The 71,104-nt window shown below is 47.8% G+C and overlaps 1 protein-coding gene across 7 annotated transcripts; it reads left to right on the top strand.

The window, feature by feature from the left end:
- The first annotated feature begins 38,908 nt into the window (after positions 1 to 38,908).
- TBC1D24 (TBC1 domain family member 24) lies at positions 38,909 to 69,232 on the top strand. 7 transcript variants are annotated; one of them, XM_037383883.1, is made up of 10 exons: positions 38,909 to 39,014; positions 42,493 to 42,546; positions 50,338 to 50,459; positions 52,108 to 53,142; positions 55,456 to 55,473; positions 59,917 to 60,075; positions 60,997 to 61,060; positions 63,178 to 63,273; positions 63,710 to 63,944; positions 64,782 to 69,232. In XM_037383883.1, exons 4-10 carry the CDS (start codon positions 52,184 to 52,186, stop codon positions 64,934 to 64,936), a joined length of 1,686 nt encoding a protein of 561 aa, XP_037239780.1. In that variant the 5' UTR covers positions 38,909 to 39,014; positions 42,493 to 42,546; positions 50,338 to 50,459; positions 52,108 to 52,183; the 3' UTR covers positions 64,937 to 69,232. The 7 variants fall into 7 exon arrangements, with proteins under 7 accessions (XP_037239780.1, XP_037239778.1, XP_037239784.1 ...); XM_037383881.1 differs by lacking the exon at positions 50,338 to 50,459; XM_037383885.1 differs by lacking the exon at positions 38,909 to 39,014 and having other exon boundaries at positions 39,451 to 42,546.
- The last annotated feature ends 1,872 nt before the right edge of the window (positions 69,233 to 71,104 follow it).

Genomic DNA, 71,104 nt, shown 5'->3' with positions numbered 1-71,104 from the left:
CACCATCCTGCTCAACATTGTATCCTCCCATCAGCATTCTGCTGAGTGGCTGCACTTGCAGAGCTTGTTTTCTGCTGAAACACCACATCCACATCCTCTATTCTGTTGTTCAGCCGGAGTCCATACTCTGACCTCCTCCACATCCCCTAATTATTATAATGGGTGTCTTACGCTTCATAGTCACAAGGTTTTGAGAAACAGGCTTGCGTACGTGTAAGAGATGCTTGACAGCGCTCAGATCCTGTGTGAAGGCAGCACCGGCACCCCCGTTTTGCAGACAGCAAGCCAAGTCAAGGATGAAGGCTGCTTTGGTTGGCGTGGCTGCCCCAGCACGGCCATCACACCTTGCTGCAAATAGTTCAAACAAGACTGCAAGGTTTCTCAGGTACCGAGTGGAAGATGCAGCTGAATCTAGTAAAGGACTTGCCACCAAACCCCAGTGTGGCTCCAGGACCTCTGGGATGGTCCAGCCTGAAGCCCCCAGCCCAGCCTGAAGCCATGCTTTCCACCAGGGCCGAGATGCCACATCTGGAGCCCAATGCAAGCAGGTGATGCCAGAGCATCCCCAAAAAGACCTGTAGGCTGGGAAGAGCCTCTCCCAGCCCACTCTGCTTGGTGAACCCAGTGGCAGTCCCTCCCTGTACAGTAGCACCATTTCTTCAGAAGACTTTGAATAAGGAAGAAAACAACATATGCAATCCAAATTTCAAAAACAAAGCCCAAACAAAGGCTGTAAAATCTAATAATTAACAGAGCAAATAAGCTGAACGCCCATTAGGTTGCACATATTAGGTAATGACAAGTAGTTCACAATAACCACTTCTGAATGGACTTCACCCAATATGTATTTAATTAGGGTTTAATAAAGCAACAGCATGTTCTTAAAGGCCAATTAGAAACATATTCACTGAGGTTTAGAAGCTATGTAATAGATGCCTGTAGGAACCAGATACGTGCTGATTACATAGCTATTAATCCTCAATAAAGGGTCTAATAATCATTTTGTGCTTCAGGAGCAGGCAGCTGCTTTATTAAATCTTAATGAAACGCATACTTGGGAGCTTTCCTTCAAAGCCAGCCCATGTTAGGAAGATGGGCTTAGAAGTGGTAGTCTGCTGAGAGGAAAGACCCCCTCCTCGTCACCACCTCTGCCACCGCTGCGGCGGGTTTGGGGCCAGCTCTGTCCCCAGAGCTGCCAGGACAGCAGCGGTTGATTCCTGCCCCGACACGAGTGAGAGGTCTCTGGCTCTGCGAGCACCACGAGACATTTCACCCTGTGCTGAACATTTGCTCACGTGGCAAAACATCTCCATGAATCAGAGCATCCATCCAATCCGCAGCTCCATGTCCAGAGCATCCCTGTGCAGCTCACACCAGAACTCTGGGCCCAAGGGGAGCGAAGTCCTGGGCTTGGCTGGGTGGTGCCACATGCCATGAGGAGCAGCTCAGCCATTTCTCCAGGAATTTACCTCCTGCCTGAAAAGGAGCCAGGCTGAAGTGAGCAAGCTCCCACCATCACCCAAAGAGGAACTGGTCTGATCCAGGGTTTGGGCCAGCCAGGGGGTGGCTTCTTGCCACATAACCTGTAGGATTAGAGGTTGGTCTAAATGGCCAAGCCATTACTGAGCCCCTGAGGACACTCAGATAAGCTGTGCCCATGCCTTTCCACCACAACTCCGTCAGAAAGCCAGCAAAATGGTGCAGCAGGCTTAAAAACTGTCAGATTGCAAAAACTTCACATAAACACCCATCTGTTTCTTCACCTTCTGGTTTCCCAGCCTTCTGACTCATGGGTTTGGGTTTTCCACAGTGGCCAGAAACTTCAGCAACTGCACTTGTGATGAAGCTGCACTTCATCCCTACATTGCCCTGGAGATGGAGGTGTGCCTGGCTGCCTGGTCCTCACCCCAGAACAGCCAGGAGCAGAGACCACCCCAACACAGCGGCTGGTTATCAGCTATGAGTTGCCAGTCCATCCTGCTCTGCCGCCCGGGAGGACGAAGGCATGGCCAGTGCACCAGGGCCAGAGCCAGCAGGGAGCAACCAGGGACAGATTCAAGCCCACGGCCAGAAGTGGCACCGTAAGGTGCTGCCCATCAGTTCAGACTGGGGCTGGAAGGTGCAGGTCCCAGTGGGGTCCCATCTCAGGCCAAACCTGACTCCTAATTAGCAGCCCTTGTTAGTGCTTCAGGACTCCAGCAGCGCTGACTTGCAGCCTGCCCCTTGCCCCAGAGATGCCCAGTCACAGGGCACCGTGGGGGTCCATCTGCTCCCCCCAGCTGCACCACGCCAGGTGCAGGTCCAAGCCCAAGCGGTGGGTGCCCAGTGCTGAATTTCACAGCCAAATGCCCAGACAAGCCATGGGGAGAGCCACAGGCACGAGCATCCCAGAGGCAAGGGAGATCGGTGAGGGTGGGCCATGGGGTGACCCCTGCAGCACCGAGCTGCAGCACTCTCCTGGCCTCCCTTGGCAGCAGAAATGGGTAAAATAGGGAAAACACCCAGGATACCCACATAGCATCCCAAATATGCTGCCCTTTTGAAAGCTCTCTGTGGTGTTACACCCTAATTAGCCCAATTAAGCCCCCACAGGACCAGCTGCTTGCTGGTTGCCGTGCTGGGTAGGGGGTTTAGCTCACCCTCACAGGGCAAAGCACCTCCAAGTCCTCAGCCGGGGGAGCAGCCAGGGGGGGCAGTGCCCCACCTGCCCGTGGCCATGGGACTGAACAGGGCACCCCTGGGTGCTCACTGACTTGCTCCCCCCACCTTCAGAGCCCCCACCCCAGCTTGTGCACAGCACCCTCCAGGGCATCCATGTCCCCGCCTTACCCAGAGCCCATGCCACCATCCCGACCCCACGCGGGCATCACTCACAGTGCCCACCTGCAACCAGAGCAGGCGGCCCGCAAGGACCAGCACCCATGCAACCTTCAGTTTATCACCTGGGTCAAGCGCACACACCCTCGTGGGTGCCTGAACCCCCGGGATCCATGTTCCCCAAAACGGGGAGACCATCCCCTCCCTCACCAACAGCTTCCCTGGCCACAAGTCTCTGAAAAAGGAGTCACGATGGGCCATAAGCAGGGTGCTGGGGGTGTCCACGGGCAGTCCTATGCCAGGGAGTGGCTACTTCACATTAGCTGCTGTCAGGCCCTGCCTCACCACAGACAGACAAAATCACGCCTTCTGTGTTATTAATTAATGTGTTTTCACAGAAAATGGAAACTTCCTTCCAACCTCACAGAGGAGTTAAATCTGTTGCTGCACAAATTGGCCCCCACCAACAGCCTGAGCTGGGGCAAGAGCCTGTTGGATCAGCCAGTCCCAGGGGGGAAGAAAGGGACAAGACATTTCATAACTGCTCTTCCTCCCAGCACAGAAAAGCTGGACCTGACCAGGGCGCAGGTTGCTCCCACCTGCCCATCTGTCCCTCTGCAGGCCCTCCCAGCTTGGCATCCCACTGCCTCGTGGGGACCGAGAGCCTCAGCGGTGGTTCCTGATGAGATCCCATGGGTGAGATGAAGAGCTGGGAGCTCCCCTCTTCTTACTGGTCAAATACCAACTTCACCGCAGACATACCCTTTTAGGCATCTTCTCTGCACTGAGGAACAAGGCTGGAGAAAGATACTCCACACTGACCATCATGGACTCTGGATACCTCCATTAGCAGCCTTTGGGTGGTCCTTCCCACCCAACCACAGGTGGCTGAACCCCACGCTGCTCTGCTGACGAGCCCAGAGCAGAGATCCCTTGGCTGGGCAGAGGTGCTCGTGGCTGGCACAGCCCCTCCCCACTTTCGGGACATCACGCTTTTCTTATTCAGCCAAGCCTCATTTGCCCACAGCATTGCTGGTCAGCAGTTTTCTGGTGGAAAACACCAGCTTCTGCAAAAGTAGTGTTTTCCCCACAAGAAAGGTCTGGTTTTCTAACAAAGGCCAGGTCTCAGGCCTGTTTAGCCAAACTAGAATGGCTTGAGGTCAACATGATATGAAACCTCCCATGACACATCACAGGTCACTGTCGTGCACCCTATGTCCCACCATGAGAGCCCAGGCCCCCATGAAACTTGGTCCAGGGAGAAGAGAAGGGACTGGTGATGCGCCGCCAGCTCGGGAGGGCATGGGCTGGCGTGTGGCAGCCTAAGGTGAAGTTTGCTGAATTGAGCGTTTCTGCCTTCATTTGGTTTTTTTCTTTTTGGAACTTTCCGTCCCACAGAAGATTTTAACAAGTTGATTTTTCCACCCTCTTGAGGACAAAAACAAATTCTGAAATATCACAATTTCCACAAGGGCAAAACTCTTGATCTTCAGCTACTTTCTCCCAAGATCTTACCCCAGCAGTGCTGCCAGGAGGCCCCAGCCACCCATGCAGAAGACACTATTTTATGTGTATATATACACGTATGTGTGTGTGTGTGTCTTTCTCTCTGGTTTGCAGCCCCTTTCCCAAAAGGGGCTCTTGGGTGTTCAATAAGGCACAGCATCGCATCAGGGACATTGTGTGGTCCCCTCTCCCAGTCTGGCCATCAGAGCTAAACACTGGTGTCATCCTCACCAGCATTTGCTGAGCCAAGGAAGGGGACCTGTGGGAATCACAGGGTGTACAAGGTAGGGCAAGAAGGACAGACACACGTTTGGGGCATCCTGAAGATTGTGACCCCAGAAAAGATGCAGAGGCAATGGGGCTACATGTAATGACAGTGCTCAAGGGGAGGATATTTTCTTACACAGAAGATCCACCAAAAGACTTGCCTGGAAGTCAAGGTTGAGTTTGAGCCCCAGTAGAGGGCACAAAAAAGATGTCTTCAGCAAGGATGCTCTTGTACAGGGTCTGCCTTGCCTGATTTCCTTCCCTGTGCCCCATCTTCTAGTTGGTTGGGTCCTAGGTTCAGAAAGAAGACTGTCAAGAAAAGCCAAGAAGAAGATTAATTTTATTGGGAGCTCACAGGGATGCATTTAGAGACGCCTCACAGGGTTACACCAAAAGGCTCATCTGACTGGGGTTGTGTCCAGTACTGGCTGATTATGGATGTTTAGAAGAACTCAACAGACCTTCCCAGCTGCAGTCAGCTGCTTCGGGACATCCAAATCACTTTCTTCAACAGCCACCAACACACCAAAATTTCTCTGACCCCTTTTTGAATCAAACATGGCCAACTAGTAACATAAAACAAGCCCGTTTGCTGGTTAGCTCTGAACAAAAACTGCAGTTAAGGCACTGCAGATCATCGCAAGCTGGTCCCCGTCCCATGGGGGCTGCTTGCAGAGACGAGAAGGGTTTGTCATATGGCAATTAGCTGCAAGGAATCCCCAAAACCCTCCAAAGCTGCTGCTCACTGCCTCTGGCCCTTGCAATAAACTTACTGCCGCTCTCCATTTCAGATGGCCAGCTGTTCCTTATTTCTAGACCTGTTTCCTTTCTACTAATTAATCAGCTCCAAATGTCTCTCTGCATGGCCTGTCTGAACATGAGGCCAGAAACATGATGTCGGGGCACACTCACCCAGACCCGCTTGTGCTGCAGGTGAGGGGCTGAGAGGGCCAGCAGCAGAGCTGGGATGACCCTGCACAGCCACCCCTGTGGCCACCATGCTGCTCCACAAAGCCAGACTCTGCATCATTCTGGGTGCAGGGCAGAGCCAGCGCTGCCTGTCTGGCAGGGGACACTGGATGGAGCGTATTGACGCTGCTCAGCCCACCGTGCTGACTCCCGAATCCAGCATCCCGCAGATGGAAGCAAGCATTAGCCCAATCATCACATGCGCCTGCAGCTCACCTGCAGACAGATCGGGGGCTCAAGTCTTGGGGGAGAAAAATGGGCTCACAAGACAAAAGAAAAGCAAAGGGTAGATTAAGCACTTTGCAGAACAAGCCACACCAAGGTCACCTTGACTTACCCGCAGCTGACGTATCCTGAGCAGAGCTGCTTGCGCACAGAGCCAGCCATGGGGAAACACGAACAGGGACTCATGTCCAGAGCACTAGAGCCAGTGGCCACCCCAGCCCCAAGAAGAGGAGCTGGGACAGAGGTGCTGCCAACATGCCCGGGCTCTGCTGCTTCAGCTCACAGTCAGACTCCCTTCCTCTTGGAAAAGCTGGAAGGAACCAAATTTTTTCTTTTATTATCTTGGATCTGACTTGCACAGAGAAGGTGCTCCAAGGCTGCCTGTGCCAGGACATTCACAAAGTTTCCCAGCAGAAGAATGAAGCAAAACAAGGGGAAGCTCTTTGATCTTTATGGGCCTGACACTTTGAGCCAAGGAAGCAGTAAGCATGAAGCTGCACTTCTAGGTTTGCGATTGTTCCTCCTGACCATGGCCTCAGACAGCAGCGCCGAGCCTCTTCCCACCACTGGAGAAGGCCCCATTGCAGCAGAGCTGACCACAGAAGGGTGCTGGGGACCAGAGCTTTGACCTTGACTCTGCTGCTTGCCTCAGCCCTTTGTTTTCATGAGACAGAAGGGACATCTCCTGGCAAGCCTCTTCCAAGTCTCAGGATGGAAAGCACATTTAAGTGTGAGGTTCCCCCATGCATACTGTGCAACAGACGGCACAGGCTGCTTTACCACTGTAAAGCTCTGCAGATGGAGGATGCCAACCGAACGACAGGCTTTTTGCCACTTAGTTCCCTCTGAACCAGAGCGGTCAATTGGGAAATTCAAATTGAAATCTGGACTTTGAAAATTTCATAGTACCAAGGAGGATTTTGCAGCTGCGTTTGTCCAGCTCTGCTTTAAAACCTTATCTCCCCAAATGACTGGTAGTGGCTAATCTCCAGAAAGGAAAAGATTGCAATACCCAGCCTGACGGCCTCTTCCGAAGGTGGTGAGTCCCTGATACAAGGCTGTAAAATGTAATGTGCCTTGGGCTTCTGCAAGTGAAAGGACCGTGGGGAGGCGGGACTGTCACCACGGTAGGAATTTGGGTCCTTCTTTAGGGTCTCAGATTCCCTGTTGCAGCTCTCAAGTCTGCAGCGCTGGCCTGGAAACTGGGTAGTAAATAGTCTTGGGTAGGACTTCCAGCGCACCCTGCCTCCAGGCAGGCTGGGGATATGGGGGCTCCTCCTGGAAGAGCAGAAGCAGCAGCAGGGCATGGCCAAAACAACATGCAGAGCAACACAGGGAGGCCTGACTTAGTTTGGTTGGCCGAGTCACGAGAGCTGGGTCTTGGTTTTGTTGGGACAGTGGTGATTCCCATGCCACCTCATAACTGAAGCCACAGGGTTGTAGTCCCCTGAGCAAAATGTACCTTCTTACTCAGCTCCCAGAAGTTACGTGGTGCAAGAATGGTTTTCCATGTGCTGCTGAAGGAAGAGGAAACATACGGAGTATTCAAATATCACCACGAAGATCCCATCCATTGCTTGTGCCACTTTAACGGGTTTGATCACCCAAAGCAAGCAAGGAAGGGCTCCAGCCCAGCAAACCAGTGGCTCTTCATGCAGTAGACATGTCCAATGACCCTGAACCTTGGAAGATCATATGACACAGGGGCTGCAAGCCCCAGAGCCTCTCTAGAAACCACTCCATGTGGAAATCAAGGGCTCTGTTGAATGGAGAGGACTCATCAGCTATAGCACCAGGGCAAAGAGCTCACTGGAGCCATCCAACAGAGCCTCTGGCTTCTCCTTCTGCTCATGGCATAGCCCTGCTGAGATCCACCTCACCAGCAGTGGGCTGCACCCATCAGCATCAGACCCTCCAGCTTGGACCGTGCCCTGGCCACGTGCCCTGTGCCACCCTGCACTGCGGCCCCGCTGCCAGCTTTGTTCCAGCACTGGCTGCATGTAGGGTTTCAGGACCTCCTCCAGCAGATGGATTTGTTTGTGCCAGCCGAGTTACTCAACAGGATATTAGCTGCCTGGGTAGCAGATGCCCAGCACACAAACCTCTGCCGATGGACTGACACCCTGCAGGCATGGGACGGGCAGCATGTAGCTGCCAGTCCCACTCCCCCAGGGCTGTGCAAACCCTCCACCAGCCTCCCAACCCTTCTTGGTACATGAAGAGCCCTCATCTTCTCCAGGACATAAAGGGACCAAATGTTTCCCATGTTGCTGCCCAGGGAAAGGGCCAAAACGCCTGTGCAGCTGAGGCTCTCAGACTCGCTGCACCAGTGGCAGCTGCAGAGCAGCCTGTGAGGTGGACACTGAGGGCAGGCAGAGTATGACTGGCAGTGGAGCTCTGAAATCCTGGCTCTTCCTGGCCCTTCCCAGCATATTGGAGGGAATGTGGGAGCCCCGGCTAGAGGTGAGAGGCAGCTGATGAACGAGGTGATAACACCTCAGCAGATGGCTCAAAAGGCTGCACCACACTTGAAGGGCACAGACAAAACACAGAGGTGAAGCCCAGATGTTTAACTTCAGCATCTGGATGTGATTCCTAAACAGAGATGCTCACATCTGACCGTTCTGCCTGAAAATAAATGGTTTGTTTGACCTTCCCCGTAGTCCACCCTGATATTTTCTGGGTCTCTCCTAAACAGACAGCAGCTGCTCCCTCCTTGCTGGGACAGCCGTGTGTCAGACGAGCACGGCAGGCATCGCTGCAGTCACAGCAGCAGCTGTGGGTGTCTGGGACACGGCATCAGGGGATGCGGGGCAGAGCACAGCTCAGAGCAGTGCCGCGAGCCTGGAGGAAAGAACAGAGGGGAGGAAAATGTTCTTCTGCACTGCACTCACCCTGTTTTGAGCTCCCACTCAGCAAATTTTGAGCAGGACACCAACCCTGTGTGCCTACCCTGCTCATGGCCTCCATCTGCCAGGTGTCTGCTCCTACCCAAAAATCCCGTGGGAGTGGAGAGGGACTGGTCTGCAACCATGTCTCGCCTTCCCCCCACACAGTCCCCAAGACCCACCAGAGCAGCCCAGCTGCCTGAGCACCACCTTGGCTCACCCAGGCACCCCGGGACCCGGCACAACCTGGATCTCGTTTCATGGCAGCAGCATCCCATCACCAGCAGTAGGGACCAGCAGCAGGTGCTTTCTAAGCCAAGAAGGGACAAACCTACTCAATGCCTTGGGAGTGCTGAAAGAGACTGCTTGGGAAGCCAGGTCCCCAGTGCCTGTTGAAGCCATGCAGTCCACTTCAGAGAAGATATCTTGGATCAGAGGCACCATGCGCTGGAGAATCCACCACGCTCCTAATAAGTGGAAATTGTAGGCGTTGGGTGGTGTTGAAGCTGACAATGAAGACAGTGATTAGTGATGACGGGCAGTACCAATTAAGGCTAATCTGCCTAATGGCCAAGTCTGAGAGTAGTGCGTGTGTGACGGATGGTGACAAGTGATGGCAGCTGGAGGAGGCCACAGTGACCACAGAGATGTAAGACAATGCTGGTGGCAGACAGAGCAAACGAGTGGTGACACAGTAATCTGTTACTCGGGTTATTTGTAATCCTGCAGACACATCTGGCACCGAGCACGCCGCTGTCCTGCGCTTCTCCTGAAGGATCAAACCAGCAGCACTGGAGAAAAGACCTCTCTCTGCAGCTTTCTGAGGGAAGTGTGGGATGCAAAGGAGCAGTGGGACGGTCTGGCGTGGCACATCAACAGCTGATGTCTTGCTCTGCTCCAGCCCAGCTCCACCAGTGCCCTTTGGCTCAGCAAGAGGAGGGCAGAGCTGGCAGAGTGGTCTGGGAGGGGTCAGACCCCCTTGGCACAGCGGATCAAGGAACCTAAGGGTCCATTGGGCCCCGGCAACCAGCTGCCCACCACCAGCCACCTGCCCTGGCACAGCTCCTGTGCTGGCCAGTCCCTTGCAGCGGGAGCAGTCCCATGCCAGCAGTACACAGCTCCATGAACTGCCAGCCAGGGCAGCCAGCCAAGAGCAAGGAGCCAGTGCAGCCAGGGTGCTGGCATGGTCAACCCATGGGGCTATGGGTGCACTGGGTGCTCCGTGGCCACTCATAGCCCAGGCCAGCACTAGGCATGTTGCTGGCATTCCTGTCCCCTCCCACACTGACTTTAAGCATCAGACACCGGCAGGGAGGAGGGACACAGATGCCCCAGCAGCAGAAACATAGGCACGTCCCAGCAGCAGGGTCAGCCAGTGCATGAAAAACAGGCTGGCCCTTGGGGACTGGGGTGATACTGCACATGGGTGAAAAGGGCAAAACATGTCAGCTCGCTGTGATAAGAGCAGTCACACAAAGCAGGCACCATTTGCAGAGCAATATGTTAACTGTCATCAAGCCTGGCAGCATGACAAGGGCCAGCACCTCATGCCCATCAGATTTGTTCTCTGCCTGAGGTTAAAGCAGGGCTCTGGTCCAAACGAAGCTGGTGCAGATCAGCTGAAAGCTGCCCAAGTATGACCACAGACTTACTAGCAGTGGTAGGGTGCAAGCAAGCTCCGGGACTGCTGCTAAAGGCTGAAACTGCAACCCAAGAACTGCTCACTGAGCCTGCCAGTTTGGGGTTAGAAAGGCTGGTTTTGTGCCATCTCCACGGGAGCAGGACAGGAGCCCTGCTCACACCAGGCCAGCACCCAGCACCTTCACCTGGGGTCCTTCCCAGCCGCGGTGATGAACAAGCTCGGCCCAAACCCCTCCTAACAGGGCTGCCCTGCCCGCACTGCAGCAGACCGCACCGGACACTGTCTGTGGCCCTTGCTTCTCCACGTCTGGGGGTCATGGTTGATGGAGCTAGGTGCTCCCATGAGGACGTGGCTGCAGCTCAGGTCATAAGAGCTCACAGGCAGTGTGCTGGCCACCGGGGACTTGGAAAGCAGACCAGCAGTGGTGGTACAAGCCCAGAGCCAACCTGGAAGCACCAGTGAAGGACATGGGCACCAGTGGCACCCGCAGCCCACATAGCACCTTGCTCAGGGGAGCCCCAGGTCTCCTAGTCCTGCATCCCTGCAGGCTCAGGATGCTCTCCACTGGTAGTACTGGGGGTGGGGAGCATGGCACGGTGGTGGCACAGTGCTGCTCCCAACTGGAGCAGGAATTTTCAGAGGGACATGCCCCAGCATGAGGGCACGGCAGGGCAGTCCCTGCTCTCACCCCCTCCCCCCCGCACACTGATCTTATCACCAGCCTTGAGACTCAGACACATTTTTGTCTAGATTTTGAATTTGCTCTGGTTTTAATTTGGGGGGATGATGCCGTATCTAGCGCTGCAGCCCTTGATTAGCACACGCACCAGCACACATACCCCCCCCACTGCCAGACTCAATCACACATGTTTGCTCAAAACCTCTTGGAAATCTTTGGATTCAGACCAACTTTTCTTTTCTTACATGCATTTGTTGTAGTCCGATATTTATAGTTTACTTAAAATAAATGGCTCCTTATGTTTCCCGCTTCCTGCTCCCGAGGGGAGGGTCTCATGGGGTTGCTGTCTGTCTTCTTCTCTCTTTCCTCAACCTTTTGCTATTTTTTTTCCTCTTCCATAAACATTTTTCAAGCAGATCCTACATTTGCCAGATGCTGCAGACCCTCTCCCCAGACCAGGGTGCGGTGCTGGGTGGTGGAGCCTTGTGAAGGTCTCTGCTCCCACCCGGGCCAGTTCTGAGCAGACTGCTCCAGTCTCGGTCTGTGTATCTCCAAGGTCAAAGATTCCTACCCCTCTCCAGGCCCCTACTGCAGTATCTGAGCACCCTCACAGCAGCCTCATAATCTGTCCTTGCATTTGCAGGGAATTTCCCTTGTTCCAGCTCCTGCTGCTGCCTCTCACTGTCTCTCTGTGCACCTTGAAGAAGACCCAGCTGCATCTTCCCTGCACCCTCACATTTGTTTTTGGATGACCAAATGCCTTGTGTCCTACAGCAAAGGGAGCTCAAGTGCTTGATGGAGGATGGACACCTCCCAGGGACCTCAGCCACTCAGCATGGCAGGTCTGGGGGAGCCAGAGAGAGGGACCCAGGACACCTCCTGGGTGAGGAGCAGTCCCCAGGCAGCTCCTTGTTGCCTTGCAGCATCTCGGGGTGCAAGAGGCAGGGATATTGCTAGAGCATCCCTACAGATGGTGGGAGGACAGAGGGATTAAGCCAATGTTTGCATGGCCTTTCCCACCCAGCAGCCTCTTGGCAGCTCTCTCTATTGCTGGGGCTGATGAGCCCCATTTGTTTTGGAAGAGCCATTTGTTTTCTAACACTGCTGCAAAGGGAACAATTTTACTGCAAAAATTATCCTCCCTTCTTTTTTCAGGCCCTGGGGCTCCATATAGCCCTGTCTCCCCAGGGGTAGCCCACCTGCACATACACACATGTGCAAGCTCACATCCAGCCCACCTTGCAGTATAAGTAGGATCACATACTCCCCATTTACACACTGACCCACATGCTGCATATCCCAACACATATGTGCAGGCTCAAAGACTGCCACCCACACACACACATGCAAGCTCAGAAGTCTGCAAGTTCACACACTGCACCTTTGCATACGCATGTGCAAGCTCACACACTGCTCTTCCGCATAAGCGTGCCTGCTCACACCCTACTGCTGTGCCTACACGCGTGCAAGCTCACACCTTACCCATCTGCAAGCATGTTGTAAGGTGAGCAGGCAGCTACTATCACCCTGGGACGGCAGCCTGGGGACCCTTATCCCTTCCTCTGAAGCACCACCTTGATGTATGGAGGAGCCCAGGCAAGCTAGAAGAGAGCTGGTCGCACACCAGTCCCCCTCCCAGCCTGCCTGGCGGCCCACATACGATGCCAGGCAGGACTGACTCTGCAGTGGCTTTATGGGCAAAGTGGTGGCCAGCACCACTCCATCTGCAGGCAGGGCTGTGCAGGCAGCAGGGCTGAGCATGCTCAGGGAAAGGCTGAGGCCCCCCTCCACCCAGGCACATAGAGGATGACACCCACTGCCCTCACCTACAACAACAGCACCCCACCACCTCCCCAACTCCTGGGAAACACCCTGCAGAAAAAACAGAAGCACAGAATCACAGAGCGGTTTGGGTTGGAAGGGACTGCTAAAGGCCATCCAGTCTAACCCCCGCTGCAGCGAGCAGGGACACCTTGCACTGGATCAGGCTGCCCAGAGCCCCGTCCAGCCTGACCCTGGATGTGTCCAGGGATGGGGCATCCACCACCTCCCTGGGCAGCCTGTGCCAGTGTCTCACCACCCTCAGCATCAAAAATTTCCTCCTTATATCTAGTCTAAATCGACCCTCTTTTGGTTTAAAACCATTGTCCCTTGTCCCATTGCTACAGGCCCTGCTAACACATCTGTCCCCATCTTTCTAACAAGCCCCCTTTAAGTACTGAAAGGCCACAAGGAGGTCTCCTCAGAGCCTTCTCTTCTCCAGGCTGAACAGCCCCAACGTTCCCAGCCTTTCCCCCATAGAGAGGTGCTCCACCCTCTCTGATCATGTGTGATGCCAAAGGCTTCATCCAGGAGGAAGCCTGGATGCAATGGCAGGAGTAAAGCCAGGCTTTCTCCTCCAGACAGCCCTGCAGGCACATTGTCCCTTTGGAAAATGCTCCCAGATGATGGCACCACACAGGCCTGGGCTGTTTCCATATGGTGCTTTTACCTCAGTTGCTTTTTTCCTTTTCTTTTGTCTTTCTTTTCTCTTTTCGTTCCTTTCTTTCTTTTCTTTTTCTTTTTTCCCCATTATTTTTTATTTTTCCTTTTCTTTTTTATTTTCATTTCCTTTTCCCTTTTCTTTTTCCTCTTTCTTCCATTTGTCTCCCTCCTCCCTGGCCCAGCTGTACGCAATCCACGCAAAGAGCATTTGACTTTCACACACCCGTTAATCATTTGCCAGCTCGGGTTGTGAGTGGGCCGGCGGCACATGAGCACAGCAGCACCCTAGGGCTGGGGTGGGGGACAGGACTGGGGGGGGGGGGGGGTGGTGGCAGCACAAGCCTGAGCACCTAGTGCCTCCCAGCACCACAGCCAGTGGGCTGGGGGGACCCATGGCTGGGAAATGCCAGCAGATGGCCTGGCTCTAATGAGCAAAATCCCCCCGCAAAAATGCTCCTGCAGATAGCATTACAATGGGCTGAATTAAACTGCCTCCTCAAAATGCTCTCCGCTGGGAGCGGGGCCACCAGCAGCCGCTGCCTTGGCAGAGCTGCCTAACCAGCACCCAGCAGGCAGCTCTGCCCACCCTGCCTCTGCTCCAGGCTGCTCCCCACCCCAGCACAGCCCCCGCTCGCTGCTGAAAATCTTCAAATCTCTGTGGGTAAAATGTCATCAGAAAAAAGGGGATTCACCTGGGCAAGTGGTGGCCTCAGCCCTGGGGCTAGAAGGTATACTGGGCTGCTGGGTATAAAGTGATACAAGGCGAGGGTCCTCCCTGTCCAGCTGATCCTAGTGCAGGCGGGAGGCCCTGGGGATACACAGATGAGGAGCAACTTCTGACTGCAAACCCTGACCAAGGGAGGAGCACAGCAAGGGCCAAGCAATATTTTCTGGAGTGTTTCTGGGCAGAGGTCCTGGGCTTAATGATGGAGGAGGGTGGTGTGGCACCCAGATGGATGCAAGAGCAAATCCCAAGCCCCATGGCAAACCAGACGCAGTGGCTGCAGGGCTTACACCCAGGAGCCCAAACAAGCACTCAGGTGCCTCTCTCCTGGTCTTCACTGAGCTCCTGGTCTTTGTCCAGTCCCAGCCCCACTCCCATTAGCACACCCCTCCTTGTCAGGGGGCTCTGAGGTGGACAATGCCACCATCCCACAGCAAGAAACAGGACCCAGTGAGCCAAAACACCCTGAGTCCCCTGGGCTGCTTGCAGCAGGCTGAAGAGCACATCTCCCAGGCATCAGCATGAACTCCTTCGCCATCCCTCATGCCCTGGAGACCTCAGACAGTCTGAAGGCACCAAGGGGCTTTGCTCCCCCGGAGGAAACCAAGACCCAACACAGGACAGGATCTCGGATTCTCATAGGAGTGGAGAGAGGGGCTGTAGAAGCCAGCTCACAAATGAACTCCCCAGACCCCGGAGGCACCATGCAGCGGGAAGGCCCTGCGGGAGTGCCGGAGCTGGCCAGGCTCTCCGCAGTACGTTGACAGCTCTCCAGCCACAGGGAGAGCAGTTGACGTCAGCTAGAGCAAACCAACACCCCACAGAGCCATGGGGTCAACATAACCTCTGGCTGTCCTGGGCAGCCTCACACGGACACCACTGAGAGTGGCCACGGCCACCCTCACACCCTGGGAAATGCCCTCCACCACCAGCGTGGCCCCAGGGATGAGCCCTCCTGGATTTTGACAGCTCCCAGATCTTTTTCTCCTGGCACAGGGAGTCCCCAGAAAGGGTCCAGGGCATCCAGTTTGGAGGGGAGCAAGAGCCAAGCGCCTCGGGCAGGCCACGAGGATGCTGAAGCATTTCAGAGTGTGGGGGCAGGCCAGCAGGACCTGGCAGGCGATGAGACGGGAGGACAATACAACAGCCCGTTTGTGCTCCTGGCTCCCGGCATCCCCCGCCCTGCCCCATGCCATAGTAAGGCTGGTATTCAGGAATTAATTGATGTAATTAAAGTGTGGCATGACTTTGCCACGGCCTCCAAAGTTGGTGGCAGCAGGCCAGGGTCTGCGGGTGGAGGAGGAGCCCCTCGCGTGCTATTCTCCATATAGAAAAAGGGCAGATCCTGGGCAGATCCAAGGCATGAAATTGGTATAAAGAGATTGTCAGGGAAGCGTAATGGTGCCAGTCTTGCCGCCATCAGCAGCTGCAGGGCGATAATTCATCCTGGCAAGCTGCTGCATCCTGTCCCACTGCAGCAGCACCTCTGGCAGGAGATGCTAGACCTGACACTGAGTGGTGTCCAGGGATGTGCCAACCTGGCTGTGCTCCATGGTTGCTCCGTTCTGGTTCTGCACCATGGCTCCTGAGCATGGACAGGGCTTGGACATGGAGCCGGGGGCTGTGCTGGCAGGTCGGAGTCCCCTCACCTCACCCTGGTCCGCACACTACAGGATGGGTGTCTCCAGCCTTCCCCTGCCCCAGCTCTCAAAGGCGGCGCAATTCAAAGAGTGACAGTAACAATATCCTGAGACTGAGAGCACACGGGGAGAGCAAACAGAGCCTGGCCCTGATTTCTGACCGCTTGCCCGGGTGGGAATAATTTTCCCACTGGGGTTCCTGTGTCAGAGGGCTGTCAAGCCCGGGGCTAACTGCGGCACGCCAGCTGGAGCCCTCCCAGCTCACTGCCGGCCTGGCAAAGTTGTAAGCAAACCCCCTGGTGCTTTCAGCAGCCGAGGGAGAATGGAGCAGCATGGCCCGGGGGGAGCAGGATCCCACACAGGGCTCTGTGGCAAGCTGGTGACAGGGGACGCCTTGTTGTTAATGAGGTGCAGAAGAGGATGCAGACATCCGCCCCCTCACCTCCCCAAGGGCACTGGCTCTGCAGCCACCCCAGCAGCTTTCTCTGGGTATTGGAGCAGCAGCAGGCTGAACCCTGTGCTCCTCCTCATCTCCCCATCCAAGCACAGAGCGTGCCCACGCCTGCCCAAGGGAATGTGGGGTGCAGGTCGGAGAGCTGGGCCACAGGCAAGTGGTCTGACTCTGCTAGCACTGGGGTTTGGTTACTGCAGGATGGAGGAGTCCATTCCCGTCCCTATAGCACAGTGACAGCATCAGGACTGAATTCTGTCTCCTCCTGAGAAGCCTATGGCTCCTTGCACTGCATGGTCTGCTTCATCCACCCTCCCTGGTATCGTCTGGGCGACAGCCCAGCCTCCTGGTCAGGAGGAGGGATAAACCAGGAAGCTGGGAGACAAACGGCTCTAGAGTAAGCATCTCCCAGGGGTCTCCATCCCCACACCGCTGTGCTCCCTGCAGCCTCAGGCAAAGGGCTGTGCTTCCGTTTCCCCTGGGAAAGGGAGAAATAAGCCATGTGCCATCTTATTTCAGATGGTCATAGAGGGGTGACGATTGCCCCTGTGCCAGAGTGGTGTCTTCAGCCAGCCACTCCATCCCATGTGGGCCCTGGGATGGCAGAATAGGATCACAGAGCAGGCTGGGCATCCATGCAGCTGCAGCCACTAGCTCACTGGGCTGGGGACAAACCAGGAGGGCCGCACCTCCAGGGTCCCTTGCAGCCTCTCAACCAGAGCAGCAGAAGCCACTGGGTTCCCACCACTGCTCCACCAGTGTGGTGCTGGAGGGAGAGCAGACATGAGATCAACCTCTGGAGCAGCCACTGGAAACCCAAACAGAGCAATCCAGCTGTGCCACAGAACTGGGGCTCTCCCCATCCCTCCTTTCCAAACCCAGGGGCCACTTCTGTGAGCCACCACCAAAGCCATGCACTGGCTCCTCTGCCTGCCGAAACCACAGCTCCCACGCCTTGCACGCTCCATCCTCTTGCGGTTGCTCGCCAGACACTGCGGCTTGGCCCATGCCCCGCAGGCTCGAGCGCGCCTGTGGCCCAGGGTAAACAAACAGCCTTTCCTCCAGGGCTGTTGCCTCTTGCCACCACAGCCGTCTTCGGCTGGCCCGGCTGTGCCAGCAGCACGGCTGAGAGATTTAGCAAGGTCCACCCCTGTGGTCGCTGTGGGCTCGGCTGCCGGCGCTGCCTGCCACCACGGCTGGCGGAGAGCAGGACTGAAACAACAAACAAACAAGAAACATGCACAGCTTGGCTAGGCCTGCACATTGGAAACAGAGATAAGCTCCTCTAGAAGCTGAATCCCATCGAGGCGGTGGAGCGGGGAAGAGAGAGCGGCAGAGCTGCCACACGCCGGCCGGGGAGCAGACAGCCCTGTCAGACGCCAGCTCCCACCTCCAGGAGCTGGGGAGGGGAAGCACCCCAAGGTGTGAGCAGGAATGCCCAGCCATGCTGTGGCTCCTGGCTCTGCCATACAGTGCCCAGCTCCGGCCGCGGGCTGGAGGGAGGTCAGGCTGGGCTGGAGATGGCAGTCCCATCGCCTTGCACTGTAGCCAGCCCTGCCAGAGGCCACGTGGACAAGTGCATGTGGTGACGGTAGCAAAATGAAGGGTAGTAAATCATTAAGCTGCTGTGACTATGCTATTAGACCCTATGCTGGAAGCCCCTGGGCACCTCGACTTGCCTGTGACCACACAAAGGCTGGAGACAGGGTCTCTGCACCTGGCTCACTACCCTCTCCATTGTGCAAAGACCCTTGTGCTCTGCCCTGGCAGGAGCAGCTGCCTTGCTCCCTGGGCTCATATTTTTCTAAACAACCAATCTTGCAAGTGCAGTTTGGAGCAGAGCGTCTGCTGTGAAACTGGGACTGGGTTATTTCTGCAGCCCGGACTCTTTGGGAACTGCTGAAGCAGGCGAGAAAATAGTTCATGGTCCCCTCAAACGCACTCGACCTCCCGGGAGAAGCTGGCTGAGTTAGTGGTTTGAGCAGGAGAAGACTTGTGCTTTATTCCCAGCTCTGCCACTGACTCACTGGGTGGCTCTGAGTGAATCACTTCCCTCCGTGTGTGTTTTCAGCTGGGAAGTGCCAGCTGGGGCAGCTGCTGCTCCCCAGGCACCATGTGGATGTACCTGGCTGTCTGCAGGATGGGCAGCAAGGGCACAACATAGTGGAGAAGGGCAGCTCTCGGCTCCATCAGGACCAGCCTCTGCCCTGAGGACCAGGTCATCCCCGTTAACAGGCACAAGGTAAAGCAGGCGAACACCCCAAGCTGTACCCAGCCTGCCTGAAATACAGCCCGCTGCAGGCACAGTAGGGACAAGGCCACCTGTGCCACCAAAGTGGTTTCCTTCCTCTCCCTCCTGTGCCCCCTTCTGCCATCCCCACATCCTTGGAGCCCATTTTTGCCTCGGACAGCCTCATGTGCTCCAGCAGTCCAGTGCAGATGGGGCTCCCATACCCCCTCCCTGGTGCCATGTGCCTGGTTGGAAAGATCCAGGTTAGACCCAGCAGTGGTATCCCCAGGATTTCTGATGCTTGGGGAAAAAAAGGCTTGTTGCTAGAAATAAAACTTTAAATGTTCTGGACCATCAGGATGACTCAGTACTGTTAATGCTGCACAAGTTGTGCATCTGCTGGGCTTGCACTAGCGCAGATGCACGCCAGTCAGGGGGCTGCACCCACAGGCCTGTGAGGTACGGCTCCCACGCTTGTCATAGCACCGGGCTGGGCAATTGCAGCCATCAGGCATTTGGGGTAGGGACCATCAGGTTCCTTGAAGAGCTTCCACAAGAGTGGCCTCTGCGACATCACAAGGCGATGAAGTGAAGGCAGGAAATACAGAAACTGGTAGGGAATGTGGATGGCTGTCGCAGGCCATATGTCAGGGGGAGGCTAGGAGGTGCAGTAGGCAGCATTGCAGTTGTCTGGAGGAGAACAAGGGTCTGTCCATGAACACAAATCCCCCTGATGATACTGGCTTACAGTTTCCTTCCACATGGCATTACCCAGGGACATGATGTTCTCTGCATTTTACCAAAGAGAAAACTGTGACAGCAAGAGGCAAGTCAGCTACAGAGGTCAGCAACAGTGTGAAACTGGAAAGCAAGCTTGAAGCACCTGCCCAGCACCTCCACCATGCACAGTCTTCCCATGAGGGCACTGTTCCCCTCTGCAGCGCACGTGGGTGCCCTGAGTGTGCAACCAGATGTCAGCCCTTCCACGGTGCAGGGTGAACAGCCACAGAGGCAGAGAGAGGAAAAATACATGCATCAGAACACAGGTATCTTCCACTGATAATGTGGCTACTGGGGTCCCAGGGGAGAAACAGAAGGGATGGGGAAGGATCTGCCAAAGGAAACACACAGCAGGCCCCAGCAGCCAGCTTTGTCCCCAGGGTTGCAAAGGTTTTGGATCCGGTCTCTTGTGCCACAGACTGTGGTGGTGTGGCCCTGGCCACATCAGTCCCAGTCCCCACAAGGTCACCCCCGAGGGAGCCCCCAGGGATGCTCCGGTAGACCACGGCAGCTGAGCTCTCTGCCAGCAGGTCTGCAAGCAGCTCCTGGCACATCGGGGCCACAGCAGAGCCAGGTGAAGGCAGGGGGGCTGCTCCCAGGGCTCCATAGGCCTCCCCTGCCACCTCCAGCAGATCCACTGCCGAAGCCTGAACAGTTTGTTCCCCTTCACGTCCCAGCTGGCTCCAGGCAAGGCAGGGCTGCATGTGCTTTGGGCAGGCAGCTCTGCCCGCCTGCCTGCAGCCAGACCTGGGCAGGCGAAGAGCACCCTCTGCTGCTGCTCCGGCAGGCCCTGCTGTGAATCCAGCACCCAGCTCTCAGCCTGGAAAATGAGACAAACTCCAAGGCCCCAGCTTGTCACTAGTTTAATAGGCACAGAAAAAGGAAGTTTATAAATCCAGTTTGCTTCTCTAAATGGATTTGCATTTGGCATCTCTTTCAACAAGAGCAATGAAAACAGACTTTGATATCATATGCTATCATTTTACTAATAAAAACAGACCACAGTTGCCAAATACATCTAAGCATCTTAAAAGTGCTCTCTGAATTAAAGAGACATTGCCAAATTTAAAGTGCATGTTCTTGGTTTAGAAACTAGCCTGCATCAATTAGACGTGACTATACCAGCAGAGACAGAAGGATGCAGACCGAGTACGCCCAGTATATTCCTACACACATCTATACATGCACACAGCTGCTTGCATATATACGTGTCTGGCCTCTGCTTTGCTTCTTCAGCAGGAGCATCCCTGGGTACAGAGCGGACATCCTAGGCCTGCTCCCTTGCACACACCTGTCTGGGAGAGCTGGGCTCTCACAGGAACCAGGAAAGCAGCACTGCAGGAAGCTGCAGCAGCACAGCAGGCTCCCAGCAGCCAGCACAGGCTGCAGCTGGCCGTGCACGGAGCAGTGCGCCTCACCAGGAGCCAGCGCCTTGCTGCTGCTCTCCCACAAGGCTGCATGGCTTTCTAGGCTGCTCCCACCTGCAGAAAAAACTGGTGGGTGAGATCACTTCGGGGATCGGCCAGCCACTGAGGTGAGTTCATGGCACAGAGGTGAGAGCCCTTGGGTTTCCATCAGAGGGGACCTGCAGCTTGCATCTCCTCCAGTGCGGCTGCCTGCAGCAAGACACAAGTGAACGAGAGCCCAGCCTTCACCAGCCACCTGGTCTGGGGTTCAGCATGCCCACAGGGTTATTGATCAGAGTATGGGGGCCCTGCTTTTTGGGGAGAATGGGGGAGCAGCAGCTGGGATGGTTACAATGTCTGTCCCTACAGATTTCTGTCTCTGAGTCACTGGCTGATGCTGGCTAACAATACAGGGAGTTATCAAAAAAGCAGTTGTCGAAAGGGATAAGTCTGATTGTTCTTGTCCCTGTCTGCCTAAACCTGTCTGCATACCTTCACGCCATGTTGACAAAGTCCCCAAGGCCTGGAAAGGCTCCCACTTCCCAAAAGTCAGCAGTTCAGACAGCCGCTTTGAGGAGTCCCAGCCTCCACTCGATATGCAGGAGGATGCAGGGGGCCATGTTCCCTGGGAGACCCTCTCTAGGGATGTACAACTCTCTCCATCCTAGAGCTCCCAGTCTTAGCTCCTCACAAAGGGGCCTAAAATTGGGAGAGGTGAATTATCCCCTTCCTTGCCCCTAGGGCAAAGCTGGTCAGGAATTTTCTGTCATTGTAATTTTCCTAAAGGAAAATCCACTTGTGCCCAGCCGTGCTTCTCAGCTCTGTGACCTTTAAGACTGACTGTCTGCTGGGAAAGCAGGAAACAGACAGATTTGTTTCATTCAGTTTGATCCGACTTGAAATATTTTTGGTTGTGGTCCTGATCCAAAGTGTTTCATCTCAGATCAGTTCCACATTAATCCGTAATTCCCTGGCAGGCTGCACTGCCAGCAGCACTGTAGCTGGGATGCTGCTCTCTCTTGGGGCCCCGCTCCCATGCCAGAGTGGATCTCTGTGGCTGCTCTGACTAGCCCTGGCCAGGTGTGCCATGAGGGTCACACACAGCTCGGCAGGAGCATTTTTCAGAGGTTGCGGGCCCCCAGCTGTGATTGAAGGTCTGCGACAGCTTCCCTCACTGCTGTCCCCAAGCAGTTCAGTGCCCACAACTGTGCACTGGCTGAGAACTTGGCCATAAAGCATCCGACAGGCCTTCGCAGCTCAGCAGGAGGCTCCTCTGAAGCAGCTCCTCACTGTCTTCTCTGCAACTTTTATTTGCTTCTCTCTGCCCTGTGACTGTCCCATTTCTTTCCTGCATTTGCCCCATCACCAGCGATCCTTGTCTTCTTGACACTCTCCCCCTGCCCTGCTCATAATGCCTTGTGTGAGCACAGTGGGAAGCTGAGCCCTGTATGAACAGACAAAAAAACCCTTGCCGACTCTTGCTGCTGAGCTGGTCTCATCAGTGTAAGTCAGTTAACGTTACAGGACATGGAGATGTGAGGGCAGAGGCCAGTGCTGCTGGTAGAAAAGCAAGGGCATCGTGTCAGGGACGGCAGCAAGCAAGGGCTACAGACAACCAGTGGCTGTGTGTGCTCATTCCACGCCAGCTCCCTTGAGCAAGCCCGGCTCCAGGCAGACGCACTTCCAGTATGGAGGTGTTGATGGAGCCACAGGCCTGCACGGGGGCCTGCTCACAGGAGGTTGTGTCTGAGGCAGAGCAGGATTGCTGTGACCAGGGTATCAGCCACATGCAGGGCAGAGAGCTTAGCCAGGAAGGCAGGGTCAGGTCCATCCACCTAACATGAACTTCAGGTGCCATGTGGCACAACTGTGCTGTCCCTCTGTTTTAGCCCTGGTTGTCCTCAGCCCTAAGCAGAAAGGGTTTGCAGAGCACAAGGATGCCGTCCTTCCCTTTGGTAGGATGCACCTGCAAGTGTGCATATGCAGAGAGCTACTCTGCAGCAGGGTCAGCTCCAAGGGTGTCTCTGTCGGACATGCACGCAGCTCACTCTGCCCTGAAATTGCAAGGGAGGACTCAAGTATCACACACCTTGCCACTCACTGCAGAAGTTTGTCCAGATACCAAAACATCCCAGCCAGCCTCAGTGGCTTTATCTGCAGGGTGGGAAGGAGCATCTCAGTGAACCTCTGCCCATTAATTACAGTCTCCTTCCTCTACCTCTTACAGAGCAACTCTTACAGAGTGATATAGAAGCCAGCTAGTGCATTTCCTCAGATAGGAGAGAGCAGAAGGCATGGTGAAGCTGAGGACAACTCAAGACAGTGGCCTTGGGTAGAGCCACTGAAGAGCAAGGATCGTGAGGAGCACCATGAACCTCTGTGGTCCAGCACAGCCTGGAACCCACAGCCACGACAGTGCTTTCAAGAGGGGTAACGTTTACTCCAGCAATACCTGTGAGTTACCCCAGCATCTGTGTTTCCCACTGACCTACAACATGGTTTTATAAATGGATAGTTCTTGGCCATGGAGGCTGGTGTATACATGGCCTCTATGAAAGATTTTCAGGTTGTTTCTGCAGAAAAATCTTACAGCGTCTAGGTGTTTTGGCCTATCCAGCTAAGATAACAGGCGCATACTATTGTCTCAAACAGCCAAGGTTCCCAGGAGCAGCATTACGAAGGCAAATGTTTGCATGCTCAAGATTGTGCTCCATGGCCCCTAGGCACATCTTTGCTGCCTTATTTCTGAAGAGCTTCTGGTCTGGGTCAGTTCCTGCACAGGAGCATAAGACACAAGACACACCACTATACACCCAAACAATTTGAATTTGTCACTTGAGCACCCAGTTCCCTGAGCTCATTTCCTGGCAGAAGACTCACTTCCCTTCTCCTTTTTGACTCTTGACACTTAAGACTGCCAGCCACATCACCTCACAGATACAGATCCCATGTGCCACCCCACCTCCATATGGACACATCCTCCCCTGCAGAGAGGCAACTCTTACTTCAAAGAATCACAGAATGGTTGAGGCTGGAAGGCAGCTCTTGTCCAACCCCCTCAGGGTAGGCACTTGGGAGGAGGGAGACACACAGAAAAGCGCATGGTTTTAGGTCAAGGCCATTCTGGCATGTCCACAGGCAACAACTACAAAACTATATTGACATGCTCACAGCAACTGCATTACTGCAGCGTAGCACATTACTGCCAGCTGCCATCCTCAGCTGTGTGAGTGCTGCAAGTAGCGGCAAATGCACAGAGAGCTGTGGCCATGAGTTGCCTCCAGAAACAGCTGCATGAGCACAGTACGTAGAGCCGCCACGCAGGGACTTGCGCCAGGAACTTCACAAGGAACCAGACAGCTCACGGAAGCGTCGACGTAGCAGGAACCACCTCCATCCCTGGCAGCACACCTGCTCTCCTGGCATCACGGTGGTAGGGGGGCTACAGGAGGGGTGTGAGGTATGGGACAGAAGGGCAATGGATGGGTACAGAGGGTGGGAGAGGAACTGGGAAAGGGAGGCAGGCAGTGTGATTGGCCATGACAGAAAACAAGGAGCCAGAAAGAGTATTCTTAGTAATCTAAAAATAAGGTCTTTCAGTTCTTCATCTTTGCTGCCTCTGAGGGTTTCAGTCCTGAGGACTGAGAAGTATGAGACAGACCAGAGAGACAGTAATGTGCCTAAACTGGCAGACTCAGGAACACCTTTCAGCACCAGTATTTGGTAGGAATCAAGTCACATCACAGCTCTACAGCAGAGAAGTAACACGGTCATCCCTCCCACTCTTGATGCCAAAGTAAGTCAAGGCAGCAGAAGCTGAGCAGTCAGCACACTGTCCTGGACTCACATACAGCTCTAAGCAGCAATATGTACAGTCTTTAGCAAGACCTCAAGGTACTGGGCAGACATTTGAGGAGCATCAGGAACATGGAGATGATGCACTAGGAAGCTCTGCCAACTCTCCTCCTTCAGGCTCAGCAGAGGTCACAGCCTGCTCAGTTGCTCATGGTTTCTTTATTCTGGCTCCCTTTTAAAAATTTTGCAGTTCTTTGTCTAGAAACACCTTTACTGCTCTTGGTGGTTTTTGCTTCTTCCTAACTCAACCATAACTTGCTTTGTTTTGTTCTGTTTATCTTTCCAAGGACACTTTGCCTGGTTTTCCTTATCTCTGTTCTTAAAGAGCCTTGAATCACACCAGAGCAGCTACTCTGCTCACTGTTTTCGTGGTTTATAGTATGTTGCTTGTGCTAACCATCACTCACAGCAGCTACAAACTGTTTGGCCTGCCTTCTCCCTTGCTGAGTTTTGTGGGAAAGCAAGCTGGACACACAGCTTGGAACAAAACTGTGACATGCTCTAATCCTGCAGATTAGGCATAATTTATTGATGTAGGGTGAAGAAGTACTGTGTACTGCAGGGGTAGGCTGGCCTCCAGCTTCTACTTTACTGCCACAAACAAAAATCCCTGGCAGCCAGGAAAGCCAAGCAGACCAAAACTGCTTGGGTCACCTCTCCCACCATCTGCATCCTCCTGCTGACTGGAGTCCAGTGGGATGGAACCTGTCTTGAGCCAGACCACCCCACCAGGGCCAGCACACCTCAGGCAGCTCTGCTCTGCTGTGCCTCACTTTGAAAGACTCCAGCACCTGGGAAAATGAGTGGTCTCACTTCTGTGTCCCCACTGTATTCAGTGGGGCTTGCTCTCTGTTGGCAGAAGCCCAAGAGCAAAATCAAGTGTTTCTTAACCCAGTTTTCTCCTTTGGCTACCTGTGCATGCCTTAGCATAGTTCTTTGAAACCCCAGCACAGCAGGATCTACAGTTTCAGGCCAGCTGCTGCAGATAAGCATCCGTCAGCTGGTTCCAATGGCACAGAACTAGTTTACACCAACAGAAAATCCCATCCAGGAACTAGGAAGCATTGTTCTCATTACCTCTGCAATGCTTTTGGTTGCAAGCTATCCCACAGGGAATGGCAGCGCAGGCTGTTTTAGCCTGGTTTCCAACAGAAACAAAACTTAAGCAATCATGCCATTTGTGTTTGTTCATCCATCCCCAACAGCTCAGGAACCCATCAGCAAGTTTCACCCAAACCTGACAGAGGGGTCAAGAAGCTAAGGGCTGACTCAGTTTCTGACATGAGATTCCTCTCTTCTACCAGTCGCATGGGACAAACCCACACAGAAAGCTGCTGTGAGAGCTCAACTTCTATCAGACATCTGAAAACAGTATACAGAGCTTCCCCAAACTCCCTCCTCATGCAGAACCTTTAGACGGGACTCACACTTTCCAGGACAGCAGAGGATCCAACAGAGAAGACAGAGCCCTGGGAAAGGTTTCCTTGAGCTGGCTGCTCAGACTTGCTGCCTCTGGTTTTGCACTGAGGCTGCCACCACCAGAAAACATACACAGAAGGTAATGCTAAGAAATAGAATGACCAAGAAAGAACTCCAGTACCCAATGAAAAGAAGCAGTCCCCTGCCTTAGGAGACCAGCACCCAAAAATGCCAGGCAGCATCAACCACACCCAGGCCCCAGAACAGCTGGAAAGGCCACGATTTTCTCACCCCTCCAGTTTTAAAAATAATGGTGTCTTTTCTACAGGCTTCACCAAACATTCAGAACAAAATCCAGGGGAAACAACTGATGTCACTGACTGATGTGCCCACTGCAGCACGTGAGCTGACCATAGGAAGAAGCACAAAAACTAATACAAGTTCACTGTTTATCTAACGCCGGCCAAGGGCAAAGTCAACAAACAGCCTTGGTATCTCTCAGAAGACACAAAGCTGACAGCCCCAGCCTGCCCTAAACTGACACAGGATACGCTGACTTGGGCAGCGCTGACTGCCGCATGCTGTCATGACAATAAACATCCCTGTATGGATAGCTGAAAGAGGCAAATGGTCACGGGATATGGAGAGGAACAGTGTTTGCTACAAAGACACAAGGGAGAGAAAAAAAAAAATCAGTCTTAAAAATAGTAATACTTCACTCTATGATATGCCCATGAATATGGAAAAGTAGCAACACTGATGAGGGAGGCTGTCCCAGATACTGCCCAGAAGACACAGTATTGCTTATACTGCTGTGCAGCTGGGAACAGCTGAGGAGGTGGTGGTGGTGGTGATGATATGCTCCCATCACGCTTGCTGCTACTTTCCTGTGTGCTTCCAGAAACACCTTTTACCTCACCACAGTGTGGACCTCTGGTTACTCCTCTCCCAGAGCACAGTCCCCACTGTTTGCATGGAGAGGGATGCAGCTCTGTGCCGGGCTGTGGCTAGAGAGCTAACTTGGGGCACGGTTCCTCCAAGCCAACATCTCAGATCCAGCCCCTTTCCCACCTCACAGCCCATAGGCAAGTCATCCTCACAGCTACACCAGGATGGTATAGTAGCTTACACGTGGCTCCTGGTGATGCTGTTACTGTGGGAAACCCACAAGTACAGAACTACGACTCATAATGCAAATGTCACTCACTGACAATCCCTTCAGCTGCTTACTTTGAGAAGGGAAGTTTGTTTCCAAGATCTTCAGAGAAAGAGGGCTTCCTGAAATGGAACCAAGAAGCAAAGGAGCAGCCCAGGCAGCAGAGAAGAGCCAGGCCATCAGCTCTGTAATGCACACCACAGCATGAAAGAGACGACAGCTTGTGAAGGTCCCTCTGAATAGCAGCTGTGCCCTCCAGTGTATGAACTGTTTGCTTCCAATCTGGCATCATCCACAAACTCGCTGAGAGCATACTCTAAGCCATTAATAAAGACACTAAACATTATTGGTCCCAGTGTCAAAAAAGCATTGAATATCTTTGCCTTTTCCACCTCCTTTGTTTCTTGATCCTCTGCCCCAGCAAGGAGCAAGCCCACACTTCCCTTAGCCTTCTGGCATTTTGCTGCTGGCGCTTGAAAGAGGCCCTTCTTGGTGTCTTTTACATCGGCTGAGCTTTGGCTTTCCTCACTCCATTCTTGAAAGCTCAGGCAATGTCTCAATGTCCACTGCAGGTAGCTTGTCCCTGCTTTTGCTGCTTGTTCAGGAGTGCCCTCTTGGACTCCTCTCTGAAGCACCACTACTGCATTAAGGAAGCTGGTCCCTGTCCAAGATTCTGCTATTTCAGTGAATCCAGAATGAAAAGGAAGGCAAAGTTGCAGCCCAGTCTATCCAGGGGGAATTCAAGGGTGACATTCCACCTTTCTCAAAACATCTAGGCTGCACATACAGTGCAGAACCATTTTAAGAGCAACAATGCCCCCTGCCTGTCTCCATCCCAGCACTCCCTTGCATTCCTTTGAATTTTCCAGCTGCAAATTAGTTGATTTAGATCCGTCCCCTCTCTCATATCACAGCTAGGACATGCAACTCCAGGCTTAGGGGAGATGGGGCTTTCAGGACTTGAATTCTGCTTCAATATGGTGTAGAGTAAGGGTGGCTTCACTGAAGTCTCTGCTGTTCAGCCTGAACCAGGGCTTGGTCATGGAGAAGTCAGGTCACTTTTAGAGGCCCACATCCTCACGAGCATCCAGAAACTCAGCTCCTTCTGTTTTCAGTTTCATAACCCATACTGTAACTTCATCTTGCCTCTCCTTTCAACTCCTTCATCTTTTCCAAACTCCCAACTGTGGATATGTTGGATACCCCAGAGAGAGGATATGGCCCAGATCTTCCCACTGACCTCACTAGGGTGCTCCACATCTTCTTGCTCTCTAAGGGTAGCACCTTGTCTTGACTCACAGCTTTCTCCAAATGGAGAGAACAAGCAAAGATGGAGAAGAAGCAGGTCACAGTGCCAAAGAAGGCCTGCTGGGCTGGAAAGGGACAGGTGTTTGCAGAGTGAGGTGATACGCTCTGAGCTGTGACCTAGGTCCCCACAGGGAGCTGGTTGCCTGAGTACCCTTGGCCGTGAAGAGGACTTAGGAGAGTCTGTCCCCCAAGGAGATCATTGTGACTCCACAGAGCAGGGCAGGAGAGATGCCAAAACTACTTTCTAGAGAGACAAGGGTAGGATCTGAGATAGAGAGCTGGGGTAGGATCACAGACATCCCTGATGCAGAGGAACCCGGGTACTGGGAACCTGGAACAAGGGACTGAGAAGCACAGCAAGGGAAGAGTTTGGGGCGATGAGTCACAGACTAAACGCAAATGCAGAAACAGGCTATCACGCGGTAACCAGTTACTGCATGTCAGCATTACAGTCCATGTGCATTCGCTTAGTCCGTGCAAATAAGGTCATTTCAGCCAGCTTAGTGCGGTTCTGTCACACTGGCTAACTTGAATTGACTTGCATGTGCCATGGATTAAGGGTGTGCACACAGATGCCCCCCACCGTCAGCTGATGTACACCAGCATATTCTTCTGTGATAACTTGTCCAGTCTGTCCGCGCCTCCAGCTGCATAAAAAGCTTCACCAAGTGGGACAGGGAAGCCTCAAGAAAAAGCGCCTGGGGTATGGTAAGGTAGCTAAGGAGGTAACAGAAATTAGGTTGCCAGTGGGGTTATGTTCAAGCACAGTGAAGACTCATCCCATGCCATTCCTGCCTTCCATCTTGGGCATGCCTTCTCCAAGACCACAGCCTCCCATGTTCCTCTCCTAGGCTGGAGCCTACTGGGCTTGGAGATGGCTGCTTGACAGAACTGCCTCGTTAGGAAATTTCGCAACAAGCTCCCTGTGACTGTATTAAGTGGCCTGCATCATCTGTTTTGACTTTGCTGGATTTGTCTGTGTTCAATATATTTCTCGCAAGGGTCCCAGTTCAGCCCTCATTGACGTCAATGGGAGTCGGTCCATTCCCTGCAGTGAGAGCAAGAGCTGTCCCTTGGTGCTTGTATCTCGGCTTTTTCATTTTGATGCCCAGCTCCATACACCCTCCTACCTTTCCCATCCCTTTGACATGGCTGCTGGCTCTAGCCTGTCCCTTCTGGCTGCCTAGTGAATCCTGTCCCAAACTCGCGCCCTGTTCCCTGACATGGTACCATGCCCATTTGTTGTTCGCCACGTATCTTGATTTTCTGAGCACCTTCAGCATCTTATTTCCTCATCAGGACCCTCAGCAACGTCTCCATTTCTTAAACACAGACAAAGCAAGTTTTGTTGGTTGGCCTCTCCACCTGGGCAATATCCTCCTTCTACAGCACAGTCATCCACCCTGACAGTAAGGAAGGCTTTCGCTTCAGCCAGTTTTATTTCTGCATTGGCTCCTTAATGACCAGTTCCCATGTTAACTTAGATCTCTGTGTGGGTGATTATCAAAGAGGAAGGCTGGACAGTCACAGGAGTCCAAAAATCTGGTTTCAGCACCACACTATTAAGGATTCCCACTGAAATTTTGGATAAGCCATTTAAGTTCTTTGCTCCCTCCTGTAAAACCGGGAATCATGCTCTCCTCTCTCCAGTGTTTTTTGATGGTCAGATGCCCTCACAGTACTTTTGAGACCACTACTAAATCTCACGCAGAGAACTTTATATCCCCAAGCCCTTCAGAATTAGCACCATTGCTGCTTTTAAAACACTTCAAAAATGGACAAAGATGCAAAATAATAGCTGATCACCCACTAGATAAACCTTTCATCACATCTATGGACTGCCAGAGAAGAGGCAGGACAACACACACCATGCATGCATTGTTTTAAGCCCTTTCCTAGAGCACTCACTCCAGCGATGCTGGGGAGAGGATCCCACACTAGACAGCTCCATGGTATGACCCAGTGCAGCCTTGCTTACGTTCGCATGTTCATCCTAGAGCCAAACTGTCTGTTTGATTTATGTTATCCTAAGGAAGATCTTGAGTTAATGGCACTAAAGTTCTTCAGAGAAGACCCATCTCATGGAATAGGGAAAAAGACAAGGGAAGAGGAAACAAAGAGAACTCTTCTCCTTCAACATCCCAGCTGGGCTTGGCTGGAGCTGGCTCCAATTATGCTGGTGGAGCCCAGCACTGCATGTGCTTCTGAGGCTGCCACAGTATCTCCCAGTGCCAGAGATGCACTGAGGCAAAGCAGGAAGCAGATGGGCTAAACAGAGCACCCCTACCTCCTTGCAGCAGGCACAATTTGAGAGAAAGGGATCATTTTTATCAATAACAGATATTCTGCTGGAAGGGGGTAGGCTTCCTGCGAGCTTCAGCAGTGAGGAGGGAATGGCAAAGCACTCAAAGAGCAGTCAGCCACGGCTCCAGGGGAACACTTTCAAGATGTGGTCCATCCCACTGATATGCAATCACAGAGAATTCAGCCTCAGGAGCAACCCCATATCCTTCCAGATTTAGAGATAAGAAGAAGGAGAGACAATGCTTCAAAAGTGATGTATCCAGGGTACCCCTGCACATCATCTCCCTGAGGATTGGTTGAGGCCCCTTAACTCTACCACAGGGAAAACCATTCTGACTAAAGCACTCACACTCAACTCCCATCTCACAAGCAAATCATGGAGCATGAACTGTCAAAGCCAAAGCCAGCCAGCATGGCACTCCCTCAGCACTTCACCTGCACAGCCAGGGAGGGGGACATGCAGTGACACTGCTGTTGGACTAAGGAGAAACCAGGGATGTGAGGAACAGGAAGGAGGAGGGATGGAAAAGGTGAACATGGGCTGCCAGAGCCTTGCTCAGGTGGGAGCTGGGCAAAAACATCAGCGAATCCACTATTTATGAGGAGTAAAGTGTTACAGACCACAGCTGGGCCTGGACTGCCTTCACCAACACTATGGCCTGCCAAGCTCCTAATAAAACCCAACACAGGTTGACTTGGGTTCTCATGGTGCTCCAGCACAGCAGCTTCCCCCCCTCACCTGGGGCCCACGTGCAGGAAGCGCTGCCCCAGCATTCATCACACCCAGTGCCTCCAGAGCTTCCCCACCCAGCTCCACAGCCAAGTGGAGCAGCCCAGGAGCAGGTCTGTGCCCTCGCTGCTTAACCTGCCCTCCGCAGCCCACCTCACCACACAGGCCTCCCTGCTCTGAGCCGGGATAGAGTACGCCCACGGTCTGTTGTTGTTGGTTTTGGCTCAGCAGTAGCAGGCTGCTTCCAGCAAGAGTGGTATGAATAATTGCCCAATTAACTGGAGGAACTTCCAGATGTGTGTTTGCTTTCATACCCATCCAGCCCCCCTCAATCCCACGTGCCTAACGCCGTGGAGAGCAGTGGGGGTGGGAGAGCCAAGTCTCTGCTAGCTTGCACAGCAGCATGGGCAGGGCTAGCCCGCTGCCTGGCTCAGCTCCCCTTTCCATCCCCACCTCCCTCCTGCTCTTTAAATGGGGAAACGGTCTTTTTTTAAAGACCCTGGGGAGAAGGAAATTTGCCCTGCCTGCCAGAGCTTGGTTACACATGCCAAAAGCCGAGCAAGCAGAGAAGAAAGCTGATCCCATGTTATGATTTTTATCAGGTGCACATACAGTGAACCCTCTTAAGACAGGTATTTTTTGCCATTTCTCCCCCTTTTCCCATTGAATAATCTCACACTCAGCAGAGGTTTTATTATCAGCCAAACTGCCTTCACTCTGCAGGATGCACTGAAGCATTTCAAGGTTGTGGTTCTCTGTTATCAGAGAGATCCAGTCCCAGCATTGCCACCCAGCCACTTCACACCATCTGAGGAAGGAGGGCTCTTTCTAAAATCTGAGTAGAGATTTGACCTGGGCACAGGGTGTCTGGAACTCAGTCGACAGAACAAGGCCAAAAGGTGGTTCAGACTTCAGATGACATGAGATTCCCCACCGTCTTTTGCTCACAAAAAAGTGCAAAGGGTGGCTTTCACCTTCTCTAGTTTTAGCACCCAGTTCGGCACCTGAATATCTAAGCTCCAGTGACAAGAAACAGATGCAGCTCCAGAGCAACCTGCTCCATCTGATAAGTGCTTAAGACACATGAGTTGATTCTTCAGTGTCTCCCCACTGCACAGCACAGATGAAGCTTAAAGGACAAAATTACACCTGATGGCAAACTTCTAGACAGCTACTGTTTGGGGAAATGAATGTCATCCAAAACATGCACTCTGCCCAGCCACAGCATGAGTGAAGCAACTCGCAGCTCGAGGCATTCTCCCAGACCTAAACCTCAGCCTTGGGACCCTTCAGACAGGATGTCTGGAAATAACAGCAACTAGGGGTGATGGCTCTGTTTGGAAGTGGCATTAGCTTGGCATTGTGGGCATCACACCACTCCTTGTATCATCCAACTCCCAAGGTTTTATCTTGCAGACCTTCAGACAGCAACTAGCAGAGAGCACCTGGGACTTACACACCAACACAACCACAACCAGAACATCTCCTTTAGCACCAGCACACAGATGCACACACAGCACTGTTGAAGCAGAAGGCTCGCAAGGCCTGCTTTTCACCCAGCAGCTGGCAAAGACTGAACCCGAAAAAAGAGGACAAACTGCCACATGATCCTTCCCCATGGTACACAGAGAGCCTGGCTCACTGCAGGCCAAGCAAATGCTCTCTCTAAGCAGCTTCCTGAAGCTGGTGAAATGGTTTGGACAATGCTCTGCTTCCCCATCCTTTGAATGAGGACAACTGGACAGGGCAGACAGCCAAGCTCTGAATACCTTTAAAAGATGAACGATGTTGTTTTCCTGAGAGAAGCTCAACAGCCAACATTAACTTTTCAGTAATCAGCAAACAGTCCCGTGTCAAAAACACTTTTCCATGCCAATTTTCCATATCATACATCGCAAGATTGGGGTATAAAGTCCCATTTCTCACAAGTCTCTCTTCAATCATCGGAAAAGTCACTGCTGGCAGGAATGACTTTCCCTTGCCCCCTAGATTGCTATTCAAATCCTGCCCACCTACAGCAATGACGATTCATTTGTCTCCATCTCTTCACAGCACATTTCCAGGTCAAATCCAGATGTAGCAAACTACTTCAGACAGAGCATGAATCTGGTTGCTAGAGAGAAGGTGACCTGCACCCTTCCTTTAGGAGGCGTTATTCACAGCTCCTGTGCTTGATCTGCTGCAGATGGGGCACCTTCTGCAGGCTGGTATTTGTTCTTCCACAAGAGGACAGGGCATTGGAGCCTGAGGAGGAAGGAAGAGCTGCCACATACATGAGAAACCTGAGGAAGGCAGGGTCTGAGATCCTGGCCTGAGGGGTGAGACTGTACAGGACCAGAAGCAGCAAAGATGTGGAATTCAGTAAATGCCCAAAGGGAGACGAAACTGTGTGTTTCCAAAAGACAGTAAGACCTTACATTTGTCCTGGGCATTGGTGTTTCAACCTGGTCTGACATCTATGGGGCAGGGGCACTGAGCCTGCCTGCCTACAGTGTTGCTGTCAGAAGGCAGAGGAAGCTTTCGGGCTGTGCGGTATTTTGCAAGGGTGGAACAACTGGCTTCCCCTCCGCAGCCGTCACCCTCCCCACCACCCTGCAGGACTCTAAGTGGGCCATAAATGTTTTCAGCATGGCACTTTACCAAGCATATGCCATAAATTACAGTCCCGTGCCGATAATAAGTCAGGTAATAGCGCCACTTTTTTGTCCCGCCAACTGCACAAAAGGTGGCAGAGGGGAGGGAGGAAGGCAGGGGGAGACGCCTATTAGCACCAGGCTGGATTTTACACACGATGGAAAGTGTTTGTTCAGCTGGAAGTGAGAACGGTCCTTAACCCAAGAGCACACACTAATGAAAACAGAGTGTGCAGAGGGGTGAGGGGCACCAGCACAGAGTAGCAATTCACGCTCCAGTGCAGGTGCGAGGGCTGCAAGGACCAGGCCTAGGTCAGAGCACCCAGCGAGCCTGCTTTTGCTCTGGCTCCATTTCACACCTTTTGGAAACACTAATTGCAGGTTCTGTTTTGCCCTACGGGAGAACACAGACAGGTCTGAGAGCACCCAGTGCCATGGATTTTGGTGCAAAGCCCACTTGACAGGCTGAGCTAGGGACCTGCCCTGGCTGTTTGGCTGGGACAGCAAGGAACTCACTCTGGCCAGAGGCTTTCTGGGCACCACACCCTCTCCTCATCCTTCACCTGGGTGGGTTCAGCCTATTCTCAAGTCTCCAGAAAGGAAAGCTATGGGATTGCAGCCTCGGTTTTCACTTGCTTGTCTAGCCACCTCTGCTGTGAACTCTGCAGGCCCCTTTCTGCTCCCTCTCCATCACACTATGTGGTAAATGTACCCAGAGCCAGCTGACTAAGCAGAAGCACAACACTATGAGGTACATCAGTGCCTGAAAAAATTGACCCTGCTTCGCCTGGTCAAAACCAGTAAGCCCCCCCAGTGCTCTGTTTTAGCTGGTGCAGAGGAGTACAGCAGGGAGGAAGGGACCAAGACATCATCAAAGACAGCAGCTGGGCACAAATCAAGCAACTTTTAGTTATCCATCCATGTCTGTAGCATGTGACTCACCAACAATCCCTAGAGCTTCTATGATACACCTGCACTTGAGAATAAACCAAACTCCTTCAAAATCACCCTCTCAGGAAGAGCCCTGGGAACATAAGCCACTCCCTAAGACCCTGCAGGTCATCAGAAAGACATTCCGTGGGCAGAGGCAAACTGCCACACGCAAGATCCTTCTGCAATGAACTCTTGACCCCCAGACAGTAAGGAGCTGGCAAGAGTGCCCCAAAGGTGCCCAACAGCCAGAGGGATCTCTGTGGACCTGACCCTATCGGGTACCTAATGTGACAGCAGTACCTGCAGCCAAAGCTAGATGCTAACAGGTGATCATCACACACTGAAATATCTGATGCAATATGCTGAGAGCATACCACATGTCACTACACAGCTACATCCTGGTCCCCTCATGAAGGAGGGGGGCATTAAAGTCATCCAGAAGGGAGGCTGTTAATTCCCTCCTAGCAAATCCTCTGTCCACACCAAAAGGATCACCCAACACCAAAAGCTAACCCTTCCATTGGCATTCATGGTACAACAAGATGACTGCCCACCCCTAGAAAGCAGGAGGTACCATAGCTAGGGAGAGGGATGGGACAAAGAAACAGGAAAACCTGGCTGCAGCCCATTCAACCGAACGGAAAACTCAGCATGCACAGAGCACTTCTTGGAATCACACAGAAACGCATGCATGGCTGCCTTCACAACAGTGACTCTTTTAGTGTCATTAAAACATCCCCCAGCACTCTCCCAATTTTGGTACCTCTGGCTTTAGCCTCATCCTCATTGCCAGGAGCTCAGCAGCAGCAGCTCCTCATCCAGAGGGGCGGAACGACAACTAGCTGCTGCAGGTGGAAGAGGTGATCCACTGGACAAAGCTGCCGTTAAGATGCTGGCACGTGAATGAAAAGAATTTGCTTAATTATCCCATGGCAATTCCCAGTTTTACCCACAGGAGGTCACACTTCGTCAGGCTTATCAGCTTTCCATGCAAGCAGCCCCGTGCAAACAGCATTGCTGTGCGACCAGCAAAGCCACAGCTTTACTAGCCCAGCTCAGATTTTGGCCTAAATCCCTTCTGTGCATCCTGGCATTCCCTGCCGATCATCCAGCCAATCTCCTGCCCACACACGAGTGCGAGCCTCATCTCCGAGGCTGTTGGACACCCACATGGACAGCTTTCCTATGTGATGGCCCATTCCACCCACCCAGCCATTCCTCACTTTCTTTTCTTTTCTTGCTTTCACATCCTTTCCCAATCCACCCTTCCAGTCCCTCCACTGTCCCTGCCAAAAACACTCCATTACACCCAATGCCTAGACTGGCTGGTTTCATAAGAAAATGAGATACACGCAACTGCATGCTCCGAGAAATGTCTGCTCCAATACACTTCAGGAAAATGAATGCTCAGGTGGAACAGCATCCCCACACAAAGAAATGGGTCAGTATGAGCTCACCCTTCATTAGTCTTCAGAGAAAAGAGAGAGAAACTGCCCTCAAGACACAAACCCGTAGGAAAACAGGCATCACTGAACACTGCACTTGTGGAACGACTATTTCATGATACGTGAAAGCTCTCCAAAACTCAGGGAAGCTGTTGATTGGCAGCCTTATAAACGAATATCCTTCATTTATCCCTGGAAAGCCCTTGCAGGCTCATTGCCCTCAGTGCCCAGGGGTCACCAGGTCTTGCTCTTTGTTTGAGCTGCTGTAGGGTTTAGTACTTAAAGCCTTAACACTCCCTGGTGTCTGTAAAGCTGTCAGCAATGAACACCTTTCTCCAGGAAGAAAAGTACATGCATTCAAACATGTTTTCCATCAGCCATCAACCAGCTAGTCAAGCATGGTTTCCACCCTCTTTCTCACATAGTCACAGCAGTTCAACAGCCTGAGTACAGGCTAGTGAAGATTATTCATATAGTCTCCCCAATTTTAAGACAGGACACAGCATCCAGTCTGTCCTCATCATCTGCCATTTTTTTCAACCTTTACTAGTCCACAGACTGCTACCTCCTTTTATCCTACCATCACACAGGCCTTCCTCCTGAAAAATTTCCCTGCATTGATCTTACCTCTGTGCAGGGCTCTGCTTCCCTGAACACTATCCCCTAAAGCACCTGGGTTACTGGAATGGTAAAACCATCAGGCAACGCAGAGCCTTTGATGACAAAAGTGTCACCAAACTCCTAGAATATCTTTTGCTTCTACTTTCTGAATACTGAGAACCACTCTTTGGCTAAAGGGTATGTTCTGTTCAAATCATAGTTCACTTTTCAACAGAGGAATTCCTGCAGTCCAATCCATCTCGCCATGCCTGGTCCTGCTTTTCTAAAGCCTGTCAATCCCCACTTCCATTCACACCATGGGAACACCTTTCTGCTGCAATTTCCCTGGAGAAACATGGGAATATCAGCACTGCTTTACCTCAGAGGGGCACCACAAGCCCAAATATACAGACTACATAGGACCCGTGTACTACAGTGAAAGGATGCTAAAACTACTGTAGACAGATGGAAGCTTTTCATCCTCCTACAAAATTTTATTAGATATTGCCCACATTTATCTGTTTCCACAGCTCTCCATCTTTCATGCTCTTTTAAAACTGCTTTCCTTGCCAGCTCAACTTTGTTTAGCATAGGGAACATACTCCCTTCCATGTGTGTAAGTGCCCTCTGGGACGCAACAGAATCAAACATAAGTGGACATAAAATAATGCATATTTCCAACTTACATTTGGATAAACAAATGACTTCTCAGCACAGCTTCTGGAAATGGTTCTGTCATGCACTTCTGTGACACAAGTTCATTGCTCTCCACAGCAGTATCAGCCAGTTACAAGGAAGCCTTGAAGGAAGCACATATTAACAGGTATGTTAATAACTGCTTAGTGCTTTCAGCTCAGCCATTCTTTGAAGCAGTAGAACTGCCCTGCCTTCTGAAGCAATTGCCACCATCAGAGGCAGGGTGCCCAGCACTGCCTGCCACCACAATGCCCGAGCCCCTAATCACCATTTATCCCTAGCACGATGGGTACTGTGTCTGTCTTGCTTCTGATCACTGCCCCAGTAGCTTTAAGATAAATATGAAAAACACCCTTAAGACCCCATTTAAAATCCAGCTGCAATGGTTACAACTCCTCTTTGTGTTTTATGTTTCATTATCATGCCTCATACTTTCCTTTGTGGTTTCCTCTAAATGGTAAACCTTCCAGGTAAGGAATTTGTTATCTGTTTAGCAAAAGCCTGCATTAACCAAGCTGTGTACATTTACAACGCCATATAAAAGATTAGTACTTTATTGGTCACTTAAGCATTCCTAGTTAATAATCTTTAATGTGGCAGTTATTTATCCACTCGTAAACAGAACGTTGCTGCCAAGTCGAGTCAAATAAACACTATGGAAGCCCTTCGTCTTTAAAATGAACCCATTTCTGTCCCGGCCATTTCAGGTTTGCGAAGAACCAGCCGCATTGTTCCTGAGCACAAAACTGTTCAGACCTCCAGAGTGTTCTTAAAGCAATAACGTACCTAGTACTTGCACTGCGCTTTGTCAGCTGAAGCACCTGCCAGGTGAGGGAACAGGGCAGCCTCCAGGGCAGAACCACAGGCCCGCGGCCTCCTTACCCAGCCCCACCGCCCCGACACCGCCCCTCACCGCCCCCGGGGACCCGCCACCGCCCGTCACCCCGCAGCACCACGGCCCCGGGGTCCCACGCTCCCCCACGGCCCCCCACGGCCCCTCACAACCCCCACGGCCCCTCACGGCCCCTCACCCGGCTCCCCCGGCGGCCCCGCCCCGCCTCGACGCCGCGCACGTGCCCGCGCTGCCCAGCAGGGCGCACGCGCAGAGGGCGCGGCGGCGGCGGGACGGCCGCACGCATGCGCACGGCGGCCGCGCGCTCCCCCGGCCCCGCCGGAGGCGGCCTGACAGGCGCGGCGGCAGGGAGGGTGGCGGCGAGGGCGGCCCCGGTAAGGCAAGGCCCGGGCTTGCTTCCGCCGGCACCGGGAGCTGGCTGCGGAGCGCGGGGGTGGAATTCGGTGCCGGTCGGTGGGCCCTTGGTGGCGCCCTCCCGGTGAGCGGCCGGGCGGCACCGGGAGGGGGCCTGCCCCGAGCCCGGCCTCCGCGGGCGCCGCGCCGGGGCTCCCTCCCGGTGGCCGCTCCCGGTGCCGAGGCCGGGGGCGGGACGGGACGCGACGCGCTCTCCCCCCTCACTGTCTCCGTGGGTTCCGGTGCCGGCTGCGGCGCCGCCGGGAGCTGTCGGTGCCCGGGGGCGCTGGCGCTCTCCCCTCGGTGCTGCGTGGCCCGGGGCGGCTCGGGGGTGGCCCTCGGTTCCGGAGCCGGGGGCGTTCTCCGGCAGGCAGCCGGGGGCGGGGGGGTGTCTCCCGCCGGGGGCAGCGCCTGGGGAGGGGGCAGAGGCCGGTCGCGCCCACCCTGACTCCCCGTTGCCACCCGCCCTGCTGGCTGGTCCCAGTGAAAGCCGCAGTTCCCGTTCACATGAAGAGCTCCCTCAAGCCAGCACTTGGTCTTCTGCAGCTTCTTCCCTCGATGCTTTAAAATTCCCGTAGTGAAAGTAAAACTTCTGTCACAAGCTTGTTTGCTTGTTGGTCTTTACCTAGGAGCTGCTTTCTGAACACACGCGTGTGTACAGCGCATGCTGAAGCGACAGGTTCCAGTTGGGCTACCGGGACTGCCCAAGTGTTAGCCAGCGGAGCACCGGGCTTGGGGTGCTGCCTCGAAGTTGCCAAAATGTCCCTCGTCGCGGAGAGCGCGGGGCTGGCACAGCCTCCGGTGCTGTCCGAGGGCAGCAGGAGGGATGGCACCTTGCGGGTGCTGCATTGCTGTGGCAAGAAGGGGAGTGGGGGGGTTTGGATTGAGCTGTCTTATCTTAAAACCTTGCATTTTCATGCCTAGTTCCCACAGGAAGCTAGAGCATGTGGAAGCTGTTCTGGTGTACAGGAAACCACAGGAGGATTGCTGGAGCATTCCGGAATACCCAGGGCACAGAAATTACATGGATCACATCTAGGGCTCTGTATTACCAGGAAAGGGAATTCCCTATTGTTAGAATTTCCTTCTTTGTGCAATCACTAGCAGTTAGACCATGTTGCAAAAGACCTCTCTAAGATAGTTACTCTGCAGGAATAGCATTGATAATCTAAGGACTCCAGCAACATTTTATGTTGGCTCTTTGTTGCTTCCAAGCCATACATGATGCTTACGTCCTTTTTAATTTGCAAAATGGCTGTGGGTAGTATTGCGCAACAATTAGCTATTGGGAATCTTTGTACGGAATGTCTTTTCTGTCATTAATATTTGAAAGTTTGCAGGTATTCCTGTGGCTAGAGATTAAATGCAAAGGAAAGCATGCAAAGGAAAGCAGCTTTCTGCTTCTCTTTTTTTTTTTTTTTTTTTTTCTGTTAATAATTAAATGTTGCCAAGTAAATGTTTCTAGCAGGCTGTCTGTAGACCTGTCACGTATTTAGGCACCTCTGCTCTTCCCAGCTCTGTCCTTTTATTGTGACCTTTGTTTTCTCCCCTTCGTTGTCTTTGTTGCTTGGTTCTGTTAATTTGAAATCATTTGGACTATAAAGAAAACTGGGGGGGGGGAAGCTATTCTTGCACTAAAATTACCCTGTCCTTATATTTAAGGCAGGCAAGCAGGCAAAGCAGACCAGTCCACACTGCACATGTCTCTTGCCATCTCCAACACCAAGGTTATTGCAATCTGATACTACTTACCCTGGCATTTGTTTGGATCGCAAGTACCTTTACTTTGGTGCCAAAGCCGGATAGTGTTAGTGACAAGCAAATTATTGGCAACAGACTCTGAATTTAGGCCTTGCCATTATTCTTCTGCCTCTTTAGAGTACACTCTGCCTTGCCTGTTAGGTTGGAGAGGCCATCAAAACTGCTTGTGTTAGGCTGTATTGGGTGCATGCTCCAAAGCGGATAGATTTATGTTAACACTCAAAATAGATAAACTGTTAATGGTCTGAAAGAAAAATAGCTATTTATAGTCCATCTATACATAGCTTTGAATTGTGACTGACAACTAAAGAACTAAAATATCTTTCAAATGTTTGTTTGGGGATACCTTTATTGTCAGGTTTAATTGCAATATTCTGACATGTTTGCATAGGGTGTTTTGGGCGTGTGGGGTGTGACGTCCGGTGGGGTTTGTCTGGAGTAATGCTGGTCTTCAGGCATTTACTTCTTCTGTATTTGACCAAGCAGTCATGCAACCTTTCTGATATAAAAATAGGCAGACCTAATTGCACCATATTAATGATTGACTTGCTTGGAGTCCATGTGCATTGGTGGGAGTATGTGCTGGAGATGTTCAGCTGTGGAATCAACTGCTTTAAATTCTTGGAGATTAGTGTGTGAAAGCGCTCATATCTGTGCTGTGCACACTCTTAGGCTGTACCATATCTTGTTTGTTCTCCTCTTAAGCTTCTAAAGTTAGAGGACAATTACCTGAGTTTTCAGACATGTTGCAAAAGACCATGTAGTGATGATTCCCACCGTCTCAGGAAAGAGACTCAGAAGAAATCTCATAGACTGCCAAAGTCTTTATTAATGAGCATACTTAATTGTGCTTGGGCTTGTATGCAGCTACATGATGTTAGCAAATAGGTGTAACTTTGGTGTAGGTACACCAACACTGGATTATTTTGTTACATTTTTCAAGGGAAAACAAGGGAGAAATAACTGGTACACAAAGCTGTAATGACTGTATTTTGCAGAAAACTAGAACTAGGTTATTTCAAAATTTGCTAGGCTGACTATCATACATTTGAAAAGAAAAATAATGTTCAGCAGTTAATTCAAACTTTTCTACCTAATAGGACAAGGGCCTGGTATATCAACCCTCAGCAAATTAGCTGACCTAAACCCATACTCCAGTACAAATCTTCAGAATGTTTTTTTTTTTTCAGAACTGGGGATCTAAATACTGTAAGCTGCAGAGCTGGCATTGTAAAATCCCCTACCTGTGCAGCACATACCTCTATTAGTCCTAGGAAGAGAAATGCTCTCCAGAGATTGCTGTTGAATGCAGAATTTTGTCCTTCCTGTAGAGAAAAGGGGGGGTGGGGGGGTGGCGCAGAACACAGCAGTTGAAGTGACAATGAGAATGTTAGCTAAAAGTTTTTATAATAAAGGTGCCACAAGTAAAAATCCTGCTTGTGATTTTAGATACTTGGGTTGTTTATGCTGTAAGCACTTCAATGACGTGGTTAATTAGCTGCTCCTCTCTGTTGTGAGGGTATTTGTCTCCTTGTTCTCTACGATGCAGTTGCAAGTCTGAAGGTTGGAAGCCATGCAGAAGTGCAGGCAGATACCTGGAGGTCAATGGTGCATCTGATGCATGTGGATGTTGCCCAATGCATTGTTTAAAAAACAGCCTGATTTTTACTTTTTTTTTTTTTTCCCCACCACCACCAGGCCTAGCAGAAGGGAGTAAGTCATAAGAAGATCCGTACAAGGGTGAGTTCTAAGGTAAGCATTAATAAAAACACTTCAGTCTGGGGACTGGAGGAGTGTTGGGGTTGTTTTGTTTGGGGGTTTTTTTGGTAATAATTTCACTGTATGCAGAAAATGTTTGTTTTATAACCTGGTTCCATGTGAAGGCAAAATTCCTGCTTTATATTTCAATATGCCAGTAAGCCCTGTCCTCTAATTCAGACACTTTGAATCCATTGGCCAGTGCAGTGATGCTTCAAGGAGGCCAGTAGGCATGTCAGGGATGTTAAGTCCCTTTAGGTTTACTCAGAACAAGCACATGGTAAAAAATACCATCAGCAGCAAAGCCTCTTAGACATCCAGTGCTCTGGCCCCTTCACTGTCTCAATGGCCTTCAAATGGGTCTAGTCTTCCCAAAGTTTTTCCGCTCTGGTAAGACTACCAGTATACACTAATAGTAAGATTATAAGCTTGGCATCTGATCCTGTTGTTATAAATGCCCTTTGATTTTAAAAATCATAATCAAAATAATGCAGGTCTAGTTTTGAATTCTACATTGATTAGTTTTTCTTTTGGAAACACTGTTTCTGTACCTTTGCTGCTGCAGAGGAGGTGTTTGTTGCTACTCTTTGACTTTTAATAGAGCATAACTTTGGAAAGACTACAGAAGTAAGCATCAAAATGAAGTAATATATTTTTCAAGTTCCATGAAACGCAACTGTTGGTGTTCTGCCTGAGATTAGGTCCTCCTTTACTTGTAAAGTATATCTGGAACTGGCTTGATGATGATGATGTCTGAACTCTCTCTTGTGTGAGGGATAATCTACCCTTTGTTTCAGGAAGGGGGTAGTCCATTATCAGGGATAACAGATTATTGAAGCTTTTCTTCTGAGCAATCTTGGATGAAAGGGAGAAGGCCTGTAGGGCTTTGCAGAGCTAGAAGAAAATAAATTGTATGTCAAATGACAGCTTTAACTTTATAAATTTTATATGCTTATCTTACTGTAAATTGGCTTTCTTTTTCTAAGAGAAAACTTCTACATCCTTAGAATTTAGTGCAGCGAATAATGAAATAGCCTGAAACGATAAAACTTTCCTACTCCATTTTTAGCTGTCAGATGAAATTATGGGAGCACAAAATTTACCACGGAATCAAACCAGATCTAGTGACAACCACTGGTGGCATAGAGTGTACCTCCTCATTTGCTCCCTGCAGAAGCAAGGAATGCATGCAGCCAGTTTACATAGGCTCACTACGAGAGTAAGAGCTTGTGTGCTTGATTAGACCAGGGCTACCGGTTCATCTGCCCATTTCCTAATTTAGGTATCCCTTAAGCTCTCCAGCACTACCAGATTAAGGCTTTGTATATTCATATATTGCACTGAGAGGTCTTAATATAAACATATCCAGTCAGTTAATTTAACAGAAGAATTACATTGGCATAACTATCCATATTGATACTTGTACTGCTTTGATTAAATTGTCTTTTCGTTTTGTTTTAAAGATGATGTGGGGAATTGAGGCACTGGCCTGTTTTTTTAGCAGACTTTAAATGGCATAGTTCATATTTTGAACCCTTTGCAAGAGAGAATATACAGGGTTCATCCATGTGGACATATTTTTGGTAAATGTGAATATTGTGAAGAAACTGAATTTTAGCAGTAATTTAAAAATTTGCATATCTCTTTGACCATAAATTGTATATATATGTACAATATATGGTATGTATATGTACAATGCAATGTGTTTTGTTTTTGTATGTATTTATATTTAAATGGAAAGTATATTTGTATTAACAAGATACAGGCTTAGACTGTGTTGAGCTAGTGCTGCTTATACATCACTTGAACAGCAAAGCCTTCTCTGTAGCCTGCAGACAGGGCTTCTGATTCTACTTGGCCCAGCCTAGCAGATGTTTTGTTAAATCCCACACAGAAAAGGCCTCTATTTTATGGAACAGAAGGATAAAACCAAAAAGAAAACCAGGTAGAGTATAGATGATGACTTGGAGAGTGCTGAGGTTGTCTGTAGGAAAGTATGTGGGGCTTTGTGAAAAGGTGTGTTAATCTCCATAGAGCAGCTTTCGTTCCCTGAGTGCAATCCTAACGCTGGCAGTCTGAGGCCAGGGCACCCCTGTCAGCTGGGAGCACTGGTCTGTTGTAGTCAGACTGCATTCGTTTTGCAACCTGCACCCACTGCAGTTTGGGTTGCTGAGTGTTCAAATAGCATAGCAGTTGTGGAGGTGCACTGGTGTGTAAAGACTGGCCCCGAGTAGAAACCAAACACTTCATGGAGAAAACTCCTTGACATGCTGTTGTGGTACTTGGTCACAAAACCTGTTGAAAAGGTATAATCATGTACTGTTGAAACTGGTCAGACAGTGGAAGGAACAGGCTGAGGAGCTATGTGCTCTTTAACCTCTGAATGGTTTTCTCATACTAATAAACCCATAAACATTGCTGTTGTCTGTGAAATGCGTCTTGGCAAATGTGTCCCTTAGACACCGGAAAAGGTCACACCTAAGATTGTGTCTTCTACTTGCAAAAATCCATCTGTGTTTCCATTCGTGCTGTCAGCTGCTGTTCTGGACCTAGAGAAATTAATATGTGAAAAATAAAAGGTGGTTACATGTGCTTCTGTAGAGAAAGTTTAGCTAGGAGGAGAAGAAATAAATCTGTGTTCAACATATGCAGACATTATGTCTAAGAGAACATTTCAAAACACAGATGTTTAAAGGTATTTTTCTGCCAGTGAATGTTTGTAGTGGAGGTCTAGAGGTGACAGACATCAAAACGACAGAGAGCATTCAATGCAGGAGAACAGGAAAATTGATTGTTTTATTGCATATAGACTTATTACCATGTTGGAGATTTTCACTGACAGTTACATTGCATCATTGGTTGTACGTAGTAGACTGTAGTTCCAAACAGAGAAAGATATAAACTGAGGTGTTCGGGGAAAGGAAAAAAATAGGAAGACTGAAGATTGCATGTTCAGTGTAAAATTTTTGTCAGAGCCAGAGTTTGCTGTTGAAGGGAGACCTGTTTATAGTTACTTCAGTTTTTAAAACAAAGGGAAGAATAATTGGCAGAATGTGAGGCTTTTATTCCAAATTGTAAAAATGAAAAAAAATATGAGACGGAAAGCACAGTCTATATAGTAAGAAAATTGTATTGATTTTTCTGCACTACTTTGACAGATGATGGGTTTTTTTAATGGATCATTTTTAATACATCACATATAATAGTTTTGCTGCTTAAATGCAGTTCTCTTTCGGTTTGCAGGGAGGGGGGAAGATGGGAATTCTTCCTTTAATTTTACTAGTTGTTCCTTGGGTTTTTTATGAGGTAGACAGGACAGAAAGCTCCTGATCTTGATGATAACGTTTACCATCCAGTATCCTCTTACAATGCTCTGTTCTTTAGCCTTTTTGACCCTTTGTGGAACATTACTCATTTCTCTTTCATTTTTTTCAACAAAAGTGTTTGGGTTTTTTTCCAGACTTGTACCTTGTTTGTTTTTTGTGACTTTTTGTACCTCCATGGTATCTTAATGATCACTGCAGCTCACAGTATCAATGGTGATTGAGCATTACAGGTGCTTGTGTCATCCCTGGGCAGGGGTTGAGAAGGAGGGGGGGCTGCTTTCTGTTGAAGTGCTTGCAGATTTAAGGCATACACATTCTCCTAAATATAAGGTACTGTCATTTATCTGGCCAGCAGTGAAGAGCTTATTGTGTGTCTGACCTTTTGACTATGATAAAGAACACAATAGATTAATCACAGATAAATTTAAAGACACTGTTTAAGAAGGCAATAGTACTTTCCTAAGCATGAAAGCATGGGATTCTAGGACAAACTTTCTGTGTCTGTGCTTCATTTCCAGAGGTAACATGCCAAGAGAAATCATCTAGATGCCCAAAATTGTTTGCCCTGTAGTGTACTCTTATGTCAGGTCTTTATCAGGTAATCAGAAAAGTAAGAGGTTCCTAGACTTTGCCCCAAAAGAATATAAAAAAAACCCCAAAAAAACCAGCAGGGAGCAGCTAACTAATCCCCTATTGTTATTGGTAAACTAGTATTAGAACATTATCCATAATTGCATTCCTGGAGCCCAGCTTGTGCTGTACACTATGCCTGGGGCAAATCATAGAGAGATCGAACTGCATTTAACCTCGTTAAAGCAATCCATCGAACTCTGTATTCTTCCAAAAAGGATCATCATTCCAGAATGCATCAACATGGTCCAAATTGCTCTTCTAGCAAGATGAGCTGGTTGTGTTCAGCTTGTTCTAGTGCTAAATGGCGTGCTTAATTTTGGCTCCGATGCGTACATCTTCTTCAATGATGTGTGGCATAGGAAGTGATTGAAGCTGTAAATATGACCGAACATGCTTCTGATCAGGATATGTTTGTGTAAAGGAGGGATGGCACTATGGTGTCCAGTCTTGTTTCCAGATCCATGTAGCAGAGATGTCAAGGTATACCGCTGCAAGTCTGAGCTTGGGGAAAACCGCAGGACACACTGAAGTACTGGGGGAGAAAAGAGAAACTGCTAATTGTCTTTTATTCTGCAGTTATTACTGTCTTGCTGTGTTGCTTTGTTCTTCTGTCAGATTCTTTGGTGTATGAAGCAAACATCTCAGATGTGATTGAGTATTCCTCAGTGGTGGGAAATCACCTACTTGGAGGTTTGAGTTTAATTTTCGTTTCGTGGGATGAGGACTAATAGCTAGCAGTCTTGAGGAAGCAGTTCTCGTTATGTGTTTACATGCCTTCTGCACAGATTAGTTTAATGAGGTTATGAAAGAGAGCAGATCTGAGTCTTTTTCCTGGCTACATCACTACTCAACAGTGTAAACAGCAAATGGCATGCTGCAGGTCTGGGAGTTCAGATTAGTCTTGATTTGTAGAGCAGCAAAAGAAAATACTTGCTTTCTGTCAGCAGGTTATAAAAATGCATGCCAGAATTTTGATTGTTGGTATCTAACTGTATCTGTACAGTACATAGCAAATAGCTGAATCAAAGCTGTTGTAACTGTTCATGGTTAAGATGAAAAAGTGTTATTTTCAAAGTTTGAGGTTCTTGTTACAGCTACACTAGATTTGAATTAAGTATCTTAATAAGCTATTAATCTGTGGCAAGAATACCTAACTGGAATAGGGGACAAGGTTTTCTGGATTAATTATAATTTGGTTTTTAAGGAAACTTTCTTGTGTTTATTAAAAGCAATATCAAATCACATAATCTCAGGTTTTAACTAAAGTTTGAATTTATTTTTAAAAAGTTTAGAATGTAAATATTTCGCTGCTGTGAAGTAGTGCATGTACTCTGGATTTGAAAGAAAAAATGGTCCTCTGGGTTAGTTGCACTTCAGATATTACAGTTTGCTAATTCCTGCATTTTGGAAAGCAAAAAAAAACCACTGAAGTTGTGCCTAGCCATGTTAACTTTAGTAAAATTTTAGCCTTATATTCCCCATAATGAAGTTAAGTCATAATTCAGATCTTCTCTTTTCCTGCTGATGTACTTTTAGATGCTTTAACAGAATTTTTCTTCAGAGGCAGTATGGGAATTTGACTGTCACGCTTTGCTTCACTGCTGTGTATTTTATACAAATTCAGTGCAGTCTTCAGCTGTCTTCTGAAAGTAGCCCAAATGATGGTGGGAAGAACTAAGGGAAGGGAATGGAAAATGTGGCTAGACTAGCAAGCTAAATATTTCCTAAAAATTCAGTCAGTGACTTGGAATTATGCCAGTTCCAGTTACCATGGTTATTGCTTGGGTTTGAATTGTAATGATTACTTGCTTGCTTCATAGTTTAAATTTAACCTTGAAAAATCTTCTGCCTGTTCTGCAGCCATTTTTGGCATAGCTTCAGTATGTATATTTCTAGTTCTCACTTCTGTGCTTTTGGGTTTTTTTCACATTGCATTTAACTAAAGAGCTTTATTATAGACTAATAGATCTAGCAATCTCCAAATTGTGTGGCAGTTAGTAAGAAAAAGCTTTTTCTCCTGATTCTGTTTTGTGTTAACTCCTGTTTTGTAAAAGTCAGTCTGATTAGAAAGGGTGACTGCTTCCCCTTAAGTAAAGGTATACATAACTTTCATGTTTTGTGCTGGTTATGAGTAATGTAACATTTTTGCTAATTTTTACAATCCCCTTATAGTTCTGTTTTAACAGATATTTGAAAGCATTTCAGTTCTGTGCTGTTCAGGTGCTGATCCGTCCTGTTGTCCCCATGTACAGTTAGAGGATACTTACCACAGCATGATGCTAACTTCTCTAAAGTTGCTGTAACAAGAGGGAAAGAGTTTTGTTGCAGGGGGGTGGGAGTGTGTGAATGGGTCTCTCTGCCTGCCTTTAACCATATCTTTATACGAACTTTTCATTCTGAATTTTTTTTTTCTTTTCTGCCAGCGTCTTATCCTTTCCTTCTATGTGAAAGCTAAGTAGTTTAGGTAAAGATAGGACTTTTTGACACAGACACACACTCTTACACAGCCATCCTCCTCTGGTTTTACTCCTTAACTGACAACCCAGCCTTCCGTCCCTCCAAATACAAGCCTGCACTGCCAGCTTTTGCTCCCTTGTGGTAGGAGAGATGGGTAGGAGACAGCCTGACTAGCTGCCCCTTTGTTACTGAATGCAAGGCAGCTTTTGCCTCTTCTTCCCACCATCTCAAAGTTAAACATTGCTCTTTACGTGGTTGCCAGGAGACAACTTGCCTGGAGGGAGGGACTGAGGAAGATGTGGAAAGAGTGGGAGGAGATGAAGGCTGGCTGGAATTTTCCTGAGATTTCTTGGGCTCTTCGCCTTTGGGCAAGTAAATACTCCTCATTTGAGGCCTGCTGGCTTGCAGTAGCTGTTGGCACGCCATCAGGAGATATGCACCGTTACGCTGAAGCACACTAATTCTGTTAGTTTTGCAAGCACAATTAGAGCTGGTCATGCTCTGGCAACCTTGACAATGCCCATTTGCTTTGCTGTCATTTTTTCTTGCGGTATCTAGAGCTTTGAAAAGCTTAAACAGCCAGACCTACTTGCAGACCTATCCCAGCCAAAGTATTTAGAAGACTGTAAGCTCAAATCAAAAATTCTGGCCGTCTGACTTCCATCCTCTAGCTATGGACTCCAGTGTGCTTCCCTGAGGAGCAGCACCTACTTGCCAAATCCATTAGTTTCTGGAATGGGCAGTAACTTCTAGAGGGAAAAATGACTATTTGATACAACCTCTAAATATGCCTGTGTCTCTAAATCATAGAAGATAAGACAGGAAAGAGTATGGAGGAGGAAGCAGAAAGTTTACAGGAAAAAGGACAGCTGAGTATCTCGGAAGTTGTCTCGTATGATAGACATTTTACTTAACCCTCCCTAATATAAATATGAGCAGCTCCCAGGGGATGGTGGCAGAAGAGAGAAGCTGTTGTGTAGTGCAAACTCAAGCAACCACAGGATAGTAATAGTTTCTGTACTGAATTGAACCTGAACAGAATAGTTTTTCTCCATGCTTTGGTCACTGCTAAATAGGATTAAGGTTTCTCTTCTCCACAAGGATTTTATTCTAGGATTTGAATTAAAGATAATGAATTTCCCTATGGTTTCCAGGTGGAGAATAACATTAAAATGTTAACTTCACAGAGCTGATACTGACTCTGTGATGGACTGGTATCCTACCATTACTTTACTGTCTTTGCATATCCTGAAGACATGCTCGCAGCTCACACTGAGAGGCATTGTTTCCAAACATCGTAAGATACCTTGCTTTCAGAGCTGAAGTCAGGACAATGTGTCACCTCCTTTAATTACAGTCTGAGATTTAGTTTCAGATGTGGAAGATTGCAACAAAAAGAAATGGTGAGGATTTCTGTATTGCTCTTACATTGTACAAAGATGACTCAAAAAGAATCTTCTTAAAAGAAAAAAACCCCACACCAAAACTGAGGTAAGTGTTTGATAGAGAAGAACCATCCAAAAGCCTTTTCTGAAAATCTCCTGTGTGTTGGTACCAACCTTTTAAAAGAAGAGTTAAATTTTGGAGTTTTGGCATGTGATTCCAAAATACCCAGATTAATATTTAGTCAGAATGTAAAACTCCGAGTTAAATGTATGGCTGTCTAAACTAATGGTAACTGTATGTTTATGAACTTCTTTCTACTTGAAGCAAAATGTTTGCTTTACTTTCCTGTAGTGCAGTAGGGAGGATGACTTGTCTGTCTTGATGTGTATTGACTTAGGAGTTTCAAATCATTTTAATACACCTGCTGTACAAAAGACCATGCTGATAAATGTCAAGTTGTGTGCATTCTCCAGTCTGTTGACACAGAAATGACTTAAGGGTTCTTTGGAAGTGTTTCAGTAACTGGTTTTGTTGATTTAACCTTGCTACATAATATTTTTAATTGTACAAAACAGTTTTATAGGCCTGTTGCATTTTATAGGGATTATCTGCCTTTGCAGAATGTGCAGCATCAAGGGCCACGTGCTTCCTAGCTTTAATCAGTCTGGCAGAGATGTTCCAGCACTAGGCAAACCTGTTGCCTGCTGTTACAAGTGTATTTTATTCTATCTCCCCTTCTAGTATTGCACTGGCTTGATTAAAGCTGATTCAGGTGTGGCCATTACTGGCTGCAGTCATGCTGTCTGCTGGGACACAGGTGTACTTTAAAGCTAGAATCAACTGGTAGGTCATGTAAACTTGTTTGAGGAACTAGAGGCAGAACCTGATCTTTCAGCTCTGGGTGCTGTTGCAGTGGTGTGTGTCTTCAGCATCTCCCACTGTTGGTGAGAGCAGGCCCTCTGGAGGGGGAATTGGTCATAGAAGTCGTGCACAGCTGGGACCAGAGGTCCAGTGTGGTACTCAAGAGAATTAAGGATCAGTTTCATGAAGCTCTTTCAAGCTGACTTGAGACCATACTGCAGTCAGAAGGGCTGGTTCTGTCCTGCACTCGTCTTTATTCTGGCAGCAATGATGGTCTGGCTGACCATACAGCTGCACCATCTTGTTTATCCTGTAGAAAAGAAAACTTGTACCAGATTAACAAGCTAATCTCGGTGACTGCGTGGCCACGTGAGTGCTAGTATCAGCATGAAGAAATGACTAAGAACACATGGCTGTGGCTAGCAGGAGGTCAGCATCTCTTGTCACTGGCCACGCACTCTTAGAACAGTGTAAGCTGCTCATCAGGCTGCATCTGTGTCGTGTAAGTAACAGTTACTTCCCCAGAGAACTGGGAAGAGAGATTGCAAATTGAACAGACTTTACAATGGCAGTTTTTGAAGTGGGAGTCTTCTGCTCTGTAAGTGAGAAGTTAACATAAAGGTCCGTGCCTCAGCTTGGACCTTCAGCTGGGGAAATTAACTTCCTGTGGAGGTGTCAACCTCTTGGCTGGCCATTGATAAATTACTTCAGTATGAGTTGTTGACAGAATGGAAGTAAAGTTTGGCTTAAAAATAAAAAGGCATGTATCTTTAACTTTTTGCTTTAGAAAACAGTTTTGGCATTTCAGGAACAAGTTGAATGTATGTGTGTGTTCCTAAAGAAAATGGATAATTACCTGTTACTCAAACCTATGTGTTTTTTCCTTTTGCAGAAAAAGCTGCAAGTCATTTAATGACTAAGTAAGGTCTCCATTCTCATGATTTATCTGATATGCTTCTCCTGGAGCCATGGATGAATACAACCGCTTTGTGGATTGGGACAAAATGGATGTTACTGTCCAGAGCCAGGATGCAAAGGAGCTAACCTGCACGGAGTTCCAGGAGCTCAAGCAGCTGGCCCGCCAGGGCTACTGGGCCAAGAACCACTCTCTGAGGGCCAAAGTGTACCACAAACTAATCAGCAATATCCCATGCCGCACAGTGACCCCAGATGCAAATGTGTACCGGGACATTGTTGTGAAGATCATTGGAAAACGTAACAGTAGCTCCCTTCCACTGCCAGAGTTTGTGGATAACAGCCTGGTCCCCACGTACTGTTTGAACGCAGAAGGCATTGGGGCAGTGAGGAAGATTATATTGTGCATTGCTAATCAGTTCCCGGACATATCGTTTTGCCCAGCACTGCCTTCTGTGATAGCTTTGCTCCTCCACTACAGCAAAGATGAGGCAGAGTGCTTCGAACAGGTTTGTCGCATCCTTGCTTGCAATGACCCATCTAAGCGGCTCATTGATCAGACGTTCTTAGCTTTTGAGTCATCCTGCATGACCTTTGGAGACCTGGTTAACAAGTACTGTCAGGCAGCACATAAGTTGATGGTGGCGGTGTCTGAGGATGTGTTGGAGGTATACTCCGACTGGCAGCGCTGGCTCTTCGGAGAACTGCCTATGGTGTACATTGCTCGGGTCTTTGATGTGTTTCTGGTGGAGGGCTACAAAGTTCTCTATCGTGTTGCACTGGCCCTTCTGAAATTTTTTCACAAAGTCAGAGCTGGGCAGCCCATGGAGTCTGACAGCATACAGCAAGACATTCGAGCTTTTGTGAGAGACATTGCCAAGTCAGTGTCTCCAGAGAGGCTTCTGGAAAAAGCCTTTGCTATCCGCCTTTTCTCACGGAAGGAGATCCAGCTTCTGCAGATGGCCAATGAGAAGGCTTTGCAGCAGAAGGGCATCACGGTCAAACAGAAAAGGTAGGGCTCTCGCTAGAGGTTGCCAGAGTGATCTCGTGAGTTTTTGCAGCATGGTGAGCTGTCAGGTAGTCCTGGTTGACTGGTGGGGAAGTTCTACTGGTACATGCTGGTAACTCTGCTGATTTTTTTTCCTCTCTAGAAAAAGTCAGCAGCCCCAAAATTAAGTGTTCCTGGGATTGTAAGGAGAAGTGTAACTGAAATGTTACAAAGCAGTTTCTCATGGCTTACTCAGTGATGAATTTACAATTACTTCTTACAGGTACATATTAATTGCAAGTACTGTATCTCAGAAGTGTCCTTCACAAGCTGTTTTTAAACCAAAAGGCATTTTAGAACAGCTGGAAGAAACACTGATAAATTACTTGGAAGAAAAATACCCAAACAAATATGAAAATTAATTCTTAACTGTGAGATCATTTGTATAAGAAGTCAATTTCATGCTGCCCCGTACTGTGAATTTAGCTGTATCTTTAGTGTAAGTAGGTGAACACTGTCCCAGTTGGGAACATTTTGCTTAACTGGGGAGTTATTTGAACAGAATGAGGAAGAATAAGTCTTATTTGCAGGTTACTTTTGAAATTAGTTTGACTGCAAGCCTCATGAAAGCCAAGAGTATAGTAACCATAGATAGGAGTTGGCCTATTATGTGAGAGGTTCATGTACTATTAGAAATATTTTTTTAAATAAATTTAAGTAATTATTTTGAAAGAACTGTGGAAGAGAAATGTGAGGATACTGATCCAAAAGATGATTGCATAATCACAATTTCTTTTCAGAAATGAGAGGAGGAGAAACCAGCTGTGAAACTAGTAAATTAAATCCTGCTCTAATGTGATAATAAAAGACACAATAAAAAGCTTCGCTGAAAGACTGTATATGTAGAAATATATGTATGTATATAGAAAAGACAGCAATATATTCTAAACAAAATTAGCATCTTGCCAAGTGCAAATGTACGTGCAGGTAAATGCCGGGGTTGCAGATATGTCCTGTTTTCTCCTAAGGCCTTCTGTGACTGCAGAAAACTTCTCCCAGATGTTTTTCAAATCTTGTGTTGAACAGTTTTATCAGCTGTCCTCACCTCTGAAGGGAGGATGACTTCTAGAAGTCTACTGGGGTCAATAAGCGTGGTATTCTAGAGGGACAGTCTTTCATTTTCTCTAAATCTTCAAAAATCAAAAGGTACCAGCCACTGATGTGGTGGCATCTTATGGCCAATTGTTGCTGAGTTAGTTTCAGTAGTTGCAAACAGGTATCATTCCATGGTATTGAAATATATACCTAGCAGATTTCAGCCTATAAAATAATGTAAATGTTAGCAGAACCTCTTTTGTGTGCCTAAATACATGTAAAGTTGCCTCCAGTCTTTTGCAATGGTTTATTTTTAGATCACAGTTTGATTTACAATTAGTTTGCACTTTATTTCGATCATATCTTGGAAGAAGCTGCTCTGTACAGTCTTAAATATTTCAAGGCCTTTAGCCAGTGGAGTGTCACATCAGGTAGAGTTCAGACCATGGTATCTGGGACTTGCAACCAGAAGTATTAACTCTTCTGATGTGTGCCTTTTTCTTTCTGTACTGAACTTCAGGAGAGTTGTAATGCTCTTTCTCAGAAAGATTATATTCTTCAGCAACAGAATGACAGCTTTAAGTAAATAATAGGTTTTTTAAAAAAAAATTAACAAAAAAACCGAACAATACCAAGTAAAAACCCCAACCAGCCACAGAAACCTCAGAAGCTCCTGGTGTGTTAAATGTGGTAGAGGTATTCTTGCTCAGAACAGTGATTTCTTCAAAGCAAAATACGGTGAATTCGTACCCAAATAATCCCAGTAGTTAGTGCCTCACCAGGCAGAGCTGCTAGTGAAAAAGTGCATACTGAAACTTCTCAGTGTCCCCTGGCAAGGTACTGCATGAACTTGGTGCGGTTTGGATCCTAGTGTGGGCAGATGGAAGTGCTGGAGAGCTGAGCTTTTCTCCACTGCTCGATAGGATGTGGGCGAGTTCTCTGTCCAGATGTGTTTGGCCTGTGCAAAGAGATGATGAATTATTTTCCAATCGGATAACTACAAGTAGGTAGCAAAAAAAGTATTAAAAAAGGAAAGAAATGGGAAATATTTTAACCTTTTTTGTTTGTTTTTCTTGTGCTTGGTGATTTGAATCAAACCTTACTTTGTTTCTCTCCAGGCTCCTTTTATTCACTTTGTTGTGGATGTAGGAAATCACTGATCTCTTCTATCTTTTTTTGTCTTTCTCCTTATACGTTCTCCTTCTGTCAATTCCATACCCACTGCACCCCTCCTGTTTGCAGTGTTGCATCTCCCAAAAGGTAGGCTAAAACACTTGAATCTTTGCACTTTGCTCGTTTCTTCTGTCTTTGGCTTGTTATTTTTTCTGAAGCTGTCATTATTGCTAATGGTGGGGCAGGAGAAGAAGGGCAGCAATTACAGCATCCGATTGCTGTGTAACATCTCCTGAACACACTCTTGCAAAGTTAGTTCAAAGCACCTGCAAGGTTTTAAGATGAGGGATCACAGACCCAGCTGGTCAACATAGCACTTCCATACAGCGATACAAGCCTGTGTTTTCCAGAATGGAAAAAGAGTAACGTTAGTGGTGGGATAAAAGTCCGTTCTACACCAGAAGACGAAGTGTTATTTTGTTTTAAAAACCTCAAGTAACATGACAATACTGTTGGGTATCGTCCCACATCCAAACCTGGTATATGTTGTTGCAAGAGATGTGAGAGACATACTCAACTTTCTTTCTTCTTTGGAAGCTTTCTGTAGTTATTCAGAAAGATGTTGGACTGAACCCAATTTGGCATGCTCCTAAAAGTGACTTGTGTCTATTCATACTAGATTATATTTATTTTTAAGTAGGAAGGGCTTTTTTTAGAGGCAAGAAGACAAGACTCTTTTTCCTGTGTCGAGGAGGTCAGAGTTACTCAGCCATATAGCATTAATGGTTAATGAAGTCATTCATCAAGTCTTGGCCTGAAAAGCAAATCGTAAAGAACAAAACCGAGTGGATTGTGATACCTGATAAGCGGAGAACTTGGAAAGGAGAAAGACAGCCCTGTGAGTATTAAGTAACACAGATGTGTCTGTTTAATGCCTTTGAGAATCTTGGCCTTGTTGCAGGTGCCCTGAGTTAACTTTAGTAAGTGATGCGCACTAACATTTGTACTAATTTATAAAATCAAAATTGGAATTAATTTCCTTGTGTTTTCATGTCTGAAAGAACACCTTAAGAGACTTACCGAAGCATGTTTCATATCATATCCTGTGTGTTGAGGATTTTACCTCTAGTAAATTAGCAGGCTGTTAATTCCAGCCAGGCAAGTGTTCAGTGTCCATGTATTATTTTACTGTAGTTACAGTGTTCTGAAAGCAGTAGAAAGCTTTGGTTTCTGCTAGGAAGCATGTAGTTTGGGTTTGAGGAAACTTGGGTAAACGCAGGGTATCTGTTGACACTGATCTCAATGCAGGATTAGGTGTCAGCCTTATATACCACATACGGCTTATATTGCCATTTACAACTGAGAAACAATGTATCACTTCTACCATACATTTATGCCCTAACTGAAATTACAATGGATTTTAAACATAATGCAGACCCTGTAAGATTTGACCAAAACCAGAGCAGAGCAGGAAGATGTAATTCAGTGAGTCATACCTTGGAGTGTGGTATTTGCTGTCCTGGAAAACACGTACAGAGCGCGTCTGCTCACGGCTGCTGCTGCATGTTCGTCAGCGTTGGCTTTACCTTCAGGAGCTTTGAGGTCTCTCAAGCGCATTGTGTCAATGATACAGCTGAAAAAACAACATTCCTATGAATATCGCGAATAAGCCGCTTTGTTAAACATTTAAATAGTGCTACTTTTCTAAATCTAATTTCCTTTGGGATAGTAACAATTGAACATGTCTTTCCAACATCAGCAATCAGTAGAAAGTCGTCATGTCAGTCCCAATAAGCCAGTATGAAGAACTGAGGAAAACGCTAATGCAGGGTGAAATCTTAATGGATTTGTTTGGTTCTAGTGGTAGATTTTAATGCAATGTCAGTCCAAATAAAGCATTCTCTCAAACTGCTGAATTTTTACCGGATAACCCTGAAAGACTGTGGTGAATGCTAAACTTAATTTTCATCAGCCAATATAAACCAAAACACTGAGGCTTTTTCTTAGCCAATTTATGTGCTGTGTGCAGTCATTTAATACTTTGAAAAGCAACCACCCAACTGAAGTAAATTATTTTCAGTGTCATTAGGGAAATACCGTCAAAGATGAGAAAATGCATACAGGTTAGATACTTGTAACTCTAGTTGCAATTTTCTGAAACACGCACACTGGCCAGCCAAAAGCTTGTATTTTTGTTGAGCAGCACAGTTTGGTGTGATGCAGGCCAGGCTGTGTATCCCCACTGGTCTCAACACAGCATCAGGTTTCAGTCTTAAGCACCTGCAGCTGTGATTTAGCACTGGGAAACAGCAGGTCATTTTATTTCAAATCCTTTGGTCAAGCTACGATCTCGGTTTTACTAACTGAATGATGACATTAGATATGAAATGATTTGTCGTGATACTCAAGGGGCAGGAGTGGCGTGCTTGGAATATTTTTAAATGGCCGATACAATGGTAAATGCTTTGGAGTAAATCAGAAAGATCTGATTTTAAAGGTGATGTTCTGCCTACATGGAAAAGTTATAGGAAGGCACAGGCACTGAAAGTGATGTGTTGCTATGAATACTGCTGAACGCAGGCTTTAAGTGGGGTCTGAGTAGGAAAGTCCTTAAGTCAGCAGTTCATAGTAGCCAGAAGGAACAGAGGCAAAAGAAAAGGTACACCAAGGCTGAGAGCCTTTTAGGAACGAGTACGTCAGTTTAGTTGCCCAAACAGGTCACGTAGGTGTGAAAAATGTACAGACCAAGCATACAAATAATTGAGGCTTGCTTGTTTGACGTTTAGTAAGTTTAAAACTGTTTTGGTATTTGCTACTAACTCGGCCTGTTTATCATCATTATTTTCCTCCAGAAATTCACTGTGATAAGCTAGTTGACTGCACTGAACATTTTTTAATTCCTTGAACGTGAGAAAAATCTGATTTCTGATGAACTGAAACCAAGGCTTTTTCTCAGCTCTGTTCCGTAGTGCCACCACTCTAGCTGCACCAGACAGGACTGGAAGGGCTGAGACCTAAAGTAAGGTTCTGAAGATGTGGGTTCAAGTCTTGGCTCATACTTTGCTTCAGTTGATCTCTCCTGTGCCTTGCTTTGCTGGTTTAAAAGCACAAATAATGTCCTAGTCGGTGGTACTGCAGGTTTTAAAAATCATTAATAATTGCAGCTTGCTTAAATAGGTGTCCATACAAGTTCCTTGCTAGTTAGATAATGCAGGGTAGTAACACAAGTAGTGATTTGGTTCATTTTGCTAGAGGAAGCAGTAATTTATTTTATTTTTCAGTGACCTAAGGAGTCACTTCATTAGAAATGCTGACACTAAGGCAGCTACAGTAAATTTCAGTAAGCATTTCCCAATGTCTCTAAGTCAGCACTGTTCTAAAGTACCATGCAAATGCCACTGATTTCTTGGCACTACAAGCAAGAAAAATAATAAAAAAAATGTGTAGTTTGTGTGTTTTAGGGAGTGAGCTAAGCTATTCAGATACATGCAGATATGCAGTATTAAGGTTCTCTTTATGTTCCATGAAACTAAGAAGAAAGAATTCTGTAAGGAAAAAAAAACCAACAAAAGAAACCCCACCAGAAATTGGCAGATACTTGCAACTGAACCCTTGCATGCAGAGCAAACTGCCTAAAGCTTCATTTAACTAATGGCTACCCAGTAATTTAGTATCTTACATAAGTTCCTATGTCACTTCCACCAAGTACTTGGCTGTCACCCTTGCATTTTAAAGTCTGTAACATTGGCCATGGATGCAATAACACTTGTTTAATCCCCAGGCTCTGAGTTTGTGTGCTTATTTATTCTGAGAAATGAAGGCTGGTTAAGATGATGATGATGATTACCCTCAAGTGTTTCAAAGCCATGAATCCATTCTAATAATTGTGCCAGAGGGCTTTGCTTTCTGGGGTGTCTAGCACTCCTTCATGTTTTCAGGCTCTGTCTGTAACAGTGAACCTAGGAACTTTTTTGGTTCTTAATGAAGTGGAAGTCATTGGTGATGACATGTTTCCAAGAGGTGAAACTTTCTAAAAGCTTCAAATATTTGCCTTGGATTAAAATTGCTTAGCCCGGTAATAACCAATTCCTCTAAAATTTCTGAGGGGTTTATGAATTCTCTAATTCCATGGTACAGGCGGGACCTCAGAGGGAGAAAAAGTACTACCTCTTCCTTTCAGACCCTGGCTGTTTCTTTAGCTATTCTGTTCTCTGTGCTTAAATACTAGCACCAGTGAGGCTGTCTCAGACGGTGAATACGATTTGATCTATTTAAGCTCGCAGTCATCCTAGCTGGCTTCACTGTTGTGTCCTCTGTATATAAAGGCCACAGCTGCCATACAGAGGAATTGCTCCAGGTATTTCAGTAAGGCCAGATCACTGCCTCTTGAGGATTACACTAAACTGCAGTAGTTTACTGTATTCGCTAAATCATGGCCTTCTAATCCCATGGGCTGGAGCTTTGAACAATGGCATATGCACTAGGGTCTTCTAGCGTTCAGCTGTCTTTGCATGTTACTGTCCAGTAATCCAAAGCTTGGGGTTTTTTGTTAAATTATTATTTCTCAGTGTTTTGTATTGTATTTCTCAGGCAGAATGTGCACTTGGCAGTTCATGCTGAGAACTTCAAGTCTGAAATTGTCAGTGTGAAAGAGATGCGAGATATCTGGTCATGGATCCCAGAGCGATTTGCACTTTGCCAGCCCCTCCTGCTTTTCACCACCTTGGAACATGGCTGTAGTCTGAGCAGGTAAGGAACACCTTCCCAAAAATGAGCAGCTGGTGAACTGTTTGCTGGATTGACAAAAACACCATGCTAGTCCGAACTTGATCAGAAGAATATTATTAGCAATGGTTTGCAAATGTGACAAATTCGTATTGGCTACAGCATTTGACCAGGATACTTCATATGCCAGAGCATGGCAAGCCCTTCTAAACTGTCCAAGACCAGATGGAAAAGTCAAACTTGCATCATTTCACAGAATGTGCTAGTTTGAGACTGTTTCGTTCCCCGCTGGATACGAATGCTTAACTCGGTGGCTGCTGTGCAGACTCTCTTGGGTAGGTAACCACATCCAAACTGATCCAAAGAATAAGGGAACTGGAAACTGGAGATTCCTCTACCTATGACACTGTGTTAGTTTTAAAGTGAAGTAAACTGGATAGGAGTTCTCCTTGCACATGACACAGAAGACTATAATTGTATAGCTCCTAATAATGACTTTGACATCAGCAGTTGAGGTGCTGAGGTGGGGAGAGGTCTGCTGTCCCAGCCCCATTTGCCATGAGGAAAAGCAAAAGCAAGCAAAGAGAATGTGTCATAATTATTTTCTGGTGAAACCAAAAGCTCTTCAGACACAGCCATCAGTCCTTGTTCGTGATTGAAAGTGCTGTAAAATACCACTTTTGTGATAGGTAGTCTTGTAGTTGCTCTGCAGAGGCATAAACTGTATGGAGAACTGAGAAGAACTGCTGGATAATTTTGATGACACTCAACTCTGTTATTTACGAAGACCATAGAAAACATTTACAGGAATATGCTTAGTCTTCAGATGTCTCTTTTGCCATGCAAAAAGGATGGTTGGACGAAGGGATGGTGCCTGAGTTAAGGAGGAAGAGAACTGCAGTCGGTGGTAGTTGAGTGCTCATTTTTGTGTACTTTGCACTTCAGGTTCTATTCTCACAGTGAGGGACATGAACCAACTCTTCTCCTCATCAAGACCACAACAAAAGAGGTGAGTGAGGTGAAAGGCAACTGATTAAATTAGGTTTTAGGCAGTTATGTAATGCTGTATGGCGACACATATTTATTATAACTGCTTATAATAAAATGAAGAAGCAAGGGACCTGAAATTGCTTGGGGTTTTGTTTCTGTTTTTTAACAACGCATGCTTTAAATGGTTCCGTTTGTTGATTGTGGGACTGTGCATTCTTGGGTAAATCTTGTAAACTAGGTCTTGGTCAGCAGTTCTTTCTCTTGTAAGTAATGTGGGATGATGGACTAGAGTATCTCATTAAGCTCTTGGACAGACTCTTTTTAATTGCAGAATCAGAGGGAGAGGCTGGGGAATTGTGTTAAGAAACTCAGTGATTGATAGAAGTTATTTTCATTTTCTCCAGGATATGAGGAGAGAAAGTAGCATAATTTAAAAGGTGTGAATAATACTGGAAACAAAAGCTTTAGCTTCATCTCTGTCTTTGGGGTGGGGGGTGTGTGAAAGAGGCAGCTCTGAGAACCTGAGGATTGCACACAGGTGCCTTATTTAATGAGTGGTTGTTCTCTGGTGTACTCTGTGCGACAATATAGGACAACATAATGTGAAAATAGAAATATTAGCTTCACCTCATTCTTTTTGAAAAAAAACCATAAACCATAAAACAAAGTTTCCCAGAACCTCTGAGGGAGAGTATACAGGTGCTTTCGGTAATGAGCGTTGGTTATCTGTGCCACTGTGCATGACTTCAATATTTTGTATATAATGTTAAGCTATTAGTGCAGCCTGTGGACTTATATTTTTACTTATGTTCATGCAGGATGACTGTCCATGAAATAAGCCCATTTCTACTCTTGTTTGCATCTACCTAATGCTAACGCTCCATGCCATTTCATAGTTCTGTGTATGGTTTCTGGCCATCCCAGGCCTACACTGACATGCCAGTGGCTTATAGAATGCCTGTGGTATCAAAAGGGAAGAGGGAAAATGTTTATTATTTTGCCTCTTGTCCTGGAGCATGCCAAAAGTCTAGTTTTGTAAGTGATACTGGTTTGTATAGTATGGTTCATTTCTTATCCCTCAAAAAAAAATAGTAGAAACAAAAAAGCGGGAGAAAAATACGGGGTTTCTTGTTTGGTGGTTGTGGGTTTTGGTGGGGTTTTTTTGTTGGTGTTTTTTTTTCCAAAGGATTACATTCATTCTTTGTTCATATGTCCATCTTTACATTTTAGAAAGATTTGTCTTCTGGTTTTCTGTCTGTCATGCACTTCAGGCATATCAGATGAAACTGAGTTCTGGGGCATCTTTTTGTTTATGCATACAAAAAAAAAATACAAAAAAACCTGCTCTTCAGTAATTTTGTCCTAGGAGCTCTGCTTTTAATACTGGTGGAAACTAAACGGCAAATATACCTTAGAACAATCTGTTTAACCATAGTTTCGGGGGGGCGGGGAAAGCAGGGTTGCTTTCATGCCATTCTTAGAACTTCATTGTTTGGTCTCTATCCACTTGGCAGTGATGCTTATTGCTGGTACCGAGAAATTCTTCTAGTGCAAACAAAAGACTCCACAGAAAGGCTCAGCCCTCTAAGGCTATGTTTTTCTTTATTGGAAACTAGTGAACCCCATGCTGTTTGAATAGGCTGCTTTAAATACCTGAGCTAGTTCAGCATTGGCTTAGTTAAGCTAATTTTAACCTACAGTCTGAAATGGAAAAAGCCACCAAGGCTACTGTTTATGACCAGAAAATATTCAGGCAGAACTGCTCATACTGTGACTTGTGACAACACTGTTGCTTTGGATGCCAAAATGAGGAAGTGGAAGTCAGGCTTTACAAATTCAGAGTGATTTGTGTTTTGGTACCTGGGGTTATGTTGGAACATTTCTCCTTTAAGGCCTCGTATGTGAAATAATTTATGAAACTCTTGAGGTTTAAGGGTACCCACCAGTGGATTAAAGCAGTTTAAATCTGTTTAGACCTAAGTATTTGTGCTGCCTTAATCCACTGCTACAGAGATTTTTGAAAATCAAATATCTAATACAAAACCTTCAGTTCTGGACTCTGAAATGATGGTGTCTGTTGGTTTAACACACTTTCTTCTACAACGGAAAGCCTCCTGACGGTGCTGTTTGTGCTAGGTCTGCGGGGCTTATCTGTCCACTGACTGGAGCGAGCGCAGGCGAGGAGGGAACAAGCTGAGTTTCTTTGGAACTGGGGAGTGCTTTGTATTTAGGGTGAGTAAAATTTCCTTGTCATTACCCAGTAGCAAGGCAGAACTGCTGTACCGCTGTCACTCTTGCTTCCCCTCTACTTGAAGAGGCTGGGTTATACACCCTCCTAGTTTATAAATTCTCCTGAACTCCTAATGTGGAGAAAATTTTACTTTTTGGTTTCATGGTAATGCTTTTCCTTCCCTTGCACAGAATATTTTCTTGAAACATGTATTAAGATAACTTGGAAAACACTGCATCATTTCTTCAGTCTAAAAATACCCAAAAGGCAAAGGTGTAAAGTAAGAAAATAACATCTGGCCTAAAAGACAGTTTGATCCAATCTTTACCACTCACCGTGCAGGTGGAGTCTGAGGGGTTTCAGTGTTCTTTGCTGTGCAGAGCTGCCTGCGTAGTGCATGTGCACTAACCACCTTTGCTCTTCTCTGCCCCTATGCAGCTGCAGCCAGAAGTGGAACGCTATGAGTGGGTGATCATAAAACATCCAGAACTGGCCACAGCTGGTTCAGAGATGGAAAATCATGCCTCACCAGCTTCCAGCACCCTCTCTTCTGGCAGCGTCCCATCGGACCCCTCAGATCGCCTTTCTCCCTTCTTATCAGCTCGCCACTTCAACTTGCCTTCCAAAACAGCCTCCATGTTCATGGCTGGCAGCAGTGAATGCATCATTATAGGTAAGGCAGTGTGAGAATTTGAGCATATATCCTACCAGCTCTTCCTGCCTGCCTCAGATAAGACAGTCACCTACATTTACCATGTGTGTATTTCAGTATCACTACAGTTAGAGGTGAAAGTGAACAAAACCTGATATTATTGCCCAACAAAAATTTTCAGTGGGAAAACTTGCATATCAAGCATTTTAGAGTAATGTAGTAACTCACAGCTTTAAGCACAGCCGCACCTTCGTACTGCCTAATTCGTGATGAGAAATAGTTCTTGAAGAGGAACTTACTTTCCCCTGAGGCTTTTCTCTCTAAATCTGTTTTACTTCACTGCATTCTCTGGTTGTAAGCTCTCTGAGTCTTGACATAAACCCACAGATAATCAAAATGTTTTTAATTCTTGACATGTTTCTTAATGATTTAGAAGACCAAGCCAGGGTGCTTACTTCTTGATCTTGTTCTCCTGCCAGCTTTGATTTTTGACTGCTAACAGAATTCTTTACTGGAGGGAAAATATGCAGTTGGTAGCTGTAGCTCCCAAGATCGTCCAGCACTGAAAAATAAATCTTAAATGCAGGCATTTGAATCAGGCTTCTTGCTCTTACTGCCCTGCATTACTGTGGGTTTTTTTTTTAATTTTTTAAAAAATCATCCAGTTCTGATAGTGTCATTTAAAAGCTGTACATTTGATCATGCTCTGTTACAACTGAAGACAGCAAACAAACATCACTTAGGGCTTCCAGATGTTCCCATGAGAAAAGCACTTGCGTCCTGTGGGCGGTTTTTGTATAGCAGTTTCCCGTGCTAAGAAATGCAGAGACCCTCACACTTGCCTTTGTCTCTTCACAGGAGGTGGTGATGGCCAGGCTCTTTACCTCGATGCAGATCTGAACCACGGAAGAACCAGCCACTGCAATACTTTCAATAATCAGCCACTGTGCTCTGAAAGCTTCCAAATCTCTGTCTTGGAGGTGTGGGGCTTCAGGGACACCATGAATGGTTGACATGACTATCATTAATCAAATAGTTTTTCAATTGTCTTAGGATTCCCAACAAAAATTCGAATGCAGGAGCCAAGTTAGAACGTAATTTCTGCTGGGCTCGGTGGTTTTTTAGTAATTACTAAGCGGTACACTTGAATGCAGAGCTTAGTTGTTTACTCTTAGTTTATCTAAGACAGGTCAAGGTGAAGTAATGTATCTGATTAACTCCTTAGCTGTTTACCTCTAGAGATTTGGATTCAGGTCCCGTTATTAGGGTAAAAATGAAAATGTAATGATTTCAAACCATCCTAAATGGATACAAGTCCATATCACGGGATAGCTTTGTAGTTTGATGCAATCCCTCAGAGGCACAGAGCTGGCTGAGGTGTACGGTAGAGCTGTGTGCCACTGGCACCGATATCTGGCTTGAGCCAGTAATATCAAGTGTCTGCTCCCAGGGAACATTAATGACCTCAGATTTGATGTAGAACAGTAGTTAATAAAATCATTGCCCTACTATAAGCAGACACTGTGCAGACAAATCAGTACCGTTCCATAAGTTATGAAAGCCCTCAGTTCACACAATAACCATGATTGCTAGTTATCCTTCTCCTTGTACCTGAGCCCTTGACACATTCCAGTTGCATGAGGACTCTGCCTCTGAGAAAGGCATTCAGACTGGACAGCGATATCTCAAAGGCGTAATTTTGTTTACATTCCTATTCCATATCAGTATAATGACTTGAAATAGGCTCACGTTTCAGGCAGCCAGAGCATATATGCAGCGCTCGGAAACTTCCTTTTCTTCATCTTTCCTGGAAGCTGAAATGGAGCTTTAAATCTGAGAATAACTGTGCTCATATCCCTGCGTGTTTGGGAAATGAGACATGGTTGATGCAGAAGCTTAATGCTCTCCCCACAAGTAAATGAAGGGAGGTGGTAGGCAGATCTTCTGTGTAGTATTATTCTGGGAGTGGAAGAGTTTCCCAGGAGAACTCTAGGTGACACTGTTTCTCCATATCATGAGTCTTACCAGCGATGAGATCCTGAAAAAGGTAATGCTTTTTTTCCAGCAGTGTTCTAGTAGGTTTGAATGATGCTCATTCCTGAGAATTTGTATAGTTCTCTGCAAGCGTGCCTTGTGGCATGTATTGTCTGGAGGCAATTGCCTAGTTATCTAATTATCGGTAATTATCAATTATCTGAAACTTGTAGTATCTGTTGCAAAACTTCTCCCACATGAAGCACAAATACATAAACATCAATGGATAGTCCAGAGCATATGACAGGATGCTCTCAAAGCTTTGGTGGGTAATTCACTAGGAAGACTTATAACAGGTAAAATGAACGGAAAAGAGGAATTGCTGGGTTTTTCAGCAGTTCAATGTAAAAAATTGCTTTAGAGCAGGAGAAATGTTATTACTACTTAAGCTTGATGAACATCAAAAGGAAAAATTAAAAATCTGTACTGATAAAATCTCAGTTAGGCTGGACAGGGTCATGTTAATATTCAAAGGTCACGGGTGAGTCTTAATGTTGGCTTAATGTTTAGCTTGCCATCAAGGAAGATACCATGTGTCTTGGTAAAATGTTGCCTCTTGCAAAGTACACAAACAAACTTGGCAAAAATGTGATTTGCTTCTTAAGGTGCCATTTTAAAATTGTCAGAATAACTTTTTGAATTACTAGACGGCATATACAATTTAAGATGTCTTTTGCACCTTTTATATTTGCAGTTAGATTTTGAGAGTCAGTACTGGGCCTCTCTTTCCTACTTCCCACTCTGTGAGTTCTGTCCAGCTATCTTTTCATAGGTTTACCGTAAACTTGATTGAACTGGAAGGAGAGATATAATTCAGTTTTACTTATGTATTTTGTTGCGGAAGAACTTGAACAGTCCTGTCTGGCTTTTTACAGATACTGGCTGATGCTGCATCCTATTATTTTTCCAAAGCTAGCAGTATCACTTTGCACTTGCTAGTATCTCACAAGCTTCCTCAGACAAAAGAAATCACTCAGAAAATGTATCCAGTTCAGTAGGTTCTCTTACATGTAGGTGGGATTTCAGTTTTGTCCATATCTCCTCTCTTTTGAGCTTGTCTGAGGTGCCCTTGGAAAACAAACCATAAAACAAAAACCGAAAACACAATAGCATTAATTTTCAGCTTAAGTTCTCAGAAATTCCCTTGAGCTGTGTGTTGGTAGGATTTGTGGGAGTTTAGTATTACAGTCAAAATGAACAGATTTTATCTGCGAAATCTTTCCTGCAGCTGGCAGTGGTGATGTGATTTTTCTTGCTCCCCATCCGTGCCGGATGCAGCTATGTCAGCGAAACTGGAGTACCATACCATGTCAAAGAGGCGCTGTTCCTTTTCCTGCTCTGTTCTTAGTGCACCAGGGATTTGGATGTTTCAAATCAGAAATAACTCATAGTTGCTCAGAAATCATCGTAGGGTATTAGTGTGAGAATCCAAAGAGCAGAACTGAAGAATCAGTGAGGTTTAGGCATCTGAGTCTCAAGTGTCTTTCAAAAGTCAAATCACAGACCAGGAGTACAGCTGCTGACACACACACAGAAGGTCCACAGAAGGCCCCTTTTTGGTAGCTTATCTAGGTGGCCGGCCAGTCTGGCATGGGGCTAAAGGCATCTTCATTCTTAAAGCCAGGCGTTGGGCTGGGTGGCTGGCAGCGTCTCACGGCTGCTGTCTGTGCGTTTGTAACTGGTGTGGGCGTGCTTGGAGCACACACAATGCCCAGAGCAACTGGAGTTTGCAAATCACAGCAGGGGCTAAAAGGGCTAAGTCAGCCTTGGCACACGTGTCACGGGGATGGTTTTAGTTTGATGCAGCGTTACCCTGCGGTAGGCTTCCTGCAGGACTAGTATGTGTGTTTTAAATTTGAACAGACTGAATAAGCAAGAGGCTGCAATAATCTAGCAAGAGGAATTGCGCGATGCTGTGTCATCTTCACCCAGTCCTTTTGTTCACTAAAAATGAATGTTCCTTTTCATGCACAAATCCTCCCGTGTAATTCTTGTTATGGTTGTGGGACACCTTAGAGGAGCAGCATTGTGACTTGGCTTTCTTTCCAGTAGCAGAGGCATTTTTTGTGTCTGTGTAGTTGATGGTTGTTGCTGACCAAGTGTGTATCAAAGTTCATGTAATTAAGCCAACAGTTTGTTACATGCAAAACTCTTGAGGTGGAGACCACAGATTGGGTTTTAAGACAATGACTGCAATGGGCGCCTTATCAGAAAGTTATCAGTTATCTGAAGTACCCCAGTGGTGAAGTGCTTTGGTCATTGTAACTCTGAACAGCTGTTGATGTAGTTTGTAGGCCTGATGGCAGCAATGACAGCAAGAGTGGAGAGTGCCAGTGTTGCTTGATGAGCTGTTTGGAGCGGAGCTGGAGAGCTGAAGGCTGGGCATCAGCTACCACAGTTCTGCAAGAACATTTTTGCTTTGTAATATTCTCCTGAAAGGAGAAAAGACTAGAAACTCCTGACATCAGAAACTTGAATTTATTGTAAATGGCATTTCAGCTGTTTCCAAGCCACAGGAACTATTTCCAGCTGTCAGCCGGGCTGGACAAACTTCATCACTGCACCCAAACTGTCATTCCTACGGATCATACGCTTTGACACACTTCCTTTTCTAATGAAGCATGTTAATTGGCCTCCCATTATTAGAAGCCAGTTAGCAAAGGGAAGGGGAAAACTGTTATTTCCTCTGTGTTGAGATAACTGAAGATAAATTGGAGGGGCGGGCAGGACTATTCTTTAAAGAGTTAAATTTCATGCCAGTAGAGATACGTGCTTAGCTGTGGAGGGGTGGCACTTGCAGATCGATCAACTGCTGTTGGTGTGTGTGCATTGAAATTGTGTACTTTGTCCTTGGAAATCCGTCCTCATTTTTGATGGGGAATGATCTCCTCTGCCCACTGACCATACAGTGGTCATAGAGATGCTGGTGCCACGGTCTGTGGGGACCAGGAGGTCGCCTGCAGCCTCAGCACTGGAACCGCTCAGCTCCTGCAACCAGCACCCAGAGTCCGGTTGTTGGATGGATGGGTGGCTCGGGCACCTGGCTGTTAATGGTGAGATGCCTTTCTGCCAGCTCTCTGTTGTGACTTTCAGACTATTCGTAGTTGAATGTGCATATTATTTGGGGTGTTGTTTTTCTTCAGATGAGTGGTAGTGTGCTGCTGAATGGGTTTTTTACCCTATCATTGGAATCACTGCCCTATATCAATGGTATTTTTGTCACTGTGCAGGATTTATGATTATATTAAAAGTTGTTTGACTGTGGGGGCTACTGACTTTGTCCTTTGTTCGGTTATTTCCCTTCCTGTAGACCTCATAGCAAATGGCATGCCGAAACTGAGAAATAAACTGTGGAACGTGCTCGCTCACATGAACTCTTCGCTACGGTGGAGCGGTTACACAGCTCCTGACTGCGAGAAGATCTCCCAAGGCTTCCACCAACATCAGCTGCCAAACTCACTGTAAAAAAAAAAAAACAACCAAAAACAAAACTTCAATTGGCAAACTCTGAAATGAGCCTTCTTCCTTTTGGTGGGTCTAGAGTGTGTTTTGCCCCAGCCCAGCCTGGGTTTAAAATGGAGTTGAGAGGTGTCTTCTGGCCACCAGCGCTTGGAAGCTGTAGGTCAGGCCACCGGTGCCATTGCATCCTCTGCATGTCAGTGCTGTCCTGGACTCTGCTAGAGCCCTGCAGCCGCTGTAAGTCAGCGCTGCTCTTGCTAGAGGCTGTGCCTGACTTGTGCCAGCACAAACGTGACTGTTGGCAGCAGGTAGGCAGCTTGGTTGGGGAGCTGCTTTTTTAAAAAGTAGTATTTTTGTTCCTCTTGATGTCTTAGTTTGAACCTGGACGTCTGCCCATGTCCCTGATACTAGTGTGGATGCCTTTTGCCGTGGTTGAAAAGAGTCTTTCCAGTTAGCAGCACGGGTTTAAACAAATGTTCCTGTTACTTAAGGCTAGTCTTTGCCAATGCCTGGAAAATCTAAGACTTGTGGGAACTAACAGGAACTTCTTGGTAGAGTTGGAGGACGATATCAAGATACTTGGAGCAAAATGCCTTTGGAAACGCCCTGCATGCAATGACCGGTGAAGGTAAAAAAAAAAAAAAAAAAATAATTGAGTTTCCAGTGAAATTCCACTAAATTCTTGGGGTTCAGTGAAACTCCTGGCAGGCAGAAAAAGAAAAAAAGAAGAAAAAAAACAACAACAAAAAGAAACCCCACCAAAAAACCCAAACCCCAACTACACACCTTGTGCACAGCCCTGGGGCTTCCTATGCTGCTGTACACGGGTGTTCCCAAGAGCAAAGCTGAGGTCTAAGGTGCAACGTGGAAAGGCGGGATTGCTGAGCTTGCAGAAACTGCAGAGATGATTTTCCTGCCAGCTCTGCCTGCCGTGAGGTGCTGTGCAAAGAAAGCCTGTGGCCACTAGAGGTTCCCCTTGGCCTGGCTGTCAGCCTCTTCTTCCTATAATATATATTTATCTATTATAATATTTATTATTACAAGTAAATCCATTCTTGCAAGCCAAAAGTTTCAGAATTTCGTAAACGTTATCAGGCTGAGTACTTATTTTTTTAAAAGAGATGGGAGTGGGGAAAAGGCATATGAATAGGCTTTTTTCACTTGATTTCCAAAAGTGAGCTTAGCATTAAATACCACAAATCACAATTTTACAATTCCTTTCAAGACTTTAAACTTAGTAATGAAGGTGCTCAGTGGTAGGAAAATGTAACAGGGATTTTGAGGAGCTGAGTAATGCAGGCTGCTGCTTTTGAACCTCACAGCTACTTTAAACTACGTGACTGAGGACCTGAAAGGAAAGTATTATGCCTGATTGCATCAAGTAGTGGGAGCTTCTTTATCATACCTGGAGGGCTTGGTGATGGGAAAGTTATGGGCGATGTCTCACGGGCTTGGGAGTTCATAATGAATCTGGAGGAGTCTTAAGTCCTTGAAAAGGAAGGCTGTCCTCTGTCTTGCCATGGTGCTGTGGTATGAGAAGAGCATGATGCTCGCTAATTGTGCCTTTTTTCCTGGATTTTCTATGCACCGTGTTTTCTGTAAAGGTGACACAGATACCTGCTTCCTTGGGAGATGTTTTGTAACCAGCTGACGGCACAAGACTGCTTCTGGCAGCAACCTTAAAGGTT

This window comes from Falco rusticolus, chromosome 4 (assembly GCF_015220075.1).
Source record: "Falco rusticolus isolate bFalRus1 chromosome 4, bFalRus1.pri, whole genome shotgun sequence".
NCBI lineage: Eukaryota > Metazoa > Chordata > Aves > Falconiformes > Falconidae > Falco > Falco rusticolus.
The sequence above is the reverse complement of the archived record's forward strand: the minus strand, read 5'-3'. Positions and strand labels throughout refer to the sequence as shown.

Coding starts and splice junctions, on each gene's coding strand:
- TBC1D24 (XM_037383881.1), top strand. CDS start 52,184: ATGGATGAATACAACCGCTTTGTGGATTGGGACAAAATGGATGTTACT. Junction 63,274..63,709: donor GGGAGTGCTTTGTATTTAGG/GTGAGTAAAATT, acceptor GCCCCTATGCAG/CTGCAGCCAGAAGTGGAACG. Junction 63,945..64,781: donor CAGTGAATGCATCATTATAG/GTAAGGCAGTGT, acceptor GTCTCTTCACAG/GAGGTGGTGATGGCCAGGCT.